Genomic DNA, 72,089 nt, shown 5'->3' with positions numbered 1-72,089 from the left:
GGAATTATCTCCTAAGTAATATTCTGGGGCTCTTTCCAGCTCAGAAGACTGAAAACAATGTTTCCAAGACAAGAATAATTACAGCAAGAAAGATTTAAGGCAGTGGGAAGAATGAGAACCACTTAGGAAACATCAATCTGAGTGGTGAAAGAAGCAACCATATCAACTGATTCAGTAAAGTTTTAAATAATAAATATGTGAGTAATTACTCCATATACACTATGAGAAATTTTATGTAATTTGGGCAGAGTCTATCAATTTAAGGATATATGCATTTTCTCATAAAACATCCTGACCAAACAAACACAAAAATATACAAGCACAGGAATGAGTGAACCAAAGTCTGACATAGTAGGGCAGTGTGTTTGAGTAAGATTTAGAGAACAACAAAGACAAGCAAAACATTTCCTTCACTCTAGTTACCATGTAAGCAAGTACCAACATACTACATTTTCTATAGGTCAACAGCAGTGGCAACCCCTTAGCAACTTGTGTCATTACCCCACTGCTCATTCAGCCTTCCATGCAAGAAAGTGGGCTCACTTGCATCCTTTGCTGTTCTGATGTGGTGAATATTTAAAGACATGTCCATGAGCAGGAAAACATCAAAGTTAGACCTAACCCCAAGGATTTGGGTGGGGAGATAGCCCAGCAGAAGAAAGTGGGAAGAGCATGCATGAAAACCCTAAGATTGGAAGCACAGAGTTCATTGAAGAACAAGGTAGCTCGTGTGTGAGGAATCATAGAAGGGTAGGGAATGTCCAGGGTCAACTCCTACAGGACATTACATGGCTTATTAATGAATCTCCCCCTCCACATGCCCCCGTGGTCATTCCCATTAGCGTAGAGAGTCCAAGAACACAGACTTTTGGTTTTCTTTACATTTATATCCCCAGCACCTAGAATAATGGCAAATAATATGTGCCCCATCAGTATCTGAGAGATGAATGAGTGAATGAACTTACTTTTTCTATTCTAAACGGGTAAACTTGGCAATTCATTCTCCTTTCCACGTTCACATGCACATATCTATCTCAGTGGACTATTGTGAGATGAGTGGAAATGTATGTAACCCAGGACATGCTCAATATACATACAAGGTACATGCTTAATATACATGGAATCAGAGAGACAGAAAAAAAGCATAGTCATCAGAGACAACAACTATTCTATTTTGCAGAGACAATACCTCCATTGGTTTAAATTGCTCTGTTCAAATATCTCAAGAAAACTTTGCATATATTTGAAAAAGAAAAGTAGGAAAGACATACAGACAGTTCAGTGATAATAAACACCAGAGGCTACCCTGTTATTTTATGAAATCAGGTATGATATTCCTATCACAAATTATGATATACTACAATAGGAATCAGACCTTGCATGAAAATGATGTGAGTGAATATATCAGTGTGTGTACATGTGTGTGTTTAAACACATAGTTACAGAATCACATGTAAATGTGAAAAGAGCTTTTTTTTCTGATTTTCCTGCAGGCTCTATATAACACTAGAATCATCAAAAAATGAGAAACTCTTGCTTCTTTTGGTTCTGCAAAAGGACTTCCCAACTCTGAGGACTTGGTGTTGACTTTATGGACACATGGGATGTGTGCTTCTTATCCAATACAAGAACAAAATTCAATAATGCAGCACTGATCAACAGGACTGATGGAGTGAAAGTGAAACAAACTTGTAGGTGTTAAAACACATATTTATTATGTGTTGTGATGGCCTTAGAACTAGCAATTTGCTTGCTAGTAAGATTATATTAGCCCCCTGTAGAAATTGTATTCCTCACTGACGTTGCAGAGCCCAAGATATTTTGGAGGCTGCTAAGCTTTCTGAGGTCTATGCAATGGAGAATAGGTGGCCTGTCAACCATTTCATTTGGCTATGACCAACAGCCTATTCGTCAAAAAGTTTAAAGTGGTTTAAAGATCACTTGTACCAAGATTATGCTTTACACTAACTCAGGTCTTCCAGGTTTTGGAGGGAAACTAGAGTTAGCCCTGCTCATCCCAGACACATGCATTCATGTACGTGGGGGTGAGGGGAGGGCCGGGAAGGGAGACCACTACTATCTCTAAATCAAAAACCCACAGTAGACAGAGGCTGAATCATGACATGTTTATATTCTCTTCCTTAGAACCACAGTGAATGCCACAGCCCAGGCTAGTGTTTCTCAGCTTTCGGTGTCTTTCAGGATCATTCTGGGAGCTTGAAAAAAATAAATGGTCCCAGGCCTCGCCCTGAGGATCTGAGTCAGGGGCCTTTGAGTGAGAAGAAGGCATTTCAGTGTCTGATAAGAACCTGAGGTATGTCTGACAGGCTGGGGCTACAGTTTTGGTAATGATAAAGTGACCAGTATTCCCTAATTGGTTACTATCTTGCATGCAACTTGTGAATTAATGCCTGTTCCCTTTTTCCCACACTCCATCCTCCCTAAATTCATTCTTAGTTAATGGGTAAGGCTAACCTGTCCCACCCATAAAGTTTACTGCATAAGACAAACACCTATGACTGCCAGCCCCAGAACTAAATAAAAGTGATGGGAAAAGAAAGAGACATGTCAGCGATAAAGGAAGATCACCACCCCAATTTAATCACAATAGGATTTTTCTCAGTGTTGGTATTACAGTTCCTCTTTTTAGTAGTTAAAATTTGATGTTCAGAAAGTTCAAGTTATTGGGTCAAGGTCACATGACGGGTTTGATAAGGCAGGAAGAACAAAAATCATTGTGAATTGGAGGTCAATATCAAATTAAAGGGGGCCATTATGGGTTGTATTAAATCATTCCTTGAGAAATCAAAGTAGGCCAATAAACTGGCAGTACTAAATAATATTTAAAAATAAGTGCAAGGAAATCATGTTACCCAGTCCCAAATGAAAGCAATTCAAGAGTGAATCTAAAATGAAAATGTGGGGGCTCCCTGGTGGCACACAGGTTAAGCACTGCACTATGAAGCAATCCCCAGCCTCTGCAGCACGAGTTCGATCCCCTGCCGGCCAGGGAGCAAGTCACATGGTGCAGCAGACCTCTCCTGTCTCACCCACTTCTCCCCTCAGCAGTGCATTTTGTCAGTCTGCCTATTCTGTTCCCCGCTCTGTCTCTGTCTCTGGTGAATCCTCTCACCCCCCTGCATCTCTGGCCTGCACCCCAGCTCTTGTATGCACAAATAAATAAATCTTTAAAAAAAAAAAATAAAATGAAAATGTGATTGAATGTCTACCACAGTGTAAGGGCTGTGCTGGAAGTGGTTGGGGGGAGGAAGGGAGAGAGACAGAGAGAACACCCACCCCCTTATGCATTATGTGGCAACGAGATCATCACCTCTTCCTAACAGAGAACAGCCGAGGTGGTGTTGATCAAAAGCTGAGACTAGGCATGTAGCCTCAATAATTAAAACTTCCATTTATAACCTCTCTTTTAAGAGGAGACAGGTTGACTGTAAGTTTCTGAAGCTACATTAATTAACTTCAATAATTTTCATTTCTAGGACCCCGTTCCTCCCCAAGCTTTCTCTCCAGGTCACCCTGAAGCTAGTTATTAGCTTAACCCTGTGTGGGCTGCATGGAATTATGTGTTCTCAGTCGAATAGAGCAATATAGGCCACTTTGTCCAGGGACCACAACCACAAAATATGGCTGGCATTAAGCCATTAGGCTGAACAAAATATAGAGGCTCATAAATTTCAACTTTCATCTCTATGTAAATTTAACCAACATATTTAAAAGAGTAATAATGTGTATTTATATTTATACTATTTATATATTATGTCCTATAAATTATATTTTAAATAATGGCTTAGAAGCACATTATTTCATTTTACAAAACCTGGTAATTTGTGGAACTACAGAATAGAAAGCCTTCGCTGATTTTAAGAAAACTGTAACCACTAAAATGCTTCGAAGTTTAAATGATGCTGAACATTGAAGTATCTATTGATATATTAAAATGCATTTTGGAATATTAAAAGGAGTCCACAAAATTCACATGTCTAAATGACTACAAACTTAAGCAATACAAAATATAAAGTGAACAATGACTGAAATGCTGACATTTATTCAGAATTGGGATTTATTTTAAACACCAAACACATGATGAACTATTCTCATGTGAACTAACTATTCTTTGTCCTCAGAATCTAGTACAATCCATGTATAGTATAAGGGACACGGGGGCATGTTGATGACAATGGAGACAGACATTTCATCAAGCTTGTTCTGAGGAATATGGACAGCATCTGTCAAGCTTCTACAGAGAAACAGAATCAATAAGGACAAGGATGCAGTAATGTGGGAGCTGGCAGTTCTGAAATTCATGGGTCAGGTCAGCAGACTGGAAATTCTAGCAGGATTACTGTTGCAGTCCTAACCCAGGATTCTCTCTCCAGGAAGCATTTTTTTTTTTTTCCTTAAGGCCTTCAGCAGATTGGATGAGGTGTATCAACATTAAGGAGATAATCCCCTTCAAGTCAATCAACTGTGAATGTTGATCACATATATAAAATATCCCAATGAAATATCTGTTATTTGACTAGTATTTGGTTTAGTATTTGACCAAACAACTGGACACCATAATCTAGCCAAGCTGTCAGATACTTACAGTGTAGGAAGACATTTCATGGTGGAAACTGTTGAGGATAACAAACTTCAGTGACAAATATGCCCCACTGTTTCTATGACAACAAAAAAAAGAAGCTTAATATTTATCCCAATACAATTTCACATGGTATTTAAGGTTGGTAAGTACTCTTCATGACAAGGTTATTCAAAGCCAGGTGCCATCATTTGGCTCCAGCATTCCCTTGGGCCCAATCATCCTCAAAGCCACCAACAGGAAATAGAATATTGACTATATACAAACAGCCACTGCTTCTAAGCTTTGCCCCACTGGTTATGTTTCTTCTGCTACATTTCTTCCAAAGGCAAGAACTAATCACAAAGCCACACTTGGAAGCAAAGGGGAAGGGGAATGTGAGTGGTACCTAGATAGCCCATTGTCAGTCAGAACTCTCTACTCCAAAGATGGAGATACACATTCTGTTGACTAGACACTGAAGACAGAGGGAATCTCATACGGTCATAAAAATAAAATCATGTAATTGTTTACAAATTAGGCTCTGGGTCAGCTTCACTAAGAACATAAGGGGTTTATTTTCAAATAAATACTCTTATGGTTCATGACTAAAGTAATATGCTTTAGGAAGTCTGTGGCAGTATCCAGGAATTGGTACTTTTGAAAATTGTCCTAAGTTGCATTGATGCTCTAGAACCAAAACCACGTTTTTTTTTGTTTGTTTGTTTGTTTGTTTGATTGTTTGTTTTTTGTGGGACCCTTGCCAGCGGCCTGGGAATGAACCGGCTGTGGGCAGCCTCGCAGGCCAGCGCTCAACCGTTGCGCCACCAGGGGAGGCCCCAAAACCCTGTAATTTAATTCCATTTTCTACCTGCAAGCAGGACTAATTCACAAATGGATAAATGTCCTGGAACATGATGGTTCCCAAACCTAGTGAGCATGGAGGTTGTAGCCTGGGCTCCAGGAATGCAGAAAGATTATGACTTAAGTTAACCACTAAAAGCCTTACTATCTCATCTCCAAACCATACTAAATACCTCTCTTGGGAATGTCAAAAAGACAGAATATGTCATTGGCAAATAAATGGCTTTCAACAAAATTTTTTCCAAAAAATTCCAACTTTTTAATTGATAGACAACTTACATAAAAATATATACCTACTCTCTTACTCCTCTAGGGGTGATATATTGAATCTTTACATTAACAAGAATTTTTGAAGGATTTATTTATTTCAATTCATGCACTTACTAAAATCACAGTGCAGCTTTATCTAAAAGAGGCTACAGCAATTTTAAATTACTGTCAAGTTAATTCCTCTGGAATATTGCATCCTTACCAAATCAAGGTGTTGAACTTACATAATTTTCAACACTACTGGTTTGTTCTGGAATCATTAATGTAATATATATAACTTGGTAGTCTTCATGGATTTTGACATGAAAAAAGGAAGATTTCAAATAAATGAGCAAGTAAAGAATGTTAGCTTGCATCTAGGGATAACATTATATGCTTTATTTTGAGGATCAAATAAGGTAGTTGTATAAATAAGAGCAGATTGAAACACACAATAATTTGAAAATGAATTGAACATCATCTTAGAGTGAAAGTTGGAAGCATGACTGAATTCTCATATATATGACTTTTTGAAGAAATAAAAGCATATTATATAAGGAAGATCTGTATCAGAGCACATCCAACAAGAAAGCAGAGCATCTGAAGATTATAGACCTGTGGAAAGTGGAAATGCAAGGAGATTCCGAAGATAATCAAACAACATCAAAGACAATAACAGTATTATTTATAGTAAGTTTAAATTATTAGAAGATTGCATTACATCTTAGCTGATATGTAGAAAAATAAGACTAAAATGAGTTTTTGATAACTGAAAGAGTTGGCAATGCAAGGCTTAATTATTTCTTAAAAGTATCTTTAAGAGATAGAAAATTATTTAAAATCAATATTTAATATCTTCTTGAACTTTCTCAGGGGAGTGATTATAATTTTCAGTTGTACTTACTAGGAAGAGTATAGGCAGTCAGCACCAAAATTTGATCAAGGAGAGTTGTACATACATGATAGAGACAAAGGACTAAGGATTATTCCTTAGCATCATATTGTGTCATTCCTTTGACAATATGATGATTAAGCACCTAGGTTTTAGACTCAGTTAGAGTTCAATTCTACTACTAACCCTTGTAGACCAATGATATAATCTTATTAAGCCTCAGTTTCTTCATCTGGAAAATAGGGATAACATTATATGCTTTGTTTTGAGGATCAAATAAGGTAGTTGTATAAAGTACCAGAATTCCAAACCAAGGTGTCTAACTCCAGAGATCTAACTTTAAAAGGAGGATGCTACATCCACCTCCCCACTCTGTCTACATGATTCTTGTGTACAGCAGTATGCCTAGAACACAGTGAGTGCTCAGTACGGTAAGAAATACGAGTCTGTTTCACAAGTTTGGAACACATCTTTTGACCAAATTGATCAAGAAAGTAATTATCAGATTTTGACCTAATATGTCATCTTCAAAGACTAAAAATTGCATGCAAGACCCAGCAGAAAGTCAGGAGAGGCTGGGCAAAGGGAGAAAATGAGTGGTGTGTGCAATGGCAAGACGTCCATTTCTCGATAGCCCTTGCAGAGATACATGGTGTGCTGCAAGTCTGAGCTGTGGTTTTGCTTTTTTTGATGATTCCTTACTCATCACAAACAAGTATCAGTCTCTCTGACTAGCTCTCATATAGGAAATCAATGTAGTTTGTCCCAAATAAGTTGTTCCCCGCCCTGTGATGAAGGACAAGTTTTCAGCACACCTAATGTTGGAGAGAAATCTATGGATTATGGGACAATCTCCTGCTTTATAATAACTGGAAAATAAAGTTTTGTCCCTAAACTAAGTTTGACATTTTCTTTAAATTGTATTTTAAATACACTATAGGAGATCACTATTATATTTATTGCTTATTATTTTTATGGAGTTAATGTCGGTATACAACACTGTATGTGTTTTAGGGATATAGGTTTCACACCTCTACAAATATACAAACATATGTTATCACACTACATCCACCACCAAAGCCCCATCAATCCACTAACATAGTCCATGTGAAAAGAACATTATATAAAGCATTTTTTAAAGCAACATGGGTTTTGTCTCATTTTTTTACTGCTATATTCTTACTCTAGTACAGTTAGGCACATGACATAAATATGTGTATGAATAAATATATCTATAAAATAGTGATGATAATAGTATCTACCTTATGCTCATAGTAAATAAGATGATATATACATATATAAAGCATTCTTTAGCACCTATGTTATAGTAAGTATTCTACAGGTCAGTTATTATTAACAAATGATTTTAGCTAGAGATCCCAGTAGGTAGTGGTACAAGGTTATGTTTGTGAGCAGAACAAATATTTAGATCAGGAAACGATCACAGACAATACTGAGGATTTTGTAATTCCCCGTTGGCAGTGGGAGGGTTTTAACAAGGGTGTGAGAGAGTCTGCAATGCATCCACATTGTTGGGGTGTACAAAGTGATTTCAAGAATGAACCTGTTTTCCCATCTATGAAATGGGGCTTGTACTTGCACAACCTGTCTCATGATGATGATACTGTATGGACGAAAAATGTTCCTGCTATGCAGGAACATTTCAACAAGGTCATCCTGCATGCTTGTATTCATGGGCATCAAGTAAGACTCAGAGAGACAGGCTCCTCAGTAAATTAGCCCACTCTTTCCTCTTCTGAACCCATACACAGGGAAGGACTAAAACTGATACAAATATGGACAAATAAGGAGGAGAGGAAAGAGGTATAGGAGAAAAATGAAGGTCCCACGAGGAAGGAAACTGCCCCAAGGAGGATACTGAAAATACCCAGCTGCCCACGGTCATTCCTTCTGTATCTGTCTTGTCCTCTTAACAAGTTCTGTTGAATCCACGGACCTGCCATTTGTTGTGTTTCCTTAAATTATGTTTTTAATAAAGGGGTATGAAATGAAAGCCTCAGGTAACCAAAACAGATGAAAAAATTTAATGTTCAACTTCATTCAATTAAACTAATGCAAAAGTACCTTCTGCTAAACTTAATACCTGCTAATAAAGTTATTAACAGAGGTCCAGCGGTTGATTATTTTCCTTCAAGGAAAACAACTTGCTAACATTTCACTTTTAGGTTGAGCACTGATTAGTCTTTCACTTAAAATTTGACATTGCAAAATTAAGTTATTTAACACTATCTGAAAAGGAAGAGAGTTGGGAATAGACAGCCTGTAGAATCATGTACAGGAACAGCTAAAGGTTGGTTCCACTTAGAGATAGATGAGTGAGACTGGTCTGGGGTGAGCAAGGCCAGATAAACAAGAATATATTGTACTTAAATGGACTTCTGCACCTCATTGGAAAACCTGCCTCCCTCAGCCCAGACCCCTCCCCGCCCCAAACGCTGGTATAGTATCCACCAGAGAGGTCTATTCTCACAGCTCTTTTACTGTCCTGAGTTTCTTGCATCCACTTATTTCAGCACAATGTTACATCCTTCAGCATGAACAGCTTCTCCACACACATTCCCAGAATCCTCTTCCCTGTGCTGCACAAAGGTACATTCCTTCATGGCCAAAAGAACCAACTACCAGAGAAAGAGCTTCCCCCCAAAAGAACAAGACAGGCATGTGCAATTTCTCTGGACCATCTTCAAGCAGCTTAGGGACTATGGAGGAAGGACCAGTCAATAAGTAAAGAATGTGGAGAGGGTTCTAGTAATGCCTAAGGGCTGGAACATGACCAGAGGTTGACCAGGTAAAAACGTAACAAGTCCACGCTGGCAGCCTCTGATGTCTCCCATTCAGTGAGTAGGAAGGAGCAGGATAACACGACTTTCAAAGTGCTGCAATTTTGAAGAATGGAATGGCCAGAGTATTACAAGATTTGGGGCTGACACTTTTTAAAAAAGTATTTTAAAGATGCGTGACTTTGTACCCAGTTATTGACCAACTATATATCTCCATTTTCTGTTGAAAAGCAGAAATGTTAATTATGCCCAGGCATTGCTGCTTGTAAGGATTAAATCTTGGCATGGGGTTAATAGACAATAAGGATGCATATGAATATTAGATAACAGTAATGAATAATTTTCAACAACCATGAAGTGAGCAACACAAGCAAGGAAGGGGCATAGGCATCGTGGTAGAGGTACCTTCCAGAAATCTCTATTGTTGCAGGGGGTGGGGTGGTTAATTAGAAAAATGTCAAATAATAATATACCACATAGGAAATCAAGTAGCTTTTGGTGCAATTATAGCATGGAGACACTTTTTTTTTTAAAAAAAGTATAAAATAATCATAAATAATTGAAGTTTAGTATTAGTTTCTCTGAAGGCTATTCATGGATATAAATGGAATCCACTTTATAATCCTCAACAAACCTTAAATTCTCTCATGCTTAACTTCCCTTACTCATGCCTGTCTGCAGGTCTTCAAAATCTGTCTCCCCATTCCTCCTTTGCAAAGTCTCCTTAAAAAATACAAATAAAAACATCTTTTCTGGGCCTCCCTGGTGGCGCAGCGGTTGAGCGCTGGGTTGTGAAGCTGCCCGCAGCCTCTGAAGTGCTGGTTCGATCCCTGGCTGTTCCCCGGCCACCGGAGGAGGGTCCTACATGGCGCCCAGACCTCTCCTGCTGCCCGCTGCTCCCCTCAGCAGTGTACTTCGGTCCTTCTGCCTGCTCTGCTCCCCGCTCTGGCTCTGGTGAATTCTCTCACCCTCCCGTGCTTCTGACTGTACCCAGTGCTTGTATAAATAAATAAATAAATATTAAAAAAAAAAAATCTTTTCTAAATCAGTCAAAAGCCCAAGCAGGCTTTTATGTTATTCTCCTGCCTCTGTCTTCTTGCTCTTAGTTATTTGTCATTTCACATCAAATTAATTCTGTTCCCCTTTCAAGTTTGCTAATCCTCTTTACTCAGATGCTATGCTATAAAGAAAGAGCCTGGAGCTCACATAGAAATCAACAATCCCTCCTCCATAAAAGCCAGCAGGGAGTGGGAGAGAGTGTAAACACTTGCGAATTAACATCATTTTCTCCATCCCTGTTGCAGCTCTGAGAAAATGCTAGGTGCTTGTCTCAGAAGGTACAAAATGCTGTGGGCTGAGGTAGCTGTGTTAGTTTGGTTTGGGTGAGCATGAAGATGTAACATTAAATAGTTAAATCAGTGTAAATACATTTTAATAGTTTAAGAAGAAACCTGTCAAGACTCAAAACACTGGCAAAGCTCTGCCCCAGCGTCTCAGGTGCCTCTAGGATGAACACAACCCACACACACAGGAGAAGTCACTAGAATGGATACATTTGGTTCATTATTCATTCCTCACTTTATCACTATATATCTTACTATAGAAAAAAGTTAGTATTAGAGGACTTTATTGGACATTTCCAGATAAGGCTTTCCATATGGCATTATATGACTGAGAATTTGTGGAAATGCACTTTTGGCTTTGTGAGGACCTGTCTGGACAGAGACCAGCATCTTCCTTAGTCTTGTTAACTAGGAAGAACACTACAACCAGGTCACTGAAAGTGTAAAAAGAAATGGGACACTGGGTACAATGGAGGGAGTGAATGAGAAAGCACTCACACCTGGGGATGAGGGAACTAAAGGAAAAATTAAGGATTACTAAAATTTATAAATACAAAGACGAGCACTGAAACTCAGTCTCAAAGGAGCCACGTGACAGAACAAGGACCCAGAACTCTGCTTGCCACCCATCCCTGGAGTCCTTGAACTTGGAAGAGATTCACATGGACCTGGAACCCAGATTTTCCAGGGGCATTGATGGGTAGCTGGTGTTCATGTGAATCTGGAGGGATGTGGGTGTAAGATGATGAGGAAAACACCAACATGCTGATTGTGTTAGTTCCAGGCAAACTGCAGACAGGATTCCATTACTGCTGGAGGCAGGACCTGCTTCTCCAGGGGCAGTGACACCTCCTCAATCACAAGAGACAAAGAACAACCCGGATAGTCATCTTCCCTTTTGACAGATCCTGACATCGGTAGCCCTGGGACTAGCTCTACCCCTGCTAACTTTACAGCTTGTTCACCCAAACTGACAATCTTAGCATTGTGTCCAGCTAAGCTTCTGTCACGTGTCATCAGGAGAGAGAAGATTGCAGCATTCACACTAGAGACATAGGCTAAATGGCATTTGGCTGGGATCCATAGACTTAATGGACAAGATGGAATCTAAGACAACATGGAGCTCCATGGGTGGAGCTTGGAGGAGACACATTCTAGAAGGATAGAACAGCATGTGCCAAAGCACAGCAATCAGAAGAATCGAATGAATGAAGGGCAAGGAGGCCAACTTGGCCAAAGTGTACAAATGAAATGGAGATGTCGATCCCACACATTTTCATGCAGATGCTTTTTCAACTCTCAGATTTCAGCTGAGATGTCCTCTTCACAAAGAAGCCTGGTTGACCCACCTTCTCATCCCTAGTCACTCCTGTTGGACACTAGTATTGTGTGCCCAGCACCGATGCCATAGGCAATCAAGTTATTTGTACTTTCACTTGCAGTTTGTTGTCTGTGCCCCCAACCCCTGGAATGACAGCACTTTGGGGGGAGTGTTCTTGTCATCTTGCTTTCAAGTCAACACTCACAACATAGGCTCTCAGCAAGCAGGTATGGAGTGAGCAGGTGGGAAGACCAGCAAGAAGAACTACAGCCAGATGTTGGAGGGACCAGAATCGAGACCTTATTCAAATACAAAACTAGGCACAGCTTGCCAGGGTATGTAAGATCAGGCAAATGGCAAGAAGGAGGCAGTCTGTGGGCCAGCACAAGGCACAGGGAGATAGTAAGGAGGTCACTTAAAATGTTGAAATAATAGGTCATGTTCTTTGATTAAATTATCTCAGTGAACGAATTCCTGAACCTTCCCCTGCCATGTGAAAGAAGAATGAAAATTGTAACTTTTCCTTTTCTTAATCAGAGCTGGATACTCTGCAAAGATTTTCATCTTCCTTCAGATAAAATTTTATAAACATACATGAATAGTGTCTTATATATGAATCTGTAACAGCTATTTAATAGCTTTGGAAAGAGGGCAGTGGCTATTAATTTAGGAAAGGTCTAGCATAATTTTTTATGGTTTGTAATGCTTGTTTTCAAAATCTAATATAAGTCTGATAAAATAGTGTTTATATAGAAATTAATAGATAATATAATTATCTTCTCAAAGTTTCAAACATCAATTTTCATTTGCAGAATTTTAATCTACTTGACTTAACTTGCATTCATTTTTTTTTGCTTCCTCTCAGGAACTCTGCCTTCAAGTCCTCTGTATCTATCCTTCACAGTGCCTACACCCTGATTTCTTTTAAGAGTCCTCAGTGCCCACTTCTTTGTGATGCTTCTGCCGACATACTCCTCCCTGAACACCTATGACATCAGTCACTGGGTTTAATCTGAATTATTGCATAATCAAATATTATAAACTCATAGTCCAGCAGTATCAGGAGGGTAACCCAAATGTGTAAAATGGAACTATATTAAGACAATAAGTACAATAAGAGATTGGACCAGTTCCTAACATCAGCTGCCAGATTTGCTAGTCATTTGGAATTATATAAATATAATTATCATTAGGAATAGCATTTCTATTTCTTAAATCTTCATTTTTACATGTTGGAAAGTGATTCCATTCATTTAAAAGCAATTCATTCTTTGAAAGCCAAACAAAATTTACCTACACTCTAAATTTATGTCTTTGGCTTTCAATCTGTCTTCTTTGATTTATTTTTTTCTAACCATTCTAAAATTTCTAATCACTGTCTCCTAAATCAAAAATGAAGCCATTTGGGTCCAGATTCTCATTAGTTTTTAGCACAGACACAGTTTCAGGGAGAAGCACAAAGTAACTGCTTAATAAATCCATATTAGCAGATGGGTTGACAGGAGACATTATATCCGCAATTTGGACTATCTCCACATTGAGAGATTTTAGATAATTTCACACACAAAGTGACCAAATGGTTTCCCACCTTCTTTTATTTCCATTCAGGCATATGTTTACAGAAAACATCAACTGGACAGGAAGCACTTCAAGTCTAAATCATGGCTACAGGGCTTCCCTGGTGGCACAAGGAGTTAAGATTCAGCACTATGAAACTATTGGCAGTCACTGCAGTATGATTTTGATCCATGGCCAGGGAGCTGACCCACATGGCACAGCAGACCTCTCCTGTCTTGCCCACTGCTCCCCTCTGCAATGTTTTTCAGTAGATACGCCTGTGTTGCTCTCCATTCTGTCTGGTGAATCCTTTCACCTCTCTGCATCTCTGGCCTATACCCCACCTCATGTATACATATATAAATAAATTTAAAAATATATATAATATAAATCATAGCAACAGACCAGGGAGTAGTAAGTCTAACCCCACTGCACTGGCATTGATCCATGTGCTAGAGGAAGCAGTTGCCCCTACCTCAATGTATGAACCTTCATAATTTTCAAGGTAGTGATCACTTGACTCTAGCTCTGTTTAAGACATGAATGTTGCTGTTTTATTTCCAGAACTGGATCCATAGTATCTATGTTATATTCCTGCTTTTATAACCAGTCAAATCACACACAGCTGGTTGTCATGGTGAAATTGACTATCAACTGGGAATTGGGCTTGTCGTGGAATATCCTTGAACAGGGCACTTAATCTCTATGAACTTGTTTTTTTTCACTGTGAAGTAAGAATAATCATAAGATCAGTTCCAATCACATGGTCTAACAGGAAGGTAGTAAATCTGCTTATCTAATTGAGTTACTCAGAAGATGAAATAAGATTGAGATCAAACCTGTAAAACTGTGTGTAAATATAATAAAATGAGTTTGAACGTTATGAAAGCACTAGGGAAAGGTAAGATGCCACTCAAACATTATTATCATCATTTTCAGGGCTATTGGTCTGCCATTCATAGGTTAGTCAGTGCCCCATACCAAGTGGGAAATTTCTCAGTATAGTTTCCTTTTCTGGTGTGATAAGTGGTTTCCTCCTTTGAAGCTATAGTTGCCATCCTTCCTTCTAGGATTCCCATCTCAGTGGGGGTATCAAGGTGGTTATACTGAACTGGGTCAAATCATATCCAGGGAAGCAACAGATGATACCCATGGAACTTTCAAGTCTCTGCACAAGCAAACAGAAAAAAAGATCCAATGTTAATTTTTTGATGCAAAATTTAGATGCATTTCTGTATTCAGACCAGTTTATGTCTTATATCTGGTTCCTCTGTGTCTGCGTGTGAATTCTTGAATGTCTTCATTTTGGACAAATGCATGTACTTAGACCTGTCAATACAAGCATTATTATGTGTGTCTATGCTTGTCAGTCTTTGTGTGCACTTTGTATTTCTGTATTCCTATATCTGTGTACACCTGTGTGTGTATGTAAAGTCTTTTATAAAGGACTTTCATTCACCTACACTATGAACATGTGAATCTATTCTGTATGCCTGTGTCTGTGAACATCCTGGAATATGACTGTGTATCTAAAGGTATTTATGGGCTATGCATTGGTATGTATGTCTCCTAACCAGCTTCTTGTGTTTTGTCAGTGACATGACTATGCGTGTCTATGTTAGTAAAACTATCTTTGCATTATATGTATGTGCTTGAGCATTTGTGTAACAAAGGAAAGGAAGGACTAACAAATGTCTAACTGGTCCACCCATGCCCTATCCAGCAGATCTCTTAATAAGTAATTCAGGATTCAGTCTCAAAATAGAACCACCTGGTACTTTTAAAGACACGGTGATAAGACCTTCTTCCTACCAATTTTGATTACTTAGTCTTTTCTGAAATGTGGCCCATACTGTTGCTTCTAATATAAAGCTGATCAGGGCCTCCCTGGTGGCTCAAAGGGTTAAGCATCGAACTATGAAGCAATCCCCAGCAGGGAGCAACCCACTTGGCTAAGCAGACCTCTCCTGTCTTGCCCCACTGCTCTCCTCAGCAGTGTATTTTGTCAGTCTGCCTGTTCTGTTCCCCACTCTGTCTCTGGTGAATCCTCTCACACACACACAACCCCCTCCCCCACCGCCCCACATCTCTGGTCTGCACCCCAGCTCTTGTATGCATAAATAAATAAATCTTAATATATATATATATATATATATATATATATATATATATATATATATATAAAGCTGATCAGAGAACTAACATATCAGACAAAACACCAAGGAAAATTTCAGTGTGTTTCAACTCTGTATGCTTTTACTTCTACAGCAATGCAGTAGGAAAGAGTATTTAAATCTCATGCAGAAAAGGAACAAAATCTTCCTTTTCCACGAGGAGGATGATGTCTAATCTAAGAAACAATAATTCTGAATGACCTCTGAAAACAGCTGAAAAGAAACCTCCCTTTTAGTCTACCTTTTCTTTCATTCAGGACTTGTTTTCTCATATATATCTGTATAATTAAAATGACAAGGTGTTTTCTTAATTTGCATATAACTCTTCACATCCACTTCTGGCCTTTGGCAAACAGAAAGGATTTATTAGCATAATAAAACAAGCACTACATAAATATTTAAGTGCATGCTTTGGAACATTCTTGACATAGTAATGAAAAGAGTAAAAAGAGACAGTAAATGGGACAAAATTGACAGCTTGGAAGGATGGGGATCTAAGGATATGAGAGAGATAGGATCTAAAAGTTGGGAGTAAAGAAAATTGCAGATATTTAACTCTGAAGGAAGCAGAGAGTGAGACAGGTGAAGTCAGCTGTGCCATGTGGATTAGCTCCCTGGCTGGGGCTTGAACTCATGCCTCAGGGGCTGGTAATAGCTTGATAGCACTGAAACTTTAACCCTTGCACCACCAAGGAGGCCCCATGAGTGTTAATTTTAGTAAGAGGCACCAAAGAAAGCATCAGCCACCATACACAAAATGGCCATAAATTAAAAACCATAAGTACCTTGTTTGCTTTTTAGCATCCTTATTTGCATTCCCTGAATCCTCAGTTATACATCATTATGTAGTGATTCTCCTAGAACCCTGGGAGACTGAAACCCAGTTCCTGAACACCCTCTTGCCGACAGGCTGCCAAGGAAAGGTAATATAATAGCAAAGAGAAAAAAGGTAGAACCTCAATCAGCTCAGTACATGCATTCCTTAAAGGCTCTATACAAATTTCATCTTTGCTACTAAAATTCTATTTGAAATGCGGGAGGCATGCCTATAACAACACAACAGTAATTACAAATGTAAAGTGAATACCAGTTGTAGTAAATTAGCTATGCATGTAGTACATTATGATGCATGCCATCATATTTGTTTTCTTTTGCCCTTTTCTTTTTAGGGGATGGGACAAACAATTGCCTCAAGCATCTTGAAGAATATTGGGGGATAGGGGTTCCCTTAGCAAATCTCTCCTCTTTGACCAATCAACAAAAAGAGAAAAGCTGTTGCAACAAAATAAACTCACTCATGGATGTTTTTAAAACAAAGATCCTTGCTCCCTTGAACACTTCCATCTGAAGAACAGAAATTGGAGAAATAAATTAGACAGAAGAACACTTATAAACAAAAGAAATGAAAGTATGTGTCCGTCAGAAAGTTTTCAGCTCAAGCCTCAGGACAGCTAAACACTGTGTACATCTAAGGTTATTTATCATTCATGTAACAAGCTGTTGGGAGGAAGGTGGATCCAGAATTACTACAGTACCTAAGATTGGTGAACTGCATTAGGGAGTGGAGCATCCAGGAAGACAAACACTGTGTGTTGATTTACATACATCAGGTTCCCAAATAATGTCAAGGAAAACACCTTTCAAAGTTAAACGAATATGATGTTATTTGAAGACCTAATTTTATAATATGTATTATTAATCCTTTCTCTTAAAATCAATAGTTACCAAGAACCTATCAATGATATTAAATGAAGACTTTTTGTTTCTACAGCAAAAAAGAATAAAACAAGTTATACACACAATCTATACTTTTTAAAAAAATTATTGGCACTGCCCTAATTTTCAAAAATGGGAGAAAGTATTCCATTCCAATTGATGAGTCTAATAAGACTCAAAAAAGAAATACAATCCAATATTTGCTTGAAGAAATGTCATTGACAAGATGTATCTTTTGGATGGATTCACACTTGATTAAAATTCATATCAATGTGGCAAATTTCAAAGCTATTTTTAAGGTTTGCTTCAAGCCCTCTTCATTTGACTATTCGAGATACAACACTTTTCCAGGAACTTAACAGTATTAAAAAACTTTTTTTCATAGTGAGATACAATTAAAAACTAGCTAAGGAGTCATTATATTAGAAGCAAATACAACCACCATCACCACCAAGATTCAAAACAAAACACCTAAAGAAATAACTCAGGAAGCAGTATCAAAAATAAAGCTCTATAAAAATGTGCACCTTTCCACTCAGTAATTCAAATTCATCATTTTTGTCCCAAGTGAAATATTAGACATGAGTCAATGATACTACACTAAATTTTCTCATTACAGTTTTACTTAAAACAGTAAATTATAGAACCTATATACCCAAGAGTACAATATTAGTTTTGCTATCACAAATTAATGATGATTTTAAATCACATAAAATGTGATTAGTGGCACCATAAAATGCCCATGATATTTTGATAAAGTGATGTATGGGATGAAGGTACAAAGCAGTACTACAGCATGATGTCATTTCGTGTGAAAGAATGCATTGACCGACTGATTAATTAGGCACAGTCACAAAGCTTGTGATCTCACTCATGTTTCTAGGTTGAACCTGATTAATTAAGCTGTGGGAGTTCTCTAGGTGATCAAGTGAGGAAGGACATTCATAATAGCATTCACCAAGCAACATCTGCAGCAAGAGAATCAGGGCCTAAAAATGGAGCTGGGCAGGAAACAAAGAGATGAACAAATAAAATAAAAATGTGTGAACTCTGGTGAAAAATAACCAGGAGAACCAGGACCACATGAGACCCAAGGATGAACAGTTCCAGGTTCTGCCAACAGGTGAGCCCACTCATGAGAGCCCCTGGGGGGCAGCCTTTCCCCCCTTTCTGCATTCTTTTTTGCTTATTCTGTGCCCATACTGTTATTTCCTGGGAAGATAAAAGACAACACTCCAGTATTTAAAATCATGGGTAGAGATTGCATGGGGCTTGGGGAGGGTCATGGAATATTCATTTGAAACAAAGAGCAGTAAATACATTAAATAAAGGTAGGGGGAATGATGTCTGTGTTTAAAAGGCATTTTTAGGCATCTCAAATGTATCCAGTGGGAGTTGATCTCACATGGACCTGGTGGGTCTGTGGAGTAGGTATCATCAAGCCCATTTTACAGGTCAGGTAAGGACATCTATTGCTCGCCCCTGATGATAGAAACAATAGTTGTAACAGGGTGGTCCCCAGGAAAGGGGGAGGTTCCAGGTTCCCAGCCCCACCCAAATGGAGGGTGGAGCTGAGCAGGGAGAGAAGAAGCTGCAGAGGAGACTGAGAAGGAAGGAAGGAAGCAGGATAGAGAGCCAGGAGACCTGGAGGAGGCACATGGAATGGAGAGACACGTGAAGAAACTGCGCTTGCCTTTTGGTCATGGACGGGGTGACACAGATATGGGTAAGACCCGTGGGGAGGTGACAATGGCAGCTTTTATCTTGATGTTGATTTTGCTCTTTTCCTTCTGGGCTTGTCTGGTTGTTTCTGACCCTTTTCTGTGGGTCCCCACTGGAAGATGCTTTAGACTTGTAGCAGGCTTTGGGGCCTTGCTCTGGGCCAATCCCATTTGGGTGGACTTTTACCCACGAGGGGACGGGTAACTTTGGGTGCTTGATTTAGAAAGTATATTCTTTGCCTTTCCTGTATTGTTTCCAAATTGTATTAAAGTTCCTTCCCATTAAAGTCTCGTATGCTTTGTGCTGACGCAGCGGATGGCAGAACCCATTTAGAAAAGGCAGGTTTGCGAGGTCTGGGCTGCCCCTCTCCCTGCCCTGTAACAGTGACAACTCACAACACCCAGAGGAACAATTTTTGGTAAGTGACCTGAGGAATCTTTATGAAGGTCATTATTGGGAAATAGAGATAGTTGAGCCATAGAGCTGGGATGTAAATTCCCTGCCCATTCCAGAAGCACAGGGGTGGAGAAGGCAGACAGGGGAGGGCTGGCCCTTTCAGAGGCATCCCCAGACCTCCCCAGGAAGGGACGACTCCTGACCTAACACGAAAATGCTTGGGGGAGTACAAGTGGCTGTTCCAGGCTTGAGGCCTAACGCACCCCTGGCTGCTCGCTCAGGCCTGGAGAGACATTAAACATGAAGAAAATGGTATCTTTCAAAAAACCTCCCTGTCAACTGTTATTTTACCATTTATTTCTAAGTACAGCCTAACCACTCTGCACTAACAGCTGCAATCAAGGCCTCTAAGATGTATGCTCCCATCAACAGGAGAGACGGCTCTGAGCAGAATTGTGATGCAGGGGCTCCCAGCTGCAGAGGCTGGGCCTCCCTCTGTGGGCAGCAGGAGGGTTTATACACTGAGGCTGGGCCTTAAGGGAAAAGAGGAGTATCTAGAGCTAAACTTGGGGCCCGAGGGACAAGAAGTAAAGGCGGGGGTGGAACAGAGTGGCAGGACAAGAAATGTGCTAACTTTAGGGTCATGAAGAGAGTGAGCAGCAGCTCTCAACCAATATAAAGTTTTATTTTTTAATGCCAAGGTGGACAACAAAATATCAGCCCCCCTCGGATTTTATGCTGCCTTACAAATTCCTCCCAAAGGAATTTGGGGGTGGGTATAAAACTAGAAGGGGGTCCAATGGACTATTGAAAGGGAACCACTAAGCAAATGAAATCTTTCCTGTTTCCTGCTAAAAGAGTCCTAGGTCTGATGCAGTAAATTATGCAAAGTAAATGTAAACAGAAAGTTTTGCTTCTCTATAGCCTATCTAGATGAGATAACCTAAAGAAGGTTACATTTTAACAAGGCCAGACAGCCGCCAGGCTGATTGATCTCCCAGGCCATCCTTGAATATCCGTCTTTTGTCACAAACTTTTGTGCTTACTGACCAATGTTATCACTGAAATGGTTATGTATAAGAGAAACCCTTTGTTCCTAGACTGGTGCTCAGACCTTATGGGGCAACCCAGGTCTGAGATCTCATGCATGAGTAATAAAGCTTCTCCTGACCTCACTATTCCTGAAGTACCGCTTGTTCTTCCCTTGCTTGGGTAAAAGGCTAGAATTTATTTCTGCAACACTATGGAGGATTACAGTGCTGTAGGGTAAGGAAAAATGTCAGGCTTATCTGCCCTCCCACCATCAGGATAGATGATGGATCCTTGCGGTCCTGAATGCATGCCTGATGGCGGGCACCTGGAATAGGGTGTGGGCATAAGTAGATGGGATTCACCTGGGCTGAGACTGGGCTTTTAAGGGCGGTGTCACGGGGTCGCCAGCAGCAGCAGCAGAAGCCAAAGGAGAAGCTGAGAACAAGTAGAAACCGAAAGAGAAGCAGAGAGAGAAGCAGAGAAGGCCGGAGAGTCCACATAGAGTGAAGACTTGCTGGCGGCTGGGAGCACCCTTGCCTGCTGTGTACCGGGTAAATCCCAATAAAAGACCTGCATAAAACCACTGAGGACTCTGACTCCTCCTTTACCCGGTCTGCTGGATCAGAAAACCTGCACCGTGTCCATTCCTGTCCCTACAAGTGCTTTGTTGGCAGGTGTGGTGACATTGTAACAGGGTGGTCCCCAGGAAAGGGGGAGGTTCCAGGTTCCCTGCCCCACCCAAATGGAGGGTGGAGCTGAATAGGGAGAGAAGAAGCTGCAGAGGAGACTGAGGAAGGAAGAAAGCAGGATGGAGAGCAAGAAGGAGACCTGGAGGAGGCGCGTGGAGCCAGGAGACACGTGAAGAAACTGCGCTTGTCTTTTGATCGTGGACTGGGTGACACAGATGTGGGTGAGACCCGTGGGGAGGTGACAATGGCAGCTTTTATCTTGATTTTGATTTTGCTCTTTTCCTTCCGGGCTTGTCTGGTTGTTTCTGACCCTTTTCTGTGGGTCCCCACTGGAAGATGCTTTAGACTTGTGGCAGGCTTTGGGGCCTTGCTCTGGGCCAATCCCATTTGGATGGACTTTTACCCACGAGGGGATGGGTAACTTTGGGTGCTTGATTTAGAAACTAGATTCTTTGCCTTTCCTGGATAGTTTACCAATTGTATTAAAGTTCCTTCCCACTAAAGTCTCATATGTTTTGTGTTGATGCGGCGGATGGCAGAACCCATTTAAAATAGGCAGGTGTGCAGGATTTGGGCTGGCCCTCTCCCTGCCCTGTAACAACATGAATCTGATAAGGGGTGAACCTGTACCCCTACATCACATACAAACATTACCTCAATAAAAAAAATTCCCCCAAAGAATGTCCTTAACTGTAATTTCGTATGCTTCTCACCACAGCCCTGACACAATCCTGCTGAAAGTATTCACTATTTCCTTGGAAAAATAGTGTGCATGTTTTTCCCCCTAACACAAAGAGAGGCACAACGTGATTGCTCAAGGCTGGGAACTGCACCTCCTCTCCTGCCTTTCAGACCTGAGCTCCTCTGCTAAGACCGGAATTGGCAAAGCAGGGCCCTGGGGTGCATTTGGCCTATAACCTACATTTGTAAGTAAAACTACTGGAACTCAGTGACTCCCTCCGACACTATAGCTGCTTCCCACTATAGGGTAAGGAAAAAGTATCAGACTTTTCTGCCCTCCGGCCACTAGGATAGATGAGGGAACCCTGTGGTCCTGAATGCATGCCTGATGGCGGGCACCTGAAGTGGGTACACCTGGGCTGAGAGACTGGGCTTTTAAGGGCAGCATCACAGGGATGCCAGTAGAAGCCGAGACAGGAGCAGAGAAGCCAAGGGAAGAGGAAGCAGAGGGAATGCCAGAGAGCCCAGAGTGAGGATTTGCTGGGGGCTGGGAGGACTGCCAGCCTCCCGGCCCCCTAGCCTGCATGTACCTGGTAAATCCCAATAAAAGCCTGCAAAAGCCACTGAGGAATCTGACTCCTCCTTTACCCGGTCTGCTGGATCATCGAAAACCTGCTCAGTGGCCATTCCTGCCCCTACACCCATCTCCAACAGCAGAGCAGAGTAAGTGGCAGACACCCTGAGGCTCATAGAGCCTAAAATAGTCACTAATAGGCCCTTCACAGAAAAAGTTTGATTCCTGCTGTGCACCCACCTGCTTCCTCCAGGGTCATTAAGAAGCTTTGATAATGCCTTGGGAAGGGTGGAGACAGAAGGATTTGCTCTGCCACCATTTTTAAGTCTCTGTGGAGAGACCCAACTGCAAACTTGTCTTTCATTTTCTTCAGCTTCAACCAATGAATGAGCCAAATGCTAACTCTAGCCAAAGCCCAATTGGAACTGCTTGTGTTTCATTTCCTCAGAAAAGAATGATGGCTCTAAATACACACTTTTCACAACTACATCTCTGAGGTGTGGGCTCACATACCTGACTCCAGTACCCCAACACCATCCACCTATCCAGCTGCATTTCTAGTCCAGACCCCTCGCTCTACACTCTTCCCAAGACCCTGGGTCTCTCAGAACCATTTCATGTTCTTTCTCTTGCAGACTGAGACTGCCTCACACCAAGCTACTCGGCATAGATTCAGATACCTTATCTCCAGAGCCATCAGGAGTTCCTCATAGGGTCATAGCGAAGAGGGCGTGGGTGGAGTGAAGACAGAAGCGAGTGTGGTGGAGCAGGAGTAAACACAAAAGGGGATCTTTTCCTGAATGATGTCCCCTCTGTGTTTTCAGCTGTCTACACCCTGGGCTGCCAGCTCCAGGAAGGAGAAGCCTAGACCTGCTCTCTCTCTAATGTCCCCCATTGTAAAACAGCAAGACAAGTATGTGGCATGTTGAAAAATGAATAAGCTAAGCAGATTTGGGCTTTGCCAAGGATTGAGTAGTTTTTGTCACAAATTCATGTTTTTGTCAGCAATTAAGACCATTGCACCTAGCAGCAGTGCGTTCTCTTGAAAAGAATTTCAGGCTAGAACTGAAAACCAGAAACCTGGTTCCAGGCAGTGTCTACAGAAGACTCAGGGTAAGAAAAACACTGAAAAGACATCCTTTCCACCTTATGTTTATGCAACAGATACGTCTTTTCAAATGAATTCTCATTTACAGGGACTAACCTGAGAAACCAGTCTAGATAAAAATTCAGTTGCCTCAAATTTAAATTGAATCCCCTTCCTTTACATTTCCTTCAGAGGGTATGTTTATTTTTAAAGCATGAGTGAAATTTTTGAAGACTAAGGGTACATGATGTCGCACTTAGATGCAATGCCAAGTGGTGTAAAACTGAACAGGAAAACTCAAAAGTCTCTCTTACCTCGCATCCAGTAGCACAGTGAAGGAGCTAATATTGATTTGTCCCAGGGTTTGCTTCTCGAGGATATTCTGTGAAATGCCTCAGCAGAAAAGCAGGCAGCCAGGCCACTTAATCCATGAAGAAGGAAAATGAGTGATGTTCTCACTCAAGTCAAATGGCCAGTTGAGTGGCTGGGGCGGGCTGGACACAGGTGTGTGGTAATGCACTTCAATGAGCACAAATCATTAGTGACCGGAGATGCCTGCCTGCCAGGAACTAACACGCAGGTGGGTCCTGAGGACACACACCTGCCCTAGGCCAGTACCTCTCTTTTCTGGGTTAAATCTAAGTCCCAGCACTTTCCATGATTTCTAATGACCAAAACAAGCCTCTGGCCAAAGTAAATTATATCCATGGTGTAATGGGCAGGAAGGGACAGTGCAGGATCTCTATGATCTGAGCAGATGGGTGAAGGAGGAGTCCTGGAGTCCTCGGTGGTTTTTGCAGGCTTCTGTTGGGATTTACCAGGCACACAGCTGGCAAGGGGTGCTGGGGGGCCGGGAGGCTGGCAGGCCTCCCAGCCCCCAGCAAGTCTTCACTCTTTCTGGGCTCTATGGCGTTCTCTGGTGGTCTCTGCTTCTCTCTCTCTGCTCTTGTGGTTCTGCTGGCGTCCCGGTGGCAGCGCCCTTATAAGCCTCTCAGCCAGGTGTACCCACTTACGCATGCCCACATCCCACTCCAGGTACCCACCATCAGGCATGCATTCAGGACCGCAGAGATCCATCATCCATCCTAATGGCGGGAGGGCAGAAAAGCCTGATACTTTTTCACTTACCCTACCATCGGGTTTGTGCCCCACAATTTCAAGAGCAACTCTGCTTTCAACAGGAACTGTAATCAGAAAGCTGCCTTAATGTGTCAGAGTACATACAGCAGGGTGGTCCCCAGGAAAGGGGGAAGTTCCAGGCCCACCCTAAGGGAGGGTGGAGCTGGATAGGGAGGAGAAACTGCAGAGGAGACTGGAAGAAGGAAGCTGAGAGATCAAGAGGACCTGGAGGAGGGACATGGAGCAGGGAGACGACGTGTGAAGAAGCTGTGCTTGTACGTTAGCCTTGGACTTGTACCAGGGACTCGGGGTTCAGGGAAGAAGACACTGGAAACATGTGGGTGAAAGACCTGTGGGGCGGTGTAAGGTCAGGAACGGGCACAGTACAGGTTTTCTATGATCCAGCAGACCGGGTAAAGGAGGAGTCACACCCCGCAGTGGTTTTATGCAGGTCTTTTATTGGGATTTACCCGGTACACAGCAGGCAAGCGTGCTGGGGGGCCAGGAGGCTGGGAGGCCTTCCAGCCCCCAGCAGGTCTTCACTCTGGGCTCTCCGGCCTTCTCTCTGCTTCTCTGCTCTTGCTTCTCTCTTGGCTTCTGCTGGCATCCCCGTGACGCCACCCTTAAAAGCCCAGTCTCAGCCCAGGTGAATCCCATCTACCTATGCCCACACCCTACTCCAGGTACCCGCCATCAGGCATGCATTCAGGACCGCAAGGATCCATCATCTATCCTGATGGTGGGAGGGCAGAAAAGCCTGACATTTTTCCTTACCTACAGGCAGTCAACAATGGCAGCCATTACCTTAATATTGATTTTGTTCTTTTCCTTCCAGACCTGCTTGACCCTTCTGCCCCCTTCCATGGGGTCCCCACCAGAAGGTCTCTTAGCCTTGTGGCAGGATTTCAGGACTCAGTGGTCCTGCTTTGGGCCAGCCCTGTTGGTCTGGGCCTTACCCCGCAAGGGGGTAACTTGGAAATGTGAAAATTATTTTATCTATTCTTCCCCTTCTCTTCATTGCACACTGGTTGTATTAAAGTTCCTTTCTATGAAAGGTCTGACTAGAGTATGTTTCCTCTTGATGCGGTGAATGGTAGAACCCATTTAGAGCAGGCAGGTTTGGGGGTCCTGGGGTGCCCTTCACCCTGCCCTATAGCAGGAGTCGGTAGACATGGGAGAAAAGATAACTAAGGCAGATGCTGGTAAATTGAACCTAACCTAAAAATCCATCAATAATTGCAGAAAGGTAACTTATAGTATATCCAACAACAATTTTAATAAAAGGCACAATATAGCCACATCAATATTTTCCAAGCCACAGCCCATTGGATTCATGTGGAGACACTTATTTTTTTTTAAGATTTATTTTTTATTTATACAATAGCTGGGGTACAGGCCAGAGGCATAGGAGTGTGAAGGATTCACCAGAGACAGAGCGGAGAGCAGAACAGGTAGACACCGAAAGCACTGCTGAGTGGAGCAGCTGGCATGACAGGAGAGGCCTGCTGTGCCATGTGGGAATCCCCCTGGCTGGGAATCAAACCCGTGCTGCAGAGGCTACGGACAGCTTCACAGGGCTATGCTCAACCTGCTAAGCCACTGGGGAGACCCTCACGTGGAGACTCTTAACCGTCCTCTGACTAACTCAATCAGTCTCTGCTGGTGAGAGTGTAGGTGTTGTTTTCAAAGCTCCTTAGGTGATTATAATGAGCATCTTAGGTTGAGAAACAGTCTTATAAATGCTAACTTGAAAAAAAAAAAAATAAACGAGTCATTGTCAAACAATAAAACCTAGTTTAGAAACCATAGAAACAGCACGAATCCATTTTGTTACAAAAATGAACCAACTTAATTGTAGGAGTATATTTTTGAGTGAGAAAATAAAACAACTGAAATATGGGAAAATGTAACATTTTGACAAAGATGGGTTCTTGAGTACAATAATATTCACTCTGTTTCTTTGTCATAGTTTATATATCATAGTTATTAGTTCACGCTTAAGGAAAGAAATGCAAAGCTATTGCAAACACATTAAACTTCACACCACATATTTTTTGGAAAGGGGACAATTTTTAGTTTTTACATTTCAATATACTCATTTTGTGATTTTAAATTCAATAGAAAATTGATTCACCCCATTCCACCACCCTCCCCTTCCCCCAGAAGGCTACAGTTCCAGATAACACATGAACGCTTACTACCCCCTAAGCAGGAGAGGTGGCATGTGGAGTCATTCCCTGCTAGCGGCCTTAGGTTTAAAGAAAAATATCAGATGGTTTCACTTATAGTAGGAATATAGGGGAACCCAATAAGACATCAGTGTAAAAAAATAATAACAGTGCAAAACACAACAAAGCAGAAAACAGACAATTATAAACAAGAGACATCCTGCAGGGGAGGAGGAGGGAGAGGGATCAGAGGAAGGGAGGAGCTCAGGGGACTGAAGTGATGGTGCACAGGTGCATTGGTGAAGGAAACTCTATGGGGACTACACCTGAGGAGGTGGGGTGGAGCAAATATTGTTTAAAACTGCACAATGATGTAAAAAATTTAAAACATAAATAAAAAAAAATTCCCTTAGAGGCTTTTTGCTTCTCTGAGTTGCTCTGAATATTGATGCAACATTATCTCCCAGAGTTATGGAAGTGAGAAGGGATAGGCAATAGGGAGAAAAGGGGCTCAGAAGTGACATTTCCTTAGGGACAGTCCCTCTCAGAACCCCAGAGAAAGCTTCCAATAGAGATAGACAGAGAGAGAAAGAGAGGATAGAGACAGACAGAGACGGAGAGACAAATAGAAACATACAGGTGCAGAGAGACCATGTCCATCCTTGCCCTGTCCCTGTTAGAACTCAGCTTCACAGTTTTCATGCCACTGTCTCAAAAGATTTACAGATAGAATGCTATAAATTAGTTATAAAAGGAAAGGGGAGATCTGAGCCTAAGCAAAGACAACTGGAATGATATCACAAGAATTTGTTAAGCTTCTGGGAAGAGAAAAATAATATTAGATATTAAATATAGGTATGCAGATTAAATAAGCATCAGTTCTGTCAAGCTCAAAACTGAAAACTTTATTTTTCAGTAAGTAACATTGATTATAAGTTAAAATATTTTACTAATTTTAAGAAATGATTGATGACTGAAGGGAATAATAGAAAAAACTTACATAATAAAGGGAAAAATATCTCAAAACAAAATCTACTCTCATGGTAGAGAAAGAGGAGTAAAGTCTCAACAATGTTAAGAACAAACAAAGGCTTCTCATGCTCACCACAATTATTTACTTATTTTTGATTTAATACCAAGTGCAATTTTAAAAGAGGTATTAGATGTGGACATGCATTTTTTTAAAGTCAGTGATGCTGAAACATAGAAAAAGCCACAATAAAAGCAACATAAAGTATGTATGAACAGATGTTATATGAATCTATTTCTAGGATATACACTCTAAGAAGTATAAACTTTTAAATCCAAATACAGTGTCTGAAATTATTTAATATGTCACAAAGCTGATATTTCAAATCAGTAGGGAATTAATAATTATTTAATGGATCAACTGATGATCCACTAAGATAATAACATTAGAACTCTGTCTCACCAATTTAATGAGCTATACATAAAAGGATTATATATAGATATGCATGTGTATGTATGTATGTGTGTGTGTGTGTATATATATATATATATATATATATATATATATCTCACAATGGACTACAGTGGAGCATTATAGGTACCATGGTGGTGGGTTTAGTGTGGTGGTACCCTATATTCGTGAGTCATACAGTATATAAATCTATGCTATCTTAATAAAAATTATATAAAAATAAAGTATAATTTAAAAAGATTTTACTGCAAAATAGGACTATTAGCTAATGGAGAAAATGTAAATGATTGCATAAACTTGGGACTTGGAAGGGGTTTTATTAGACAAATTAAGACATGACATGTAAATCTTTTTTTAAAGATTTATTTATTTATTTATACAAGCACTGGGTATAGTCAGAAGCGCAGAAGGGTAAGAGGATTCACCAGAGCCAGAACAAGGAACAGAGCAGGCAGACTGACTAAATACACTGCTGAGGGGAGCAGCGGGCGAAGCAGGAGAGGTCTGCGCGCCATGTAGGACCCTCTCTGGTGGCTGGGGATCGAACCGGTGCTGCAGAGGCTGTGGGCAGCTTCACAGCCCAGCGCTCAACCACTGTGCCACCAGGGGAGGCCCACATGTAAATTTTTTACCCAGCAAATTATAAGTCAAAATAATTACTGAATTGGAATGAGTGGGGGTACTCTCATGTACTGAAAATATAATAAATAGGTGAATTTTTAATTCCTTTATTGCTTCATCTTTCAATTTGATAAATTTGACATGTTACATTTTATAAGTTTAAGGTATATAGTGTGTTAATTTGATACATTTATTTATTGTAATATGACTTCCATTGAAACAATATTTGTCACATTATATCACTATAGTTCAATGTTACTGTGGATTAGGTCCTCATGGCTCACTTACTACTCATTACAAAATTATACCCTTAAACACCTTCAGTTTATCTCCCTATCTTTCATCCCCTGGTAACCATATTTTACTCTGTCTTTTTTTTTTTTTTTTAACAGTGAAAACCTTTTATTCTTGACTGGGGAAGACAGCACCCTGAGCAAATGTTGACAGTCATGTAAACTATCACACTCTTTTTGAGTGGCAGTCTGATGACATGTACAAGAGTCATACAAATCAAATTTCTCTGATTAAGTTGATGGCATTAATCATATCATCATCATTGATACAAGCAGGGGCCATCTACATGGATCATTTTTAACTATCTGTGACCCATGGTGTTTCTAGAATTAGTCTTTTTGGAGAGCAGGGAGGCCAACAAGGAAGAAATGGCTGCAGTTAGAAGAACCTGATTCATGGTTAACATTCAGCACTAGTTCAGAACATTCTTTCCAAGTCTACCATTCAGGAACTTAGGGACACTTTAGTTAAAATGCAGGAAACAAGGTAATAATACAGCTGCTGATTCTGTGGAATCCAAATGGGATCATGCATTGTAAAGATAGCTGAAGTTGGACAGTTTCTCCAGACTTACAAATGAGACCTTGGCACCATGATGGACTGAGAAAGTGACTTGAGTGGAAGCCCTGAGCATGCACTGTAACAAACTCTTCAGAAAACTCTGTCACATTCTGAAGATAAAATAGTCACAGGTTATTGTATCTCGAAGCTCCCTCCTTTCTGCTGATTTGATATCCACTTTTCTGGGCAAAAGCATGAGGTGTCTGATGATCATTTGTTATGCTAATGCAATAGCCCACCAAACATAATCAACTCCTTTTCATCATCTGAAAGTGTCCCTCCTTAGAAAAGTACTTCCTTAATTACCCAAATGGAATGCTGCTTCTTCTGTTACTCCCTACCCCCATCTTATTACATTTACATGACATATCATCACCCAAAATTAATTATTAATTTTAGGTATTTGTGGTTTTATCTCCTGTCCACATCTATCTAAAGCATTAAACGAGGTTAATGTTTACTGAATAAGTAAGCAATATGTGAGCGTGTCAAGCCATTTTTATACATTGATTAATATTGCAAATCCCTAAGGCTCTGCAAAGTGAAGTAATCAACTCAAGATTACTGATCTATTGAAAAGGCACATGAATAATAAGATTGAACATATTCATGCTGGCCTGGAAGCCCATTCTCTTTTGAACCCACACTAATTCTAAGGACTGACATCTATATTCACCCATTTCCATCTATACTAGTCCCATCATGTCCAGTGCAAGCAACTGTTAAGATCTAAGTGCTGTGTTCCTACCCAATCTTCTTTGTTTCTCTTTTCCCAGGTCCAACTGCAATAGATATTGCTTTAGATTCAGGAACTGGGCCATCTGTTCTGCCACCACAACCACAGTGCTTAGCTTACTGGGGATGCTCAAAAGGTGTTGTATGAACCCTGTTGCAGTTATGATGACAGCCACACAGCACAGATTTTAACTGCAAATGAGATATTTCATGTGCAGCTTCTTCCTTGACCTGCAATAGTCCTGAACAAATAGACTCTGAGGCTCAGATGGTCCTTCCCAAGATTGGGAAGCGGCATCTTGACTGAACCTCAAGTTTTTCTTTTTTTTTCCCCATTATTTTTCCAACCCCTAAGTCTTTCATTTAACATTCTTACTTGGTGAACTGCAACTAAACCTTCAGTTCTGAAACAAACTTCACAACACCTGAAACAAACCTCTGAAGAGAGTTTATTTAAACCTGGAAAAAACAATTGTAGTGCACCCATGATTCATACTACTGGAATACTCAACTATTAAAAAGGAATGAGCTATCGATGCACATAAAAACATAGATGGTCCTAAAGGAATTCAGCTAAGTGTAGGAGGTCAGACCCAAAAGCTTACATGTTGTATGATGATCTTTATGTGATATTATGAAAGAGGCAAATTATGAGATGAAAGCTGTTTAGTGGCTACCAAGTTTTTAGGTAAGAGAAAAAAGTTGGGTACAAAATAGGAACATAGAGAAAACTTGGATTGCATCATAGAGAAAACTATGGATTGCATCATACATTTATAGTAACAATTAAATTAATTCATCACACTTTGAAACTTTCTGCCTTTCCCAACATTATGATTTACTTTTCTTTAAGAGTATACTCTTTGTGATATGTTATTATCTGCATTTCAATAAATGCATACTCATGTATGCCTATCCTGCACTACCAAGAAATATCTTTATAATGGAGAAACCTAACAAAACTACCTCAATGACATGACCAACACTAACATCAGTGCAATAATTCATGTTAATATATAACCATGACATCATATGAGGGAAGTGGTTCCCTTTAGAGGAGAACTCCAGTATTTGTAGATCATCATTTAATTTTCTTCCTTTTTTCATGGTTAAGGATTCATATGTGCTAGGGAGAAAGATCACAGGAAATGTGCCACTGTCATCACAAGATATCAGGAAAACTGGCAAAAACCATCACAGACACAGGAGCTTAAGGAGAGATGACAACTAAGTTCAACGTGATGTCCTGGATATGATCCAGGAGCACAAAAGATACATGAGGTGAAGAGTGGAAATCTGAATGAAGGATGGGCTTTAGTTAATAATTATGCAGCAGTATTCACTCATTTATGGTGACAAATGTATCTCCTTAATATGAGGTTAATAATAGGAGCAGAGAGGTATAGGGTGTATGGAAATGCTGTACCTTTGTACCATCGCAATTTTTCTCTAAATCAAAAAGCTTTTTAAATTTAAAAAACATTTTTAAAAAATCTATAGCTCCATCCATGAGAAATAAAATAACTGACCAGTTCTCTTCACATATATTAATATCATAAAATAATAGAAAAGGCTAAAAACCTGTTATCTACTGGAGTAGACAGAGAAGACATGACTAAGTGCAATGTGGCATCCTGAATTGAACCTTAAAATAGAAAGAAGACATTTGTGGAAATGCTGTCAAAGCTAAACAAGCTCTCAGTGCTAGCTTACAGTGCAAACCAATATCCATCTCTTCATTTTGTGAATGATACCAATAACATGGCTTTGTTACAATGTCAGCATTTGTGAAACCAGGGTAGACAGTAACTCCACTTCATTAAAAGTCTTCTGTAAATCTAAAATTATTTCAAAATAATAAATTAAAAAATTATGAAAAATAAAATAAATTATAAAAAAATTGTTCTTCAATAGAGCTACAACCTAATATTTCTTACCTATATCTTAAACGCATTCTATTCTTTCACATCAAACATCACATTGTAAGGTTCAGCTTCTGTCTCATGGATACCTTTTGAATACCTTTCCCATCCAAAGGAAAGAGTCATTAATCTTGCTCAGCTATGGTTCATCCTCACACAGTCGGCCATGATTTTTCATTGTTGCAGGAATATCGTTTGGCCAGTATTCCCTTGAGAATCATTGTCTACATTTTCTATCTAAATAAATAACATAGTACTTAAGATACAGAAAAAGTACAGCTGTGATTTTTCTATTAGTTTAGAAGGACAGGTTAAATTCCACCTTTTCAAAAAGAATGCACATGCTAGAAAAATGCATTTCCAGGAGTGTCGGGGGGAATTGGTGTCTTGAATGAACGTAAGCTTTCAGAGGAACAAGATGTCACTAATAAGGATGAATACCCAAACATTAAACAAACACAATTAGTTACGATTTGCCCCAGAAATTGAATCCTGTCACTCTTTTCCTATGCCCTGATCCAACTATTAGGGATTAGAGCATTTACAACCAAAACCTACAAGTATTTTGTGCCATTTCTAGAATTTCAGAGTTGCAAAAGATATGCTCTCTTTTCCTTAGCCTTCCCAAGATCTTTCTTTCAAGATATGACAAATATAGAAATCAGAGGGATAAGGGACACTTTCCAACTTAACATGAAAAAGCAGAAAACATTTAAGTCCAAAGTTCTTTGAATCTTGGCTTAACAAGTCTTACATCTTTCAAGAATTTAAATTTTCTGTTTAAATATAGAACTGCGATTAATTACTTAGAGCAGCAGGAAAGTTATTCAATTAGTATAAGGAGATTCAAGTTCAAATTGGAAGATTAATTTTCAGGGTTATGATATGAAAGATATGGTGATTAAGTTGGGAAGTGAAGGCAAAAGTCTCTCAAACCTGAATGGAGAGAATTTCTGATTCAATTATTTGATTAAACCACTCCTGGGCATGATAAAAAAAATCATAACCTCTGATATAAAGGTTGATTTGTAGTGTAAACCCTGCAGATGGTATCATTCTTATGCTATTATCATGATTTGCAAAGATGTAATGTATATATCTACTTACCAAAGAAGTGAAACTGAGCAGATTTTTAAATGTGCACAACTTTTAATAAAAAGCTAAAGATTAGTCAACTAAGTAAACTGGCTGTTTCCTGAAAGGGTTTCTGGCAATTACATTACAACTGAAACCACAGAGAAAGACACTGGTCTCAATAATCTGCGTATTTTGGAGAAAATAGACTGGAAATAAATATCTTTCTGGACACCTGGACTTTGAAGAGGATGGGGATGGGATGGGATGGGATGGAGATAGATTTTTTCAGAGGACACTATTTTTTCCAGGGAATGTGGGTGAAGGCTCGAGTTCATATCTTCTTCCAGATCCAGAAGCTGTCCTCTAACCCTGCATTCCTTCCTTGCAATGCTCGGCTGACCTGAAGTCTTTTACTCTCTGTCCTTCCTACGTTTGCCCCCAGGCCCTTCATCATTTCTTTTCTCATTGTCCCTTTTATTTATTTATCATTTATTTATTTACATATTTATTTATTTCATTTATTTTACTAGACCATTGGCTCATGGTTTGCCTCTGGGTGCTGGGACTCTTGCGGGCACAGGTGCTTCTCTGCTCCTCCTTTGGAAGCCAGGGGGTATTGCCAAACCCTCCACCCTCCACTCCCTTCCCTCTTTCCACTCTCTCCCCATGGAGGGCACCCTGGGCCAAGCACAGGAGAGACTGGAGCACAGCCTCTTGCCCCAACTTAATTCTGCCACTTCTCAGAGTCTGACCTAGGGCAGCTCTGACCACAGAAGCTGACACTGCCCGGTGCTGGAGCAACTGCAGTCCTCTGTGGGCTTCACATGATACTCATTTTGGCATTGGAGAGATGGCGAAGACCGCCACCCCCAAAATTCCCCACCTTTACCCAAAATTGAATTAGAAAAAGGTCCCAAACCTGATAGGATTAGCATCCTGTAATGTAAGAAAAAAAGGTGCTTAGTTATATAAGATCAGGAGTGGAGCTGATGGTATTTTAAAGAGCATTTTTAAAAATCCATCATTTCTTGGACATTTCTGTTTGCTCTTATGTTGACAGGACAAATAGCACAGTCACCGATTGTGTGATCCTGTGCTGTGTTAGGTGATGTCCATCTCTCTTTGTGCCCCTTCTTTACCTTGTAGGACTTGCCATACATAGTGGCTGATTTGACTATCTTGCACCCAATCACACAATGTATCTTATATAGAGAACAATATTTTTATAACAATTAGCAAAATGCTTGGCTCCAAGTGAGTGCCAAGGAGAGAAATGGTCTGACGCTTCACATTAGTTAAACGCAAACTATGAGTATGAAAACCAGGGAGAATAAAGATACTGGACATCCTCAGACTATGTCAAGTAAATGATGGATTAAAAATATATAAACCTTTAAAATATTATCAGTTCTACTTGTGATTGTACATACCCAGGTCCTTTTTTTAAACCTCAAAGGATGTTAATCCTATTAACAAAACAACATGTCATTTACGAGCTTTTGTTTATTTGAATTGAGAAAGCACTGAGTATCATTGCCCTTCCCTGTCACTGCAGCTTTTCACTGGACACTGGAAAAGCTTAGTGGAGTAAAAGGAGTAATGATACAGACAAGAAGATCACAAATATAACTATCTATAAACTGTATTTGTAGTTTTTCCATCAATAACAATGGTATCAAGTGAATGTGAATGTTTTGAAAGAAAAATAGCACTTTCCTTTGACTAGTAAATAAAATGTCAAGTAATGTTAATATGAAGACATTCCAAGTTAAATAAATAATGCATTTTAAATTTTATTTTGAAAATTATAAAAGGCAATCACACATGACAAAGGATGCAATTTGGCTTGGAGGAGACCACCTTAAGCAGCAATTATGAAAATTTGGGGAGGTGAATCTCAATGTGAAGACTGAGCAATTCCTATATAAGATGTAACTCTTGCCTTTCTCAGCCATCTTATTTCAGTTGCTAGATTGGGGGTAAAAATATTCTATTTGAACTCACAAACAACCAACAGCATGGCTGAATGTGGTTTTATCCATCTATTTATTATTACCTCAAAATCTAATAAATTTCTAATAAACACCTACTTTGCTGCAGGAACTGCCCTTATAAGGCTCATATGCCCATAGCCTTGACTATAAATCACATATTGCAAAATATTCTAAATGAATTTCTACCAGACTCTAATATATAAAACATGAGAACATCTAAAGTGAGATTTCAAATCATCATATGCAGATATTAAAAGGCAATTCTGTGAATCAATTCTAGGACTTTTGGCTTCCTCATCTAGAAAGAATATATAAAAAGAGATTGGCAAGTGGAATGAAGAGAGGAATTTATAAGAAATATTTCAGAAGAGATTTTCTTTCAAAAGTGCTCTGTGCAGATTCACCCACCATCCTGAAGTAAGGCTGGGGGCTTCTGCATTGCTTTTCCACCATCGTTGCCATAGAGATCACACTGTGTCTACTCAGTAAATATGACCCTTTGTGATTGGAATGGTTCCACCAAGGACGGAAAGAGGGTCCAATCTCCCTGGTGGCCCAGGGGTTAAAGACAGCACTGTCAAGCTACTGCCAGCCACTACAGCATGAGTTCGATTCCTGGCTGGCCAGGGAGCAACCCACATGGTGCAGCAGACCTCTCCTGACTTATCTGCTGCTCCCCTCAGCAGTGTATTTCAGTGGATCTGCCTGTTCTGCTCCCCACTCTCTCTGGTGAATCCTCTCACCACCCAAACCACTGTTTTACACCCCAGTTCTTGTATGCATAAATAAATAAATCTTAAAAAAAAAAGAGGGCCCACAAAGTGCTACTTTGTGGGACATCCCATACAGGACTGCTACACTGTAATCAGTCTACCTCCAAGAGTTGGTCAGAAATAAGAGGTGTTTAGTATTTCTTTCATGTAGATAGAGGACATCAGATAGGATAAGAACCAGCATCCCTTGTGGCTCAAGGAGTTATAAACAAGTTAGGTATTGGTGCCAAGAGGCTTGGCTGTAATTATTCTTGTTTTTAGGTGACATCTGCTGTTGGAATTATCACATATAAGGCTAAAATACCTTGAAAATTTATTTTACTAGTGGATTTGTGGCCACTATTTATACAAAATCAAAATAGAAAAATGTCTTTAATTAAATGATGCAGTATCCAGAGAAAGTGTGGGATACACAATGATATTAAATACACCTCTCCTTTGACTTATAAGTAGCAAGATATTAGATTTTTCTTTCACATATAATTTTTTCTTGGCAATTGACCTATTTGTAAGTTCAAAATCCCTACAGTGGCTTAGAAAACTCAATTACATTTTTATCTGACTTTTTTCTTTCTAATAAAAGATTCTTAATAAGACAGGAAATTTGCATATTATTTCTTCAGAATTTTGACAGATCTGGGTCTTATTTCTTTCCTAGACCAGTGAAATGGAAATCCTTTGAGCCAATAAACTAATTTTCCTCTCATCTAATTCCTCCTCCTACAGCTTCCATGTTAAAAACATAAAATAAGATTGCAAGATGTATATCTTTTTTATGACTTAGGTCATCTCTCTCTAAGGTTGTTATTTATTACTGCTCCTGAAATATTATCTTCCCTTGGGATTAGCTTGAAGATATTCCAATTACTGGGAACCAGAACTCTCTCTAAAAGTGGAGACAATGAGCAGGATTTTAAAATGCACTCCACACTCTAGTATGAAGAATAGATTGCTGTTAAAAACAAAAACTCTTAGATTCTGACAATAGATAGAACAGTGGTTTCCAGAGGGCAGGAATAAGAGGGCAGGAATAGGTGATAGGGGCCAGTGGTGGGTGGTGGGTGGGGGTTGGACATTTGACAGTGGGTGTGGTGAGATATAAACAGTTGCTAAAGTGAGAAAATGTACTCTGGAAACCTATACAGCGTTACTGAAATTAAAAAAAGAAAGCCTGAAAATGAAAAAAAAATATACAAGCTGTAGGTTCTGACAGACCTGAGCCAGAATTTCTACCTCCCAGGAGAGTCACTTAATTTCTGTGTCTTTTTATTCCAGATACACCTTGGAGGACAGCAAAGGAAGAGTATCCTTGGCAGAAGAACTTAAAAGACATTTTTCCAAAGAGGAAATGTAAATGGCCAATAGGCATATGCAAAAATGTTCAACATCCCTTATCATCAGGGAAATGCAAATCAAAACCACACTGAGATATTACCTTACACAGTGAGAATAGCACATATCAAAAAAACTAGCAACAACAAATGCTGGCGAGGATGCGGTGAAAAAGGAACTCCCCTCCACTGCTGGTGGGAGTACAAACTGGTCCAACCACCATGGAAAGCTGTCTGGAGTTTCCTTAGTCTACTAAAAATGGAGCTACCATATGACCTGGCAATTCCACTACTAGGTATCTACGACAAAAACATTGATTCAAAACAGCACCTGTACACCTATGTTTATTGCAGCACTATTTACAATAGGTAAAACCTGGAAACAACCCAAATGCCCAAAAACAAATGACTGGATCAAGAAGATGTGGTATATAGACACAATGGAATATTATTCAGCAATCAAAAAAGATAAACTCGTGCCATTTGCAGCAACGTGGATGGAACTAGAAGGAATTATGCTCAGTGAAATAAGTCAGAAGGAAAACGAAAAATATTGGATGGTTTCACTTATAGCAGGAATGTAGGGGAACCAAGTAAGACATCAGTCTAAAAAAAATAATAATACAAAACACAACAAAGCAAAAATGGACAATTATAAACAGAGACATCCTGCAGGGGAGGAGGCAGGAGAGGGATCAGAGGGAGGGAGGGAGGAGCACAGGGGACTGAGGTGATGGTGCACGGGTGCATTGGGGAAGGAAACTCTACAGGTATTACACCTGAGGGGGTGGGGGGAAGCAAATATCGTTTAAAAATGAACAATGATGTAAAAAATAAATATATATATATATATATATATATATATATTTAAAAAGGAACAGTATCCTGCCCCTGGAACATTCCACTAAAGAGTTTCTGTTCAAACATTAGTTATGACAATCAAGTCTGTGATTAAAAAAAAAAAGTCTTCTAGGAGGCTATTGGCTGCATTACTGAGGAAAGTCGGGGGGACTAGGATCAAATTTATGGCCAGGAACCTAAACAGTGCCACGATTAAGGGAAGAACAGCAATTCTGCCACTTAAAGGAAGTTACGGGTCAGGAAGTTGGGATGATGTTATGGAAGACTGTTTTTTATGTGATGCAGAACTGTTGGGGATCACCAGGAAAACAAAATAAGATCATGGTAACTGAGGACAGTCATCAAAAGAGCCCAGTAGATGAGACTTTGTGAGAGACATGGATGTAATATTGTGCTGGATTTCAACTATGAAAAAGGACAATGAGTTTCATCTGGATTCATTAGTAATGAGTTTTGTTTGGATTCATTAGTGTGGTGGATCTAGCAAAAGATTAAACTACTTTCTCAGGAGATCACTTATTGGGTTTAATTAGGAAGAATATAATTAAAAGTAATAGGCTCAGAGTCTTAATTAGAATGCCCTTGATACTGAATAGTACACATAAATAGTAGCCAAAATATTTGTTTTGTAACCCATACTGTGATAATTAAATGCAAAAATTTAGTAAGATTCTTATTTACAATGCTTTATCACAGATGAGAATGTCATATAATCCCATAGTATGAAACTGAACAATAGTATGAATAGTGAGATTTTATTGTCATATAAACACCCTTGACATTAAGGAAAATATCCACTCATGTATTCAGTTTATGCAAAATTATGCTATTTTCTTAGGATCAAAAAAGTTTTATATATATATTCTTTTGCTCAGTCTCTATGTAGATATCTATACCTATCTATATAATTATATATTGGCATATAAATCATGATTTGCACATATATCACATACTACCCACATAGTAGTAATATATCACATATTACATATAAATGAAATATATCACATATACAGGTAAAGTTTTGAAACAGGAGCAATATTCTAGTGCTGCTTATTTGAGATCCAGACCAGAGTCTGGACATTGAATGGAATTGAATGATCCACATAACAATGATCTGGGCACCAGGATAGCTCTAGACTTCTAAACTAGAACTGAATGAATTTATTATCTGCCAGTACTATTATATTTTCAACTGAGTTCAGGTATTTAGTTAAAATAAACTATTCTCCTTTTTTTAAAATTGTCACCATAAATTTAAAATCTCCAAAGAGTCAAAATCTAGTACAGGTGATTATGTCTTTAGAAGTTGAATATGACGACTAACAGGCATGTAAGAAATAAAGGAAAATTTGTTATTTCTCTCTAGTCAAGCCTGCCTGTGCAGTCTTGCTTGTTTTGATCTTACAAGATCTTCAAAATTATTCTACTGGTTTTATTGCTGACCTATATTTTGTCTGTCATTCCTTACTTAGATTGAAAACTCGGTGGTAGCAAAGAATATTTTGATGATTTTTACTTTTTTTAATTCCCAGTTCCTGGCAAAATATCTGGCATGCAGTTTCATTTAAATCTTAAAAATTCAATAGAACTGAGCTCCTAAAATCTTTTCAATGGAAGAAAAATGAAGGGTCATTCCATACTATCACTATCACAATTCTTTATGATAATGAAGTCACAAGGGAAAAAGAAACACTTCAGAAAAGTCAGTATCTTAGAGTCAAATGATTAGACCATAAAATATATTTCAGTGATGTTAGTAGTTTACTCCTGTCTTATTCTCACTCTAAATCATGCCTAATACTATACACATTAGCTGCCTTTAAGATATAATTCCTATATGATAAAATTCATACTTTTAAAGTCTAAAATCCAATCATTTTTGGTATATTCACAAACTCATGAAAACATTAACAATGTATAATTCAGAATATTTTCATCACTCCATCAAAACCCCCTCATGCAATAGTAATCACTCTATATACTCTATTATCCCCAAACTTAAGTAATCATTAATTTTGATTCTTTCTCTATAGATTTACCTATTCTAGCATTTCAAATAAAGAGAATCATACAATATATGACCTTTGATTTCTACCTTTTTTCACTTAATGAGTTCAAGTTCATCCAAGTTGTAACATACCAATCATTATTTTATATGACTGAATAATATTCCATTGTTGGCAGATTGCATTTTGTCTACCACTCAATTGGACTTTTCAGTTTCCAGTTTTTTAGCTATTATGGGTGATGAGGCTTCCATGAACTGTCAGGAACAAGCTTTTGTTTGAACAGTGTTTTTATTTCTCTTGGCTAGGTGTAGAACTGTAGGAAAATGTGCTCACCTTACATTTATCTTTTTAAGGAAATTTCATACAGACTCCCAAAGTGGGTGGGTCTATTTTACAGTCCCATCTCTCTCTTCATTTCCTCTTTTCCACCTTCCATTTTCTCTTAGCTCTTCCTTCTTATAGACATTTTCTAGTATCTCATACATTCTTCCATGTCAAATCATGCCCATATCCTTTCAGTTCAAGTGTCTAGCAGACATACACAGCAATTCCAGTTTAATTGGATGGAAAGTCTTAATAATTCAACTTGATTCATATGTCTACTACTTTTCCAATTATTGTGAATTGCTTAGGATGCACTTTTGCAAGTAGGTGATTTGTGAAAAGTTCTAGTAAATATGGGAATGAAGCCTACATGTGTTGTATTAATAAATTAAAATGTGTTTCTTTTAGCACATAATAACACATTTCCTTGAGTCATACTCTAATTGTGTAAAGTATAGGAATTATTATCAAATTAAAACAAGTAAAATTCTCCTTTTTAATTGCCTTTTATTTTTTATCTTCCCCTCACTGTATTAAACTCACGTATTAAATTTTTATGGTAATTTAGTTTATAAACTGATCATAATAAAGAAGATAAAACAGGTAAATTTGAAGAGACTTCTGTATCCTCATGGTGGAATGGTCAGATACTGGGGTGCAGTCTGTGCAATCTCTCCAGTTTGGAGTTGATGCCAAAGTAAGGAGTTCTGGTACAAGTAGATGGATAAGATCCTTTTTAACAAGTGTAATCAAAACAAACCTAGATCTTGTGAGTAGAACCTGGATGCACTGTGTGATGTGACAGTTAATCAAAGTGTCTTTGGAAAGGAAGGTGTAGTACCACTAGGGTTGAATAGCAAAGCATAAGACAGATAGTTCCCAAAGGTTTTTCAGATCTCATTGAACACCTGGTAGAGGGAGTGGCCTGAGCTGATCTCAGTAAAGCCTCAACTCAGGAAGACAAAATATTTGGAATTGACTTTGTTCCTACTCCTCTCCTTCTATCCCCTTCACTCTTCTTTCTCAATCCCCTGTCACTAATTAGTGACTTTGCTAAGTTGGTTGGGGCAAAACCAAACCAGAGCCTTTGCTTGGTACTCTGAATGGTTGGGGGCAATTGGTTGAAGACTCTACTGCCCTTCCCCCAGTGAGGAGAGCTCTTTATAGTTGGGGAATTCCCACTTGGTGCTGAGCAGTGTTGGTCTAGGGGTGAGATCACAGGCAAAATGAAACTCTTCTTCCTTCAGTTTTTGTGTGATGATTCTCAGTTTTGTTTTGTTTTGTTTTTTATTTTATATATTTTTACATCATTTTTCATTTTTGCACAATGTATGCATTTTCATCTTGGTTATATTCCCCATATAATTCCTACCCCCTTGTTTTGATCCCACGCCCTCGTCCCCACCATGTAGTGTGTCTCTGGTTTATAGTTGCTTGTTGATTTTGATTTTTTCTTTATTATCATTAGTCTTTTTCCTGGTCCCTTATTTAGGTTTTCTAAATTCCTGCTATGAGTGAGACCATCTGGTATTTTTCTTTTTCTTTCTGCCTTATTTTGCTGAGCATGATCCCTTCCAGCTCCATCCATGTTGCTGCAAATTGCATGAGTATTTTTTTGATTGCTGAGTAATATTCCATTGTGTATATGTAGCACATCTTCTTGATCCAGTCATCTATTTTTGGGCATTTAAGTTGTTTCCAAAAACCAACTCAAAATGGATTAAAGAACTAGACATAAGACCTGAAACCATAAAATATATAGAAGGAAATAAAGGCAAAACACTACATGACATACACCTCAGTAACATCTTTAAAGACACATTACCCAAAGCAGTGATAGTGAAGGCAAAGATAAACAGCTGGGACTACACCAAATTAAAGAGCTTCTGTACAGCAAAAGAGACAGTAACCAAAACAAAGAGACCCCACCAACTGGGAGAAAATTTTTGCACACAACACTAATGATAAAGGACCGATCACAAAAATCTACAAAGAGCTGATGAGACTCAACAAAAACAAAGTAAATAATCCAGTCAAAAAATGTGTGATTCTCAGATTTTTGATCCACTATGCTACTGAAGTTTCTTAAATGGACTTTTGTGTTCTCCCAGAGCTATTTTTGTTCATTGATATCTGTCTAATTGTAGATATTTGTAAGGGGACAGAGATTGTAGTATCCTACTTTGCCACTTTATCATCTTGGTGATATCACTCTAAATATAATTTTAACTGAGTTTTTTTTTTTTTTTTGGTTTGGAAGGCTTTAGAGAATTCGATTAGACTCCTCCCTTGATATTTGCCTTTTAGAATGTCATACTACTGCAGATTAATCATTTCCAATAGAATGGTATGCAGAAGCTACTCAATTTCATGGTTAAATTGATTTTGAAAAAGTGGAAATGCCTGTTGCACTTACATTGAGTTCTGAAAAACACTGTTGAAACTATAGTTAAGTTATAAATGTGTAGATTCATACTGAAAATCTCTAAGAGAATGACACTTTTGCTTACTGTTTTAATTATTGTCATCATGGGAAGATTATAAGGCAGTTGACATTAGGTGTGCTTTAAACAAGATTAGTTCTTTGTGGAAATGACTAAGTCAATACAAGTGTTGCATTTAAGCTCTATTTTGGCTTGAAATTTTAGGAAGAAATCACTACGATATAAACAAATCTACAGTAGAGGTTATTTTCTAAAGTTATTCAGTATTTAATAGTAATGATGGAGGACCTTCTCATGCAAAAAAAAAAAAAAATTAAATTTTAGCCCTGACAACAAAAATGACAATAAAATTTCATCACTGATAAATCAGTTTAGGATACTTAATTTCTATTTCTGCCCAAAACTGCATGGAAAGATATATTTAAGTTTACATATGTAGTTCACTGTTACCACTATTGATTCAATACCACACAACAGATTCAAGTAGTTTCCACATAGTACATGATAATGAATAATATTGAAACACCTATTTTCACAAGCTTTGTCAATCTGTCCAAAAAATCCTTTTTATGGCTCCACCTGTATTTTACTGCCATCACTTGTAACGTCACAGTAGATTCCACATCAGGTTCTAGCGAATTCATATTATCTAAAATTCTTTGAAAATATCTTTGTCTGTAATTATTCCAATCAGGCATAGAGACTAATTAATCAATGTCTTTAAATTCAATGTTGACTCCTGGAGAAAGCAAAATCTTTTAATTTATCAAGAGTCAAGGAAAATAGGCAGCTATCTGCCTACTGTGACTATGCAGGTATTTCTTTACACAAAACTTTTTCCTTTGCAAAACAAGAGTGGAAGGTGCCTCTCATTTTCTCCTTTTCTTAGTAAACCTATCATTTTAAAATATAAAAAAGTCAAGGATAACAACTCAAAATTATCCAACTTATTTTTCAATTATCTATTGTTATTGCTCCAAATAGCCACCATTCTTAAATTATTTTATTTTTTCAGAAAGAAGCAAATAATATTTAAGCAGTTTGTTTTTCTCTGGTAATATTTCTTTTTTTCTGTTACAATCAAACATGATTTCATTAAGTCACCATCAGTAAACCATTTTCTTTGGTAACAAATGAGTTATATGGATACTCCAATAGCAGTGCGTTTTTATTTTTGTGAAGTAATTGAACAGTGATGAGATATATCATTTTAAATTTCTTAATTTTTAAATATTTTAGCAATTTCTATCACTCTATTAATATCCACATTTTGTTCATATGTAATTTTTCTAATTTGCTTTCATTTTTTGTAGGTGCTTTCCTTTAAGTCTTTTCTAGTAATATCTGTGCTTCTTCAGGGTGTCAGGGTTATTTTGTTTGTTTATTTCGAGATAACATTTAAAACACTGCTTTTTTGTGATGTAAACTTTGTTTGATAAAATGGATCTTTTTGCATTATTTTAGAATAGCTATAATGCCAATGCATAAAAACATGATGTTTTGACATCAAATTCAATAGCAAAATAATCTACACTCTATTGTGCCTTCAAATCATAACATTTTTTCCCTTTTTCTTGTTATTTTGACATTGTGAATATGCATTACAGGTATATCTTGTTTAATAATGCTATTATTTATTGTGCTTCACAGTTACTGTGTTTTTCACAAATTGAAGATTTTGGCCACCCTGTGTGGAACATGTCTGTTTTATCAGTCTTCCAACAGCTCACTTTGTGTCTCTGCATCACACTGAATTAAGATATGTGCATTGTTTCATTAGATGTATTGTTTTTGCATATTTATTAGATAATAGCGTAATCGTAACTTTTGCATGCACAGGGAAATAAAAAATATCATGAGACTTGCTTTATTGCAATAATCCTTTAATTGTGTGGGTTAAGACTGAAAGAAACTGCAATATCTCCTGAGGTATGCATGTAGTAATAAAAATAAAATATCTTGATATTTTTAATCATATTGAGTTTCATGTATGAGACACCAGAACTGTCATATTATGTCTGCATCATGCCAAGTTGAAGTGGACCAAGCAGCCATGAATAGTTAGAAGCACCACATATTATTTCTGTTGCAATTACTCAACTCTGCCATTTTAGCAGGACAACAGACATGAATGATATATAATTAGTATAGCTGCATTGTGACAAAATCTAATTTACATGTATTTGTATTTGCATTTAGTATAATTTTCATGTATCAGGAAGTATTATTACTCTTTGATCTTCTGAAATCTTTTAGAAGGTCATATAAAATAGGCAGTGGACCATATTAGTCCTCAATCTAGTTTGCAAATTTTAGTTTAGGACATGCATTTTGCAATTGGCTGTCTTGTTTCCCTTACTCTCTTGAGCAACAGAGCTATTGAAAAATATGTACAAGCTTCAATTTTCTCATGTATGAAACTACAATAATATCAATGGTATTAACTATATCATAAGGCCATTGTGACAAACAAGTAAATTTTTGTTTGTAAATGTGAAGCTTGGAACTGGGTACATAATAACATATGCTAATATGTTGGTCCTCATCTCTGTTGACTATGGACTGTGGGGTTAATTTAGTGGGTTAATTATTAATCAGTATAGGCAAAACATGTTTTTATTATAAGGGATCTAACAGAAAATTGAAATGCCAAATATTTAAAGTGCAATTATTTTATCCCTATTAGCTAACAAACAGGGAAAATACATTCCTGACATTGATGAGAATAGAACACCTAATGACAAATTTGTGGACACACTATAATTGATTCAGTTTTTTATTTGTATCAATAATCTACACAGTAAGAAATCTAATGTAATTCATTCTTTCCATTCACAGCAATGACCAGTTTACAAATTACAAACACAACCTTTGCCCGGAAGCCCATAATCTTTAAATAAGCTAAGACCATCCTAGCACTTTAAACAATTATATATAAATAAATTCAATGCCAAATTCTTCAATTTGTAGAGCTCTTGTTCTAATAACCTGAAGCTGGGTATCTTCATTGTGTAAATAGTTGAATAGAAAATTAGTTGCTGCAGTAGACAGTACACTTGTTTTAATATTATCTATCTAGTAGGCCCTGCGTGGAAAACAAATGTAGAAGAATTCTACTTATTTTTTCCTATACAAAACAAAGAAGTCTAGAAAAGATGGTTGAGTATTAGAGTAAATTGTCACAGAACTAAATGCCATGCCTGGATTGATCATTCATTTCAGTTACTTTTATAAGAAGGCTAAACTGGACTCCAAAATTGGTGACCAAAATTGGTGACAAGGTGATTTGGGAAAGCTGTCACTCTGCTCTTCAGTCCCAAACTCTCTCAAGTAAAATGTAGATAATAGGAATACCTTTAATATACAAATATAGTTTCAGTGTAAATCTTACAGTTCCAACTTTATATGTAAACCACAATGTTAGGGGAGTGTGTGTGTGTATACACACACAACTAAAATATTTAGTGGGCACTCTCTTCAACTATTATGAGAATTTATAGAGCCACCAAAATGGAAATATCCACATGCAGTATACTTTAGCATTCAGCAAGACTTTAAGAAGTATATAAAAGGACAGCTTTGCTTTGTTAACTCATGTTTAAAAGTTATTTCACATTTACTACACTAGTCTAGTATAGCCCTGCCAGTGAGAATAGTTTGAATTAAATTATAATTGCCCATCCTTCATTACCTGAGCCATAACATAATTTGTTTATAATCAGTTTACATCAAGTTGATTGTCTCCCTGTCTTTCAAATATAGGAATGGGAATAGTTGGTTGAAAATTTGTCATTACAACTCAATTGCACAGTTTAGTCCCTCATAATGTCGAGGGTATCATAAAGGGCATTAAACATAAACACATTACAATAGCTCAAGTCCAGTCTCAATTGGTGCATATACTTTTCAATTGCATTTGATTATTCAAGTGATGTTACCACCATAATCATAATTGTTTCAATTTGCCAGCATGGATAAACAGCTTCCTTTAAACTAAAAAGGAAAAAAAAAAACAAAACTGTGACTGAAAATATGAAATGATGATGATAATTTTCTCTGAGTACCTATTTGGAGGGCAATTAATAAGGAAGTATTCCATTTAAAAAGCCTGAAGCAGTGAGGTAGGCAGAGCCTGAATACATCGAACCAGGCAAGGAGATGTGAAAATAACATTGAATTCGAAAACAAGTTCTGCCACTAATATTGGCATGATACTGGGCAAGACACCTCTATACAATCTGTATCCCATGCACTTGCATTTTGTGTTGCCTTGACCTTGCTTATGCTGTCTGTCTCCTTTGCTGAGTAAGTTCTCCTCCTAGTAAACTCTCTCATTTGAACTTTTAACTCAATATCATGTCAATATATGTCTCCCTTGACTTTTTCAGATAGATTTAGCTATGTAAACCCTCATGGTATAACATTCCAGGTGAACAGATACTTTTCCCCTTTTAGCACTTTAAATATGTCATGTTTATATGTTGACCTCAAACTTCTGATGAGGGGTTATGGAATTTATATTTTTATTTTTCTTTATGCAACATCCTTCAGGCTCTTTCTGCCTTTAGGAATGCTTTTTCTCCATCTTCAGTGTATAGCAGTGGACTAGAATGTACCTCAACAGATCTTTGTTTATTTAACAAGCCTGCATTGCACTGAACTTCCTAGACCTCAGAGTTCCTGTTTTTAATGAAATTTGATGCAAAAAAAAAAATGTAAAACAATGTTACATCACTTACTTTTTGCCCCGTTGCCTTTTTCCCAAGTTTCTTGGATTCTAATCTCATGAACGTAAATGTGTTCGTGATTGCCCCACAGGCCATGGATGTTGTGTTAATTTCCTTATTTTTTCCTTCATGTTCTTTTTCACTTTCTTTTTTTATTTGTAAAAGTAATTTCATTTAATTGCTATTTTATGTTTTCTTTTTTTTTATTTTTTTATAATAAATTTTATTTTTATATTCCCCATACAATTGCAACCCCCCCCATTCTGACCCCAATCCCTCCCCTCCCGCCCCTCACCCCCCAAAAAGTGTCTCTGGTTCATAGTTTATTGTTGATTTTGATTTTCACTTTCTTATAGTTATTCCTTTTCCTGGTCCCTTATTTAAGTTTTCTAGATTCCTGCTATAAGTGAGACCATCCGGTATTTTTCTTTTTCTTTCTGGCTTATTTCGCTGAGCATGATCCCTTCCAGTGCCATCCATGTTGCTGCAAATTGCATGTGTTTATCTTTTTTGAATGCTGAGTAATATTCCATAGTATATATGTACCACATCTTCTTGATCCAGTCATCTATTTTTGGGCATTTGGGTTGTTTCCAAAGCTTAGCTATTGTAAACAGTGTTGCTATAAACATAGGGGTGCAGGTGTTCTTTGGAATGGATGTTTCTGTGTCCTTTGGGTAAATACCTAGGAGTGGAATTGCTGGATCATATGAAAGGTCTATGTTTAGTAGGTCAAGAAATCTCCACACAGCTCTCCATAGTGGTTGGACCAGTTTGCACTCCCACCAACAGTGCAGGAGAGTTCCTTTTTCTCCACACCCTCGCCAGCATTTGTTGTTGCTAGTTTTTTTAATATGTGCCATTCTCACTGGTGTAAGATGGTATCGCATGGTAGTTTTGATTTGCATTTCCCTGATTACAAGTGATGTTGAACATTTTTTCATATGCCTGTTGGCCATTAGCATTTCCTCTTCAGAGAAGTTTCTTTTTAGCTCTTCTGCCCATTTTTTGACTGGGTTATTTTCTTTGTTGTTGTTGAGTCTCATCAGCTCTTTGCAGATTTTTGTGATCAGTCCTTTATCATTAGTGTTGGGTGCAAAAATGTTCTCCCAGTTGGTGGGGTTTCTCTTTGTTTTTGTTATTGTCTCTTTTGCTGTGCAGAAGCTCTTTAATTTGATGTAGTCCCAGCTGTTTATCTTTGCCTTCACTATCACTGCTTTGGGTGATGTGTCTGTAAAGATGTCTTTGATGTGCAAATCACGTAGTGTTTTGCCTATATTTCCTTCTATATATTTTATGGTTTCAGGTCTTATGTCTAGTTCTTTAATCCATTTTGAGTTGATTTTTGTGTATGGTGTGAGGTAGTGGTCAAGCTTCATTCTTTTGCATGTAGCGACCCAGTTTTCCCAGCACCATTTATTGAACAAACTTTCTTTGCTCCAATGCATAGTCTTTGCTCCTTTGTCAAAGATTAGTTGACCATAAATCTGTGGGTTTATTTCTGGATTTTCTATTCGATTCCATTGGTCTGTATGTCTGTTCTTGTTCCAACACCATGCAGTTTTGATAATTATGGCTTTGTAGTATAGTTTGAAGTCTGGGAGTGTGATACCTCCATTCCCTTCTTTCTTTTTCAGGAGAGCTTTGGCAATTCGGGGTTTTTTGTGATTCCATATGAATTTCATCAATAATTGTTCTATTTCTTTGAAGAATGACATTGAAATTTTGATTGGAATAGCATTGAATCTGTATATTGCTTTTGGTAGGATGGCCATTTTAATAATGTTTATTCTTCCAATCCATGAGCAGGGGATGTCTTTCCATTTCTTTGTGTCTTCTTCTATTTCTTTTAACAGTGTTTTATAGTTTTCTTTGTAAAGGTCCTTTACCTCTTTTGTTAAATTTATTCCCAAATATTTGATTTTTTTTGTTTCAATAATAAAAGGGATGGTTTTTTTGATTTCTTCTTCAGATTCATTGTTTGTGTATAGGAAGGCTACTGACTTTTGCGTGTTGATTTTGTATCCTGCCACTTTACTGAACTGATTGATGAGTTGAATTAGTTTTTCTGTGGAGATTTTGGGGTTCTCTATGTATATTATCATATCATCTGCAAATAGTGATAGTTTGACTTCTTCTTTTCCTATTTGGATTCCTTGGATGTCTTTCTCTTGTCTTATTGCTCTGGCTAGGACTTCCAGTATTATATTGAAAAGCAGTGGTGAGAGTGGGCATCCTTGTCTTGTTCCAGATCTTAATGGAATTGCTTTCAGCTTTTCACCATTGAGAATGATACTGGCTGTTGGCTTCTCATAGATGGCCTTTATGATGTTGAGGTATGTTCCTTCTATCCCAAGAATTTCAAGGGCTTTTATCATGAATGGGCGTTGCACTTTGTCGAAAGCTTTCTCAGCATCTATTGATATTATCATATGGTTTGTATATTTCTTTTTGTTGATGTGTTGGATAACGTTGATTGATTTTCGGATGTTAAACCATCCTTGTGTCCCTGGAATGAATCCTACTTGGTCGTGGTGAATTATCTTATGCATACATTGTTGGATTCTGATAGCTAAAATTTTGTTGAGGATTTTTGCATCAGTGTTCATTAGGGAGATTGGCCTGTAGTTTTCCTTTTTTGTGCTGTCCTTATTCGATTTTGGTATTAGTGTAATGTTGGCTTCATAGAACGTGTTTGGTATTGTCTTCTCAATTTTTGGTATTGTCTTCTCAACGTGTTTGGTATTCCTTCTCAATTTTTTGGAAGAGTTTGTGAAGGATAGGCACCAATTCATCTTTGAATGTTTGGTAGAATTCGTTTGTAAATCCATCAGGTCCTGGGCTTTTGTTTTTGGGGAGGTTTTTGATTACCATTTCAATTTCGCTGCTTGTAATTGGTCTGTTTAGGTGTTCTATTTCTTCTTTATCTAGCTTTGGGTGATTGTAGAGTTGTAGGAATTTGTCCATCTCCTCTAGATTGTTGAACATGTTTCCATACAACTCTTCATAGTAGTTACTGATTATTCTTTTGATTTCTGCTGTGTCCATTGTGATTTCTCCTCTTTCATTTCTGATCCTGTTTATTTGTGTTTTCTCCCTTTTTTCCTTTGTGAGCCTGGCTAGGGGCTTGTCTATTTTATTGATTTTTTCGAAGAACCAGCTCTTGGTTTCATTAATCTTTTGGATTGTTTTTTTAGTTTCAATTTCATTTATTTCTGCTTTGGTTTTTATTATTTCTTTTCTTCTACTGGTTTTGGGGTTTTTTTGTTGTTCTTTTTCTAGATCTTTGAGCTTCGAGATTAGGTTGTTTCTTTGAGTTCTTTCTTGTTTCTTGATGTGAGCTTCTATTGCTATATATTTTCCTCTTATTACTGCTTTTGCTGCATCCCATACATTTAGGATATTGGTGTCCTCCTTGTCATTCAATTCAAAGAATTTTTTAATTTCCTCTTTGATTTCCTCATTAGTCCAGTGGTCTTCCAGTAGTGTGGTTTTTAGTCTCCATGAGGTAGGAAAGTTCCTTGCCTTCTTTTTATGGTTTATTCCTAGCTTGATGCCTTCATGGTCAGAAAAGATGGTTGGTATGATTTCAATCTTGGTGTATCTGTTGATGTTTGTCTTGTGCCCCAGTATGTGATCGATCCTGGAGAATGATCCGTGTGCGCTTGAGAAAAATGTGTACTCAGTTTTTTGGGGGTTTAGTGTTCTATAGATGTCTGTTAAGCCCAAATGCTCTAGGTTCTTATTTAGAGCTTTAGTTTCTTTACTTATTTTTTGTCTTGTTGATCTATCCATTGTTGATAGTGGTGTGTTGAAGTCTCCCACTACGTATGTGTTTTCTCTGATGTCTGTTTTCAGAGATGACAACAGTTGTTTGATATATTTTGGTGCTCCTTTGTTTGGTGAGTATATGTTAATTAGTGTTATTTCTTCTTGAAGTATTGTTCCTTTGATCATAATGTAATGACCGTTGGGATCCCTTTTTATTTTTTTGAGTTTGAAATCTGTTTTATCTGATATAAGTATAGCTGTTCCTGCTTTCTTTTTTGGTCCATTTGCTTGTAGGATTGTTTTCCATCCTTTAACTTTGAGTCTATTTTTATCTTTTGTAGCTAAATGTGTTTCCTGGAGACAGCAAAAGGTTGGGTTTTGTTTCTTAATCCAGGCTGCAACTCTGTGTCTTTTTATTGAAGAGTTTAGTCCATTTACATTTAGGGTTAATATTGATATGTTAGCATCTGTATTTGCCATTGTGTTTGTCTTTCCTTTGATTTTATTTATTCTTTTAATATCTTTTTTTTTCCTTGCCTTCTTTCGTTGTTATTCGTCCCTCTGAGGTTCTGGCTTTAGGATTCCTTGTAGTATTTTTTGGAGTGGGGGTTTAGTGGTAATGAAGTTCCATAGTTTCTGTTTGTCTGGGAAGGTCCTTATTCTTTCTTCATAGAGGAAGGAAAGCTTTGTGGGATAGAGTATTCTTGGTTGACATCTGTTTTCTTGGAGTCTGTTGACTATGTCCTTCCACTCTCTCCTTGTCCGTAGTGTTTATTCAGAGAAGTCTGATGTCAGCCTGATTGGTTTTCCTTTGAATGTTATTTGTTTCTTCCCTCTTGTCAGCTTCATTATTTTTTCCTTGTCCTGGATTCTTGGGAGCTTCACTATTATGTGTCTTGCTGTATTTTTCCTTTCGTCATGGAAGTTTGGTGTTCTTCTTGCTTCTTGTATATCAATTTTCAGCTCCTTCTTCACATTTGGGAAGTTCTCTTCAATTATCTCCTGGAATATTTTCTCTGTTCCTACATCTCTCTCCTCTCCTTCTGGTATTCCTATAACTCTTATATTTCCTTTCCTCATGGTGTCCGATAGTTCCCGAAGTCTTTCTTCGTTCTTTTTCCTTCGTACTTCTCTTTCCTTTTCTGTTTTGGTTCTTTTTATTTCTGTGTCTTCAAGAGAACTTATTCGTTCTTCTATTTCATCTATTCTGCTTTCATTGCTTTTCCCAGAATTCTTTAGTTCTTCCATTAATTCTTTGATCTCCTGCATTTCTTTTACTTCCCTCTTTAGGGACTCAATTTCATTCTTCTGATCGTTGATTATTTTTCCCTTATCATTGTTTTCCTTTATGAGTTCTGTCATTTTTTTAATCATGGCAATTTTAAATTCTCTTTCTGGAAGGCTCAGAAGTTCTTCCAAGTTACTGTCGTTGCAATCTGGGGGCTGGTTTTCTTTTTGTGGTGTGCTTCTTCCCTGAGGAGTTGCTATGTTGCGTGTGGTTCTTCTACTCCCTACTGTCTATTTTCTAATTTGCCATATGCGTTGGGACACTGTGTTGCTGGGACTGGCCGGCATCTTGGGTGAGCTTCTCTGCTCCCCTCTGGCTCCTCCGGGAGCCATCTGTCAGTTTCAAGCAGTCTTTACTGAAGAAAGGTCCCTGTTCTAAAATGCCGATGTAGGGACACACTCCCCTGTGCTCCTGGTCTGCCCCGCGGTGGGTTCCCTTTCCCCCTCTGGGCTTGACTGCAGGCCAGAGGTGTTCTGGTGTGGGCAAACTTCCCTGGCTCACCTCTGGCTCCTGAGGGAGCCTTCTGCAGGCAGTCTTTACTGAAGAAATGTCCCTGTTCTAAATTGGCAATGCGGGACACACTCCCTGCGTGTCCAGTCTCAGGCACACTCTTCTGCGTGCCTGGTCTGCCCTGGCTTTGGGTACTCGCTACCCCTGTGGGCTCAGACTACTGGTCGGCAGGGGCCCGGCATGGGCTAACTTCCCAGCTTGCCACTGGCTCCTCCAGGAGCCTCTGCTGGTTTCAAGTCACTAGGTGGCGCCAGAGATCTCTCCTAGAGCCCTTGGGGAGCTGTTTTTTTTTTTTTTTTTTTCACCCCGTGGGACAGGAAACAGAGCGGGAATGGTAGGGTAAACCTCAACGGCTTTGGGGTGCTGTGTCTGCCTTGTGCTCCACCATTGTGGAGAACCCATGCCCCAAATTTTGTGCCCCGGATCTCAGTTCCAAAGCCCTCAGGTCCAGGACGCGGGCTGTAGCCCAGTTCAGTGTCCACAGAATGGCGTCTTTTGCACCCCGCTCCCGTGCCTGGGTGCCTGGTTCCTGGATACTCAGTAAGGGACTTTCACCTCAGTGAGGGTCTTCGCGCGTGTCTCCCTGCAAGCCTAGGTCGCAGGCGCGGGGACCTGGGCAGCCGCGATCCCATTCCACGTTTGCTTTTCAACCACGCTGCTTTTCCACGCTATCCTGATCCCAATCCGCGTTTGCTTTTCCGCGCAAGCTTACCGGGGGCGGCCCGGGGCTGTGTGCTGGTCCTGGCCTCCTCCTGGGGGGCGGGGTCTCTGTTTAATGGTGCCCGGAGCTCACCTCCGGTGAATCCTGCAGGGTTCTCCGCAGCTCCCGTTCAGCTCCCGTTTCACGGGGTGTGGTGGCTGCAATAGTTCCTTTCCACTCCCAGTCCTGCTTGCTGCGTAGTTTGTTCTTGTTGGTCGTTTTAGTGTGTTTTTTTCCTCCTCTCTGCCGGTCGGAGAGTGCCGCCTCTGTGGGTGGGGGAGGAGAGCAGGGTTCTGCGCTTTCCTCCCTTCTGGTCCTCTTTTATGGCCACTTTCTTCTTCGGGTAGTTTGCTGGAGTCGTCCGTTTATCTTCTGTGTCCCAGTTCTCACTGGGACCTGCCGCTTTTCCTCCCTATTAACTTTTTTTAATCTCCACTTCTTTTTTTTTGTAAAAAAAAAGATTTATTCATTTATTTATACAAGCACTGGGTACAGTCAGAAGCGTGGGAAGGTGAGAGAATTCACCAGAGCCAGAGCAGGGAGCAGAACAGGCAGACTGACATAGTACACTGCTGAGGGGAGCAGTGGGTGGCAAGAGAGGCCTACGCACCATGTGGGGCCCTCACCCAGCTGCCGGGCATCTAACAGGCGCTGCAGAGGCTGTGGGCAACTTCACAACTCAGCACTCAACTGCTGCGCCACCAGGAAAGCCCTTTTTCCACATTCTTTATTGTCATGTCTTCAGGTTTACTATTTATTTCATCAATCGAGTTCTTCAGTCCTCATTAAATTTGTTTCTTTTATATGCTTAATTATCTCCCTTAAACTCTTAATATACTTTACTATTCATTCATCATTTGTAGTGTACTTTTACCAAAGTTATTTTAAAGGCTCTAATAATTTCAACATTTGAACAATGAATGCATCTCTTACTTTAGAGTAATAATGCTCTTCACAGTGACTGATATTTTCTGTTTCTTTTCATGTCTAATATTCTGAAAATTATTCAAGACACTGTGGGTGATACATCAGAATGACTCTGGTTTGTGAAATCATTCTTTCAGACATTTGTTTTCCTATAAGCTAGCTAAATCACTGGCAAATCAAGTTGATCTTGTAGATCAAGTTGCAAAATACAGCTCTAGATCAAATCTGGACGAGCAACTCTTTTTATAAAGTTTCATTGGAACACATTGACACTCACTTTTTTAGGTAATATCTATGGCTGCTTTGGAACTTTTGCACCTAATTTGCTATAGAACCTACATGCTACATGGGTCTACAAGGAATAAATATTTAATAGGTGACCCTTTACAAAGACAGTTTACCAATATCTGTTCTAGAACATAACTCTGATATGTGTATTGTAGCGGGAAAAATACTCTTAGATGATTTCCATTCATTACTTTATATAGAAATCACTTCATTAACATATCTTAAATTAGAGAGTCAAAATCTTCACTCTCCTATTGGTTAACACACATGGATACTGTTTTTTTATTACAATTTTTTTTAATTCCAGTCATTTGAGAACAGAGAGCCATGGAAAGTAATCTCAAATATGTTTAAATGTAGCTGTGGTCAAAAATTCGGAGCATATTTATCATATTTTAGGTTTTTTTCATTTGATTTGCATTGCTTTGCTTTTATTGTCTTTGTTTCTTCCCCAAACTAGATGTTGTTTGAATGGCTATGAATAGAGCACCTAGCCTCAGGAGGCAAAAAGACATCACAACCAGAGAGGGTACCTAATGTAATTTACTTTGGAGCAATATACAAGAATTTTCAGATGTCGATTTCAGGAGTTTTGAACATAAATGAGGTGGGAAATGCTCGTTAATCAAGCCCAAGTTGCCTATTTCTTAAAAGACATAGAATCAATATAGGTCAAAATTTCTATCTCCAAAGCCTATCTCACTAAGCACCTTGAAAAAGGTTTTATGGGCAGTTTTTCAGTAGATTTACTGCTTTGCATGCAAAAACATCAACCTCTTTAAATGTAGGGCAAGGAGAACTTTAAACTGTGAAACAAGTATGCCTGATTGAAGGGTAAACACAATTACACACCAATCCCAGTCTATAGGAGTGCATCCTGCAGTAAGATGGTGAATATGGAAAGTGAATTTTGAATATTCATGTTGCAAATATGGATTTTAGAAAGACTAGTTCTATCATCCCCTGTCCCTAAACAATTACATAAACAAATAGAAATACTATTACCAAAACAAATAATAAAAAAGGCGAAAAGACTTGAAATATAAATGAGAGAAAATAGTTGTTATACTAAATACATAAAGAACTCCTAATAATATCAATAAGGAAAAATAGGTATTATAATAGATTAATACCCAAAATATTTTATAGTGCAAACAAATATATTAAGTACAGGGTTTCACTAATAAGATATACTAAACACCAAAATATATTACTAACGTATTAGCTTTAAAAAATACTATTATTGTTTTTGCTGCTAAAAAATATATATATTGGAAGCAACCAAGATGCCCTTCAGTAGATGAGTGGATAAATTCTGTAGTATATCCAGACACTGGAATGTTAATTAGTGGTAAAAAGAAAGGACTTTGAGGAAATATAAATAAAGATGATAAAGTGAAAGAAGCCAATCTGAAAAGGCTATATACTATCAGATCCTGACTTTATGATATCCTGCAAAGGATAAAATTATGGACACAAGAAAAAAAAATGAGTGTTCACTAATGGGGGAGTGAGAGGGATCAATGTGCAGATCAGGAGAATTTTTAAGGCAGTAAAAATACTTTGTCTGATATTATAATGATGGCTATGTACCATTATACTTTTACCCAAACCCATAAAATGGATAATACCAAGAGAAAACTTCAAGGTAAGCTATGGACTTTTAGTAAGTATGATTTGTCCACATGGGTTCATCCTTGGTAAGTGTTCTGGTGAGTGGGTTCATAATGGGGAAGACTATGCATGTGTTGGGGCAAGGTGTGTATGGGAAATCTCTGTACCTGTCTCTTAACTTTGTTACAAATCTAAAATTTCCCTAAAAAATTAAAATGAAAGATATACGCACATATGTATATATAAATTATATTACAACAGTCTTTCAATTGAATTCAAAGAAATCACTATAACCATCCCAATTACTAATTTATATTCTTATTTTATCTCTAAAACAACTAATTTAGAGAGTTGGAGAATATATGTATCTTCCCATATTGTTACATATCATTTCCCATTATTTGGTGTGCGAATACATGAACAGAAATATTTATAACAAAGAGTGCTCATTTTTATGTGACGAGGTTACAGTAATTTTTATTTTTTCCATTTGTTTTATTTTTATGCCACTCCAAAACTGTTTAAACTAAGAATCAATTACTTTTATAATCATTTAAAGACAATTAAGGTTGTTTAAAAATGAAATAAAGCATATTTTTTCCAAGGTAATTTCTCTTCTCATCTTTACTTGAAAAAAAGTAAAACCTCTGTGGAATTTATTAAATTAACAAATGCATTGTTTAGAGAATAAGTAGAAGAAATATAACAGCTTCTCAGATTAAGGATTTTTTAACTGATAAAAAGATATACCATAAAATTTACTATCTTACCCATTTTAAGTGTAATGTTAAGAAGTGGTAATTATATTTATAGTATTGTAAAATAAATCTCCAGAAATTCTTCATCTTACAAACTGAAACTCTAGCTGCAACAACAAATCATTTTCTCCCCATACTCCAGCCTCTGGTAACTATCATCCCACTGTCTGTTTCTATAAATTTAACTACTTCAGATACCGCAAATAAATGGAATCTATAACTTTCTCTTTTTCTGAATTTTTTTATTCACTTGGAATAATGCCTCTATGTGTGTCCATGTTGTAGTATATGAAAAGAGTCCCTCCCTTTTAAAGGTTGTATTACATTCCATTTAATGTACATAGTAGATTTTCTTTATCCCTTCATACATGGACGGACATTTGGTTGCTCTACTTCTTGGCTATTCTGAATGGTGCTACTATGAACTTGGGTATTCAATTATTTCTTTGAAATCCTGCTTTCAATCCTTTTGATATAAAAACAGCTAGACTTCAGCTAGCCCCACATCTTTGCCTAGATTTCTTCCTTGCCCTGTATTTGTTTCCCTATACTTCCATATATTTTACCTGGGAGTTCTTCCTCAATCAATCACTTGCATTAAAATATTATCTCACTCTTTGCTCCCAGCAAACATGACCTAAGGCACTAAGTCACCTTTGATTCTAGTGCAATGACAACTTAATCATTTTTTTGGTGAGTGGTATGGCTCTGAGCCTAGTTGTGTTAATTAAAAGTAGGATAAAGTCAGAGGTCCATAGAATACCAAGGCTCTCTATAATCTGTGTCCTCTAAAATACCAATATATGACCGTCCTATTATATCGAATTAAATTGGAATATTTCCAATAAACAAGAAATTCAAGAACTTCTATTTTAATATAAGAATTAACAGAGGTTAAACTTTCTTTGGGAACACAAAGATCTGCTCAATCTTCTTTTGACTTAATAGAGGTAAGAAAGATGAACTGAGAGAAGCAGAAATCGAAACAACATTTAACCCCTTATAAGCAGTGGAAAAGTAGGATATGAGAGCACCTTGCACTACTGTATTTCTCTTCCTCCAGAGCAGAATTCAGCTGTCTACACAGACAGATAAATTCCTTATCTTAGTGACAAATAAATTCCACAGATTTTAGGGACTAGCATCCTAACCAGCAAAATAAAGCTAGGGAAATTGTACAAAAACATTTTTTTTTCCTGAGGAATGAAAAAATGTATCCTATACCACTTCCCCTCTTGATTGTATTTGCAATGATCTTCAAACCCACCTTTATGTACATTTAAAATACTAGTTTTAGGAAGATAACTGCAGGGAAATTTTCTGGCACTGGACAATAATTACTCAATAGAATACAGAGCAATTACACATGACATTTGAAAGAATGCAGGGCATTATCTTTTGGCAGTGAGACCCCACTGAATATTAAGGAGTACTGCAGTTTACCCATACCCAGTCTTGTGGTATTATGCTTTATGCAAAATTAATGGATGGATCAAATCAAGTTCAGCAATGGTCTGTCTTTATAAACTGTATCATTAATATAATGCACTAGAGTAATTCAATATGTGAATTAAGCCCATAATGATTCCTCTGGAAAATTGCCCACTCCTTTTACACTGTGACTATAACCCTTAAAAATATGCCATCTAAAAACCCTATGGGCAAGTAGATAGGGAAACAACAAAAATTTCCAGCCAAGAATACTATACCCTTCAAGACTCTCCTTGAGATATGAGAGAGGATAAAGTAAGACTTCCCAGACAAACAGAAGCTGAGGGAGTCTGCCAAAACCAGATCTGCCCTACAAGACAGTGGCAAGGGCTATCCTGTCTACATCAAAGACAAATTCCACCCAAAAAAAAAAAAATAAAAAATAAAAACTGAACAAAGAATTAGATAGAACCAGAAAATTAAAGACAAAACAGTAGTTACAAATCTTCGTGTGTCGGGTTGTCTCAGAAAACAAAATCCAACTTTTTTTTGTCTCCAGAATCAATTGAACTCCAAAGATAAATTTATATTCTATATAAGCAGTTGGAAAATACTGATAGAAACCAAAAAGACAGTGTAAAGCAACAATGAAAACAAAAGCTGGCTCTTTGAAAAAAAAATCAGCAAAATAGTCAAGCCTTATAGTTAGACTTCCTAATAAAAGAAGGAAGAAAAAGCTAATAGAGTAATAAATAAAAGAGAAGTTATAACAGACATTTCAGAAATGCAAAGGATCATAAGCTATTACTAGGAATGCCAGCAAATCAAACAATCTAGATGAAATGCAAAAGCCTTAGTAATCTATAGTTCTTTGAGACTGAAATCAGGAAGAAATAAAAAACCTGAACAGATAGATCACAAGCAAGGAAATTAAAATAGCGATTGAAAGACTACCAAAAAATAAGTCAAGGCCCAAATGGTTTCAGTAGAGAGTTCTGTCAAATACTCAAAGAAAAAAGCAAAATTACCAAATTTCATGTACTGCCATATCCCTACCCCTCTCATGTCCTCTATTTTGAACATATTTTGACTTTCAACTTAAAATCAGCCTTTACTTCTCCCTTATTCAATCAGTTGCCATATTTAATTGACTTTAGTAAACATTTATTGGAAACTTACTGTGTGTCGTACATGGTAGCAGAAAGAAATCTTTCTGCACTGAACTTAGCAGATACCCTCTTTCTGTTCCTATGACCTATGGGAACAATATCCTACTTAGTCTCCATGCCCCTTTCTTGTACCTCCTATTTACTGCTTTTATTGGCAGGTGTTTACGTCAGTCTTTTATTTGTACCACAAAAAATACATCAATTTAGTCCAACCCTTTAGTAAAGAAAGAAACAGAATGTTGTATCTTAGAGGCCATTTGATTTCCTTGCTGATATCATCACTGTAACATCAGGCTCCAAAATAATTGGAGAAGCAGAATCATAAAACATAATATTCCTACTGTTCTTTCTAGAAAGATCATTAACTCTAAATATAAGGGTCCATTTAATTATTATAGTATATTCTTAACAATGTGAATGGTATATGTGTGTGCATTCAACCTACCTCTGCTATTTGAAATGAAATTCTGCAACATACTGTCTGCATCACTCACCATTGCTCATGACTCTTCAATCATCTCTGTTAAAAGAACTATAAGCAAAAAAAGTGAACATTGATTCGTTGAGAATGAATAAGGCGCCAAGGCCAGGCCAACTTCTATAAAATGGAGACCATTTTAATTTAGCAAAATTCGTGTTTCCTGTTATGAAAAAAATCTCCACACATTCACATTGTCCTATCTTGGAGAAAAGAATAAATTAGAGAAATGAACAAAATTCTCTGGTTATCACATAGATACTGCTCTGTTTTCCCTTGCTGTAGCCGTGGAGATATTGAAAATTAAAATGTTTAGCACTGCAGGCACTGCTGTCACTTCCCTCTGAAACAGGTCATTGTGCTTGTGTTTGTATTACTAGGTTTGTTTTTCATATTCATTACAGAGATCTGTGTGGCTCTAAGGACGGCATTCATTAAATGTAAGCAGTCAGCCTAGAGCATTAATCAGATAAATAGTATCCCTTTGGAAAACAGTACTTTTTTTTTCTGGTTGCCTTATTTCATGTTCTCCTTGTCCTTGTCCCTTGGTATAATTTACACATATATTCAGCCACCACTTTCCCCAGTGACCAGAGGTAAGGTGGTCATTGCAACTTTCTCTGTTGGAGGAAGAAGACATGACAGAAGCTATTGCTGGAAACTGGAATAGACATTAGTCTTCCTGAGAGGGTCACACCACCTGTTACATTATCAGATTCCTGCCTCCAAGAACAGAATCTCATGCACTGTGAAAAGCACTATGGACAAAATATCAAAGAATTAAAAGGTTTTAGAGTAAACTTCCAGATTCTACACTTTTACTTATCTCATAATTTCATGTTTACCATGTATTTAACCTTTTGAAGACTCACTTCATCATCTATAAAACAGTAACGATGAGTGAGTAGAAAATGACATAAATATAATGGAAGTGGCTAGTACCTGGAACAAAGCATTTGCTCAGTAGATATTAATGATCACTTTTTTTCCATTTTGCTAATTCTGGGATATAAATGGCCTAAGGAGACCTATTTCATTATTTCTGTAGGTTGTTGGACTCAATGGAATTACCTGGAGCTTCTTGATATGAAATACATGTTCTTCATTCTCCATCCATGGTGGATTAGCTACTATGTCTATTATGTACCCAAAAATTCTTCCAGGTGCATTTAATGGGGAAACTTATAAACAGTTATCCTATCCATCCACCTTAAACTCCATTGTTCAAGTTCCTTTTGCAATATCCCTGCTAAGTGTTTTTGTAAACTGTTGAAATATTAAAAATAGTGAACTCAAAGTATTTCATTGAGTCATGTCTGTCTACATGTAACAGGATGCAGAGAAAGAGGGGCCTTATTGTACTATTAGTGGGAATGTAAACTAGTGTAGCCATTATGGAAAATGACTTGGATTTACCCTAAAACTAAAAACAGAGGCAGCTCTCCTCCCAAGAGTACCGCTTATATCTGTGCAGGTGTCTCTCTTTTTTCCTTTCTCTTTTCTTAATAACCCTGTTCTTCTAAAAATGTGAAGAAAAAAAAATCTCACATTGGAAATAGTGTATGACCCAGCAATCCTGCCCTTGGGCAGCTATCCAAAGAACATGAAATCATCAGTACCAAAATATATGTTCTGCAATGTTTATTGAAGCACTATTTATAATAGCAAGGACATGGGAGCAACCTAAATGTCCATCAATATATGATTGAATGAAGACATCGTGGTATGGCCACACCATGGGATACTTTTCAGCCATAAGAAAAGATGATATGCAGCCATTCTCGGAAAAATGGAGGGAATTCAAGGGACTTATGTGTAGTAAAGCAAGGGAGAATGACAAAAGCAAACACCAGATGTTTACATCACAGACAATCTGATAAAATACACTATTCACTACAACTAGTAGGCATTCATAAATGCTGTGAGGGCTTTGAGGTTAAAAGGGAGAGGTAAAGAGAAAGAAAAAAAGGTACATAGAGATGGTGGTGGCCAAAAATAAATAAACGATAAAAAATTCCATAAGAAAACCAATGTTATAGAAGTGTGTTAAGAAAAAATTTCCTTCAAATTGTAAGGGAAAAGAAGTGAATTTTTAACTCTTAAAAAATAAAGTTGAGATAGTATCCATATGATAGAATTTCAAGAAAGATTAAATAAGTCATAATTATATAATTACTATTGTTAACTATGGTAGTGCAGTCCCTGATATATGGCAACTGCTTAAATATTTGCCACTAACATTCTTCAAACTTGGGCATTAGAACCTGGACCTCCCAACATCTAGTACAGCAGCTCTTCTGATTGCACAAAGTTGCTACACCACTGTGTCCGATTATCTCCTTCATTTCCAGCTTCTGAAATTCTTCAAATTGAATGTCTCAAAAAGGATTGACTCTTGGCCAAACACTGGTTATTTCACAGGATTGTATCAAGATGCTACCCAAATCCAAGTTATCTGCCCCAAACCTTCTCATATGGGAGTGTGAAGGACTCATTTGGTCACATACTCAGCTCAGACCCTGATTGAGGCTGCATCTCTATTGACTAATGTGCCTTAACTCTTAAGGAATTAAAATTATACTGCCTAGTTTTGTACACTATTGTGCAAATCTATCAAATGCTTACAATTTTTCACAGCTGCTCATCCACCGAAAGTTTCCATCTATATTGAAGAATACTGATGGATTTTTCAAATATCTTTTCTAGAATTTTCTGGCATTTCAGAGGGTTTGGCGTAAATGGAGGCTGCACTTTATGCTTAGTTCTCTGTATGAATCAATTCTAAATGTGTGCTTCAAATGGACACTTACCCTTAATTTATTCCCTTTTGGTTTTTAAGAATGTGGTTTCATTCTTTATAAGGATGTTTCCCTAATTGCATACAATCATTTCCTTACAAACAGATTAGCATATGTTATCTACAGCTGTCACCTCCTTCTGCTAGAAAGAGTTGCTTATCTATATCAGGATTAACCTGCTTTTTCAGAACAAGCTTCTTAAGGATTTTGGGTGAATTTTTCATTATACTTCTGATATTTCCAGAACATGCAACAAACTGATATTATCACACATTCATGATTTATTGCCCCAAATTTAACATCAGAAAAAGCTGTATATAATTAAACTATAAAACAAGACATACTGAACACAAGTGTCAGCCTTGGTAAAGTCGAGCCTCCTCTTTTGTAAGTCACCCATTAGTCCAAGTTGTTCCAGTCACCGGACACTACAGTTGAGCTCTGCTACAACTGCTGCCAAGCATGACAGACCAAATCAGATAAGGATCAAGCTGCTAGACAAGCAAACAGTAACACCCAGATATAACAGAAGAAAAACCTTTTGCAACCTGCAGCTCAATTCTTGAGACAACTTCTAGAGCAAAAAGTTCCCAGACTCTGCCATTCTTCCCCCTTGACTTATTTTAAAAAGTTATAATCAAAATCAACAAGCAACTATAAACCAGAGATACACTGGGGGCAGGGAGGGATTAGGGTCAAAATAAGGGGGGTGGGAATTGTATGGGGACTATGACCAAGATGAAAATGCATACATTGTGCAAAAATGAAAAATGTTGTAAAAAATATATAAAATTAAAAAAATTTAAAAAGCTATATAAAAGAAACATTTTACTTACAAAGCATATATAGAACATTGAAACGTTTCTAGTTTAGAAACTTTAACAATTCTGCACAATATGTGAATGGCTATAGTTAAAGAAACCTCTAATTTTGGCAAATAGTCATTAAAATGAAAGATGACTGGAGGAAGATCCTACCCTGGAAATCAATTAGCTTAGTTCTAACCTAGGACACTAACTGTTCAATACAATATGGCTGCCCTCCTATTCGACATTTTCTTGATCTGAAATTAGTTTTGAGTATAACATCCATGAAAACAAAAAGGATTTAACTGTAATGTTAGTATTGTTTGGTTAAAAATGGGTGATGTGGTGGTGAGTGCCCTACCGTGGCAAACTAATAATGCCACAATTGAAGATAGATAGATAGATAGATACATAGATAGAGAGATAGAGAGATAGAGAGATAGAGAGATAGAGAGATAGAGAGAGAGATAGAGAGATAGATAGATAGATAGATAGATAGATAGATAGATAGATAGATAGATAGATAGATAAATGAATTTTCTTAGGACTATACACATACACACACATATATAGACACACATAAAAAATTACTTCTAGGGAATGAGGAAGCCAGCTGTGTGACTGGAAAACCTCAGGATAAAACATCCACTGTCAAGAACATATCATTAATTTGAGATAAAATTTGACCTTCCCATGATATGCTGCCTGAAACTCCCTTTAGACCCACCTCAGAGGAGCAGGGACTTGCCAGAGAAGTGACAGTGACATGATGGGCTATGTATGACAGACAACATGGTTCCGAGCATGGTTCTGAAACAGATACAGCTTTTCCCCCAGCACCAAAGAACAGAGAAGGAAGGGCAGAGCCAGATTTAAGGATAAAATAGACAGAATCAGTCTTTGAAAGACGGTAAAGTTAGGACCATTTGAACTCTCAGTTTCTGCATAGTGAATTAACCCCAACCCCACCTCACACTTTATGATGTTTCCTCTCCATCCCCCCTACTTGTTTCCAATTTTCCATTTGCTTGAAACTATGAGTCTGTCACTTATCCCTATATTATGCCCATCAATATTCATCCCTTATTATTTTTTGTTCCCAATATTTTGTTATCACTCTGCTGAGTACTATGAGGGATCCTGCCCTCAAAGACAAAGCAGCCTCACAGGGGTACAGTGAAAATAATATTTGTAGTAAGCAGACTTTTAACAGGTAGGGCTATGGAATACAGATTTTTATTTTACCTCTATAGTGATGGATGGAGCACGATCCAGTATCACTTCTCTACATATTCAGCTACATGAGCTGAGATTCTGTGGAATTAAATTATTTTCCCAGGTTTATCCCAGGTTTACAGATCTGGTAATGCTAGAGCTTTGTTTTAGTCCCATGTTTGCTGTTTTCAAAAGTCATACTCCTTCCACTGTGTGATGTGTTTATAAGTAACTACAACTAAGAGTTTAAAATAATAAATACCAAAATTGTAGGTAAAAGTGGAGGATATCAGAGGAGATATAGCTTGGACGGTTTCGTTTTTATCAAAGCCGTATCCCTCATGTCTGCCATAATCTTACAGAACTGAGACTGAATAGATATTCACTGAATATATATTCTCATCGAAAGTGGCAAGAGGTAGTGTTTTCAAAGGGTGTGTGTGTGTGTGTGTGTGTGTGTGTGTGTGTGTGTGAAGGAAGTAGACTTTGAAATTGGTCTTAAAAAATGGGAAGGACTCAAGTATGCATACATTAGGAATTAAGTGACAGGAAGTTGATTTCCTAGCACATAGGAACAGAATGAACAAGGACATTGGAGGCAGAAAATAATAAGGGGTATTTGAAATTTTGAAAAGTCTAAATTAATGAAATCTTTGAGCAACAGGGAAGTATTCTCACATTAGAATTTCAGACCTTAGGGCCTCCCCGGTGGCGCAGTGGTTGAGTGCTGGGTTGTGAAGCTGCGCGCAGCCTCCACAGTGCCGGTTCGATCCCCGGCTGCTCCCTGGCCACCAGAGGAGGGTCCCACATGGCACGCAGACCTCTCCTGCCGCCCGCTGCTCCCCTCAGCAGTGTGCTTCGGTCCCTCTGCCTGCTCTGCTCCCCACTCTGGCTCTGGTGGATTCTCTCACCCTCCCGTGCTTCTGAATATACCCAGTGCTTGTATAAATAAATAAATAAATAAATAAATAAATAAATAAATAAATAAATAAATAAATAAATAAATCTTTTTAAAAAAAAAGAATTTCAGACCTTAGCCTACCTGTAAATAAATGAGAGCAATATTTTTAGGGTTACAACCAACTATTCTTACTGGAACCTTTCCATGCACGGATTATCACAGGTAAATAAATCTATGGGGATTATCTGCTCCAGTGGTTCTTCCCAGAGTCCTCTGGGTGGTCTCAGGTAGCCATGTAAAACAGCCTAGACACAAATGTAATATTTTGCATGTTTTAATGTTTCCCTCAGATTATTTAATAAATAATGACTTCTGGGGAACTTGTACCTGTGACTTCATAATGCACCTGTGTACATTATGTACTTCATATGTACCTGTGACTTCATAATCCCTATAACAAATTGCCTATTTAACATTATTGGTCCAGGGTTGCTAGTTGGAGTCTGGCTGTCAATGGATTTAATTGCTGACTTATTTTTCTCCCAGGAAAGTAAAAATAAACTATGATGTGACATGTATTTATAATTCAAATTTAGAGACACTTAAATATATTTTAGCAACTTTACTGAATTACCTTTGACATATAAAAATTGTATATGTTTAAGGTGTACAACTTTGTTTTGACATATGTATACATTGTGAAAAGATCACCACAATCAAGCTAAATAACTTCATCATCACCTCAACACAGCTACCATTTGTGTGAGAGCAGTAAGATTTAGTTTAATAACTATTTATCCTCTTCACAGATTTCAAGTATATAACACAGCACTGCTAGAAATACAATGCATAAGACACTTCACCTATCTGTAAGTATGGTATAGACTCTAATAAAGCAAAAGAGATAATAAAGAATAATGTGGCCTATTACATGAAAGACATAAAAACGTGATCTGGGGTGTGGTGTTTAGAAATGGGAGATAGCACTTTACAAAATTCTCAGCAACTGAGCTTTAGAAAGTTAATCAACTGGCCCCTAATAATATATCTAAAAGGCAGTCAATTCATGTGCAAAACCTGCAATCCACCATCATTTTCATCACTCCACACAATGTCTTAACAATGAAAAAACATTTAAAAATGCTAATTTTGGGCCTCCCCGGTGGTGCAGCGGTTGAGCGCTGGGTTGCGAAGCTGCCTGCAGCCTCTGTAGCACCAGTTCGATCCCCAGCTGCTCCCCGGCCACCGGAGGAGGGTCCTACATGGCGCGCAAACCTCTCCTGCCGCCCGCTGCTCCCCTCAGCAGTGTACTTAGGTCCTTCTGCCTGCTCTGCTCCCCACTCTGGCTCTGGCTAATTCTCTCGCCCTTCCGCGCTTCTGACTGTACCCAGTGCTTGAAAAAATAAATAAATAAATAAATAAATAAATAAATAAATCTAAAAAAAATGCTAATTTTAAGACAATGAAAATATAGCAATAAGTTAAGCCTACCCCTTATTGAAAAGCTTAAAAGCTGATCAAGCTGGTTTGTAGGTTTTTAATCAGGAGAGTTTACTAATGGAGGCATAATCTTAACTTTTAACATCAAATGTCAATATTCTTTAATGCAAGCCTCCTTCCTCTTCTCCAGATTCATCAACCCATGTTGCTGTCAGTAGGAATAATCATTCATTTCATGAATCGACCAATGTTTGCCACACTCTATATGAGATCCAATCTCCAGCATCCCATCTGCACAGGGCACCAAGCCCACCTCATAAAACCAACTATGGTTTCAAAGATGAGGAAATAGTCCACAACAGTCATCAGCAGGCCCAGTTTCACGCAGCTGAGAAGTGGTGGGTGTGGGATAGAGTATGGCTTTGCACAACAGAAGACTTCATTCATTCTGCTCCATCACAATTCACCACATAGAGTACAGGAATTTTGTAGTTATAGTTACAGATGGAGATTTTAAATGCTTTATCCCTGGGAATGCAAATACCCCCTTACTATCATGTCTTTTATATAATATCTTCTTGATTTCAAGAAAAAAAATGAACTGGAAATGGCTCCATTTTATGCCATGTGTCATTCCATCCTGAACCTCATTTTCTCTGAAGCCCCAGTGCAGTGATAGCTGAGCACACCCAGGAGACAGCAGCCACGTTCTTGCCTTTCCAAACACGCCTCTGTTGATGTGCAGAAGCAGGAGGCTATTACTCACATTTTGGCTTTATTTCCAAGATGTTCTGGCTATAATAATGTCTGAATTTAAAGATTTGTTTACATGACCTGCATCTACTCATGTGAACCATTGACCATCTGTGTATTAGTTTTCAAGAAATGGATTGAAAGTGGGCATATAATTTTACCAAAAGTGTCAGAATATGGAAAGGAATCTTGCAAAGCTAATTTTAACAAAAATAAATAAACTTGACCTGTATTCTGTAGATATTATTTCCTTGGCAGAGGAGAGAAGTCACTGACAGAAATCCCCCCACCCCCATTATTATTTTAATTTTCATGTCATGTTTAGCTCTTAAACTAGACTATCAATAAAAGCAGAAGAAAACTGAAAGTCATAATGAATTATAAACACAAATATGTCACATAAAGTATTTACCTGTAGTTAAACAGGGTTGAATGTATCTGAGCATAAAGAAACATAAATAGGACATTTCACTGTATACAGATTTTTTATAAGGGAAAAGTTTTGGGGAGATATTTTTATTTTAAGTTCCAAGCATGGGCAATGAAAAAGAACCTGAAAAAGTATATACCTCTTTTTTTTCTCCTGCTCTTCTTTCCAAAAGCTCAAATCTTATCATGAAATGATGATAGACACTTAGCACTGTGCAGTAACTTAGTACTTATGCATCTCACACAATCATTCTAATAATTTACTAAGGGTACCAATGGCTGGTATAATGCATAACCACAGTTCTCTCATGGGACAGTTAGGGGGGAATTAGGATATGTACAAGCCCCACCCCAAGGACCAAGACCACCTCCACAGTTGGTTGTATGGAATGAGTAGTGGAAGGCTCTCTATTACACTCATCCTGAAAGGCACCAGAAAGTAGACCCAGATTACACTGTTCCTAAAGTTCTACTCAGTGTGGCATTTACTTCCCAGAACAACCACCTCACCATCAACAAATTGAACAAAACTATTGATAGAATTGAGAGACCTTGCTGGGACCTCAATGACAGTCTTTTGATTAGTGGGGGGGGGGGAGGAGTTGGTTGGAACTTTTATCTTATATGCAACTCTTGCTCATTTTCTTTGTGGTGTCCCCCTAGTCCGCAAAGGGGCTCTCATCCAAAGGAGTAGTATCCCAGGGCATTTTTTTTGGTGACCATGACCCTCTGGCCCATCTTGATTGGGCCATAGGTGGACACTGTATTGAAGGTAAGTCAAGTACCTTCTCTCTTGCAATAATCTTTAATTGGGACTTAGGGAATTCCTGAAAGCCAGGCTGTGCGTATAGTAAATGCAATATGCACATTACGGATTTGAAGGGCAGTCATTTTTTACCACCATGTTGCTTCAGTAGAAGTGCATTTGGACTATAGAGAGAAGGACAGAGGCAGATTAGCTGAGATAGCCAAACTGAAAAGTGTCTCTTGAATTTGATATACAGTAAATATGTAAGAGACAGAACATGTTGTTCTCATTTTTATGTTCCCCAAGCTGTTTAGAACTTCAGTGTCACCTTGCCAACCTAATTTTCCCATTGTAGCCCACCAAATAATTCCCCAGTGTACAATGAATAACATATTTTATGAACATCTTCAAGGTGAAGTTGGAGAGTGGAATATCTTGGAGTCTGAGCAGAAGCTATAAAGTTGGGTTCAAGAGAGGAGCTGTTGAAAGACAGATCATTAACTAAACTCTTCTCAAGACTGTCATGTCATTTGTGATAATAATGATCATAATTCCACGAACACTTACTATCCTGTGAACCCAATACTCAGCACTGTACCTGCACTGCTTGATTTAATACCCATATAACCTTTCATGTAATACAATCATCACACTTTACGGATGAGAAAACTGAAACATAGAGGATGAAAAACTAACTTACTTTATCTTCTAAGACATCACTGGGGTATGACCGACTAGTTTGCTTGCTTCAGCCTTGTGATTCTCTTGGAACTAAATGTGCTGTAGGAAAGCAAAGGAAACAGGAGAATAAGGTGGTGTTGCCAATCAAGAACAGAGTCATATAAACAGTGTTCCCAGCCCCTTGACTCAAGGGAATAACAGACCTGTAGGAAACTCTTGACTCTCCTGTTTCACTCCTGCCCTCAGGATGCATTCAGTTTCCTGATTTGTAGAGTATCTTTTTGTTTGTTTTTCGCCTTCAAACTCCTGATGTTTGTTTCAACCTACATTTCACCTGTATCACACCTGTTTTATTACCTTTGCTTTGTTTCACTGTGACTCACAGTCCATCAACATTGGCACTGCCTGGAAGCTTAATAAAACTGCAGAGTATCAGCCCCTCATCCGCTCTAACTCAGAACCTAATATTTAACAAGATCCCCTCTCACACAATGCACACTGAAGTTTTCAGACATTGCCGAAACTCTTCTACCTCCCTGCTTTTCATGTCTCTCCCTTGTCTATTAGTTCTTGTTCTTTGTATTTCTCCTTTCCTCTCTTTTTCTCCTTCCATGCAATAGTCAAAAGCAGGAGGAGAAGGCAAGGAAATATGCCTTCATTGAAAACACTTCTCTCAAACCTTGGTGGATATGATGAAAAGAAATCTTGAGGACATTGCAGAATTTCTCAACCTGGGTGGAAAAAGTCACTTCCAGATTTTGAAAGATGAGGCTTCAATATCAGTCCTCTGTCACCCATTCCAAATCCTTCATATTCATCAGCCAGAAGGGTTCCTCAGCTGCTTAATCTAACTCGTTCCAGGTGCATGGCCACAGCATCAATTCTTGCTTCAACTTGAGCAGTTAATAAGGGCAGTTGCCCACTGTTTTAGCCTCCATAAACCCCTTAGTTGGCTCATTTCCTCAATTCTGTGCCCCCGCAGAGTATGAAGCAATTTGACTAATTATTCCGTCTGCAACTCCTCTTGGAGAGTCACTGCCACTCTTTAATGGCTGCACTGATGCCGCCCAGGTTTTGAGGACACATGAAGGCAGATTTACCTGCACAGGGAATGCTCTGCCTGCCCCCATTCTTCACTCAGTCTCTTCCTCCAATCCCCCCAGTAATTTCCAAACCGTTGCTTCTATGAAGACTGCTGAGCTCAGTCACAGGATAGCTATAGTACAGAGCAATTACAAGAAAGCTTATTTGCATGCGCGAGTGCGTGAGCATGTGAATGTGTTTATGAGTCTTGAAACCCTGATTT

This window comes from Talpa occidentalis, unplaced genomic scaffold (genome assembly GCF_014898055.3).
Source record: "Talpa occidentalis isolate TD23 unplaced genomic scaffold, MPIMG_talOcc4v2.1 talOcc4.8, whole genome shotgun sequence".
Lineage (NCBI taxonomy): Eukaryota > Metazoa > Chordata > Mammalia > Eulipotyphla > Talpidae > Talpa > Talpa occidentalis.
The sequence above is the reverse complement of the archived record's forward strand: the minus strand, read 5'-3'. Positions refer to the sequence as shown.